This window comes from Lithobates pipiens, unplaced genomic scaffold (assembly GCF_037356315.1).
Source record: "Lithobates pipiens isolate NorthernLeopardFrog02 unplaced genomic scaffold, aLitPip1_a1.2 Scaffold_28, whole genome shotgun sequence".
In the NCBI taxonomy this organism is placed as follows: domain Eukaryota; kingdom Metazoa; phylum Chordata; class Amphibia; order Anura; family Ranidae; genus Lithobates; species Lithobates pipiens.
Genome location: NW_027507789.1, coordinates 170,962,484 through 171,034,572, shown reverse-complemented (window position 1 = coordinate 171,034,572; position 72,089 = coordinate 170,962,484). Strand labels below are relative to the sequence as shown.

General features: G+C 43.3%; 2 protein-coding genes across 2 annotated transcripts in view; both read left to right on the top strand.

The window, feature by feature from the left end:
- Positions 1–1,493, top strand: part of LOC143935802 (keratin, type I cytoskeletal 19-like) — a 23,352-nt gene extending 21,859 nt beyond the window's left edge. Inside the window, exon 8 of the mRNA XM_077459911.1 lies at positions 912–1,493. Coding sequence (XP_077316037.1) covers positions 912–1,084 — 173 coding nt within the window. The 3' untranslated portion in view covers positions 1,085–1,493. The remainder of the gene's footprint in view (positions 1–911) is intronic.
- Positions 1,494–45,494: 44,001 nt separating this feature from the next.
- Positions 45,495–69,880, top strand: LOC143935801 (keratin, type I cytoskeletal 19-like). The gene is made up of 8 exons (XM_077459910.1): positions 45,495–46,116; positions 46,289–46,371; positions 47,367–47,523; positions 56,835–56,996; positions 57,128–57,253; positions 62,943–63,163; positions 64,707–64,762; positions 66,617–69,880. The coding sequence occupies exons 1-8, from the start codon at positions 45,544–45,546 to the stop codon at positions 66,673–66,675; spliced, it is 1,437 nt and encodes a 478-aa protein (XP_077316036.1). The 5' UTR covers positions 45,495–45,543; the 3' UTR covers positions 66,676–69,880.
- The last annotated feature ends 2,209 nt before the right edge of the window (positions 69,881–72,089 follow it).

Genomic DNA, 72,089 nt, shown 5'->3' with positions numbered 1-72,089 from the left:
ACATAAAAAAATCAATGAAAAAAACAGAGTGGGTCCCCGCCCTCCCCCCCCCAGTCGGTTATCAGGCCCTTCGGGTCTGATATAGATATTAGGGGAACTCCATGTCAAAAGTAAAAAAAAAATGGTGTGAGGGGCCCTCCCAAATCCATACCAGACCTTTATCTGAGCATGCAACTCAATCATCATACAGCAATGCACTGCGATCTCACAGTGCATTATGGGGCATGCTGCAGCACTCAAACTTCCCGCAAACACCCCACATGTTAGGTTCATTTTAGAACAAACGAACACCCGATGTTCAAGTCAAACTTATATTCGACTCGAAATGCAGGCTCATCCCCAGTGTCAATCTAAAATTTGGGGTTTTCTTTTACTTTTACTTTCAATGATAATTGTAAATAGGACAAATAGAAACAGTTCCTAATGAGGGCACAGACAGCAGTAAAAACTGATAGATGTTCTAATCCCTCTCCAGTCAATCCAAAACTAGAAAAAAAAAAGTTTTGCTCTTAGTTACACTGAATAACCCCAAGCTTCATTTACTTAAAAAAAAACCTTGGAAGTAAAAGCTATGTTTTTTTGAATCAGAGAAACAGTCACAATTAGTAAATTTATGCTTAGTGATGCTGCTCCAAGCTGAGGTATGAATCTCTGCTGGTGCTCAGGATTACAGGGAAGCTGAGGTGAAAAGTTACTCATCTAGGGAGAGGAGAGGAACAATCAGATACAAATTCAGATATAAATTCTCTAACACTCGTGTTCTAATGCAAGTTTGCATCTAATTATCAACACAGAAAGCTCATATTTCACAATCTTTGATCAATGAGACATATGACCACTAAGCCTTGCACACAACTCATCTTTGTGTCATATAATAACTTCAGCATTTCTGTGTATCTTTGACTTTTCAGGATATCATCACAGCAGGATGTATCATCACTCAGGACACCATGATGTGGGCCATCACATGTCAGGCCACCAACATGGAGGACACCACTCGTTTGGGCACCATCATGGTGACCACCAATTTTCTGGTCACTTTAAGGGAGGGCATCACTCCTCCCACCAGAGTGGAGGACATTAGTCCTCACTCCACAGTGGAAAGCATCACTCTTCTACTCATCAGAGTGGAGGTCATCACTCCTCTGGTCACCAAATTGGAGGACATCACTCCTCTGGTCACCAAAGTGGAGGGCATCACTCTTCTGGTCACCACAGTGGAGGGCATCACTCCTCTGGTCACCAAAGTGGAGGGCATCACTGTTCTGGTCACGAAAGTGCAGGAAATCACTCCTCTGATCACCAGAGTGAGTAACACCACTCCTCCGGTCACCAGAGTGGATGAAATCAATTGTCAGGACACAGTGGTGACGGCCATCACTCTTCTGACCACCATAATTTCATAATTTGGGTGACCAGTTTTAAAGCGTTAAGCAATAGTTTCTATCATTGCATTGATATTATTTCTTTAGATGCTTTTCAAACATTATATAAATCTATATCTATATATATATATATATATATATATATATATATATATATATATATATATATATATATATCTATCTATCTCTATATATATATATATATATATATATATATATATATATATATATATATATATACTTCATATCTCCTTGTCCCCTTTCCTATCCATATATGTAGAAGATGGAAATTGTATGTGATAGTCAACTGGTCTAAGGGCAACACATATGTTTAGTGTCAAAGTAAACACGCAGTTAGAGAAATGTAGATGAATCTTGAGTACCTTGAGATAAAAACTTTGAGTGTCTTGATAGGTATCAGATTTTAAACGTTTGGTGGGTTATATACTGTATGTATGTGCAGGGCCTAATAGCTACTCTATTGAAAGCAGAGGCAATTTGCCTGTTATGGCAAATTTACATTTGTTCTCTTTGCTTCATGGACGTGTTGCTGAAGAAAAAGAGTTCTATAGCTAGAGGCCCCATACTCTGGCTGCCCGATGATAGTGAGCTGGGAATTTAGGAACATTATCAGTGCACCTGTAGCATTAGATGGTCTGAGACTCCTGCATGGGAATGTCATGGCTGCTACTTTATCCAGTGGGGGTAATGGTGCGACTGAGTCCTCTTTTTCAGGTGTTACTGCAGTGTTCTCTTAAACTGCTATGACTGTTGTTATGTCGCTATCTAAAGCCCCCACTAATATATATTTTAAATTGTTCAAGCAAAGCTGATCATGACTATGACAGCAATGCCGAACATTATGTGGGTTTTATGTAACCCACCTACAGTATATGGTGAATATACAGTCTACATATTGTTTCACAGACGCTAACTTGCTTTTGATGAAAATGCTTAGTGATAGTCTAAGAGTTTATGTACATGTCCAAATGGTGCTGAAAGGTTGTGTGGGCCTCTCGGTCCAATAGACCTTGTATGCAGTGCTAATGACATTAAATGAAACTCAAGGCAGTGGGGCATGGCACATTCAATGTGCCTTTGTACAATACCCTACATAAGGCTTTGCATGGTATTCAAAAGGTTTGTAGGATAGCATTCAATAGGAGCTTGTATGTGCACCTTCGAAAAGACAGGTAGTGATCATTTTTTTAAAGCCTCCCACGCAGTTAGCACTTAGAAGTGGCTACAGGGTACAGGTAGGACATCTGAGTCCCAAAGAAGGTTTAACACTCCATTTTGGGGTACTTAGATTATTCTAAGTGTGTTGAGAGGCAAACATTCTGGAATACCAGAAAAATAGTACTGACACTTCAGACACCAATAATGACTTTAGCTAATCTGCCGTAAAGAGGTCCTTTAGGGAAAATTTTCAAGGAAGTCTCATTGTCTATATGCTGAATCCTCACCTTGTCTTCACAATGCTGTGATAAGAGTCCTTATGACTTGGCACAGCTGAAAACTAACGCTCAGCACAAAATGCTGAACATACAAAATTTGTGTTTACCCCTTTTAGTATAACCATTGTGATTTCTATGTGGCCAGTGGGATACTGCCAGACATGGAGCTCTATGGCACTTATGTGACATAATATTGGATACTGGAAGGTTATGTTAATGTTCTTTTATTTTTCATTGTTTTATTATTTCTTTAATAAATTCTACTTTTTCTGTCTCATGCAATCTTGTGGCTTACGTTTTGTTGGTACCCTTCTATTGTGGATAAATAGAACATTTCAATTAAACAAAAAAAAAAGGTTAAAGTAGAACTAAGGTCAAAAATTAAAAATCAATATGTGATAAAACTAGGTAGAATATAAAATATGTCTTTGTTTGTAGAGTAAATGCAAAAATATAGAGAAATATACCTGCTCCCCCTCCAGCTTGTTAGGTTTCCTATTGTGGAGACAACGCAGCTTCCTCATTTTCCAGGTTCCATTGTCCCCTTTTACCATTATACAAGGGACTACCGTGCCACGCCGTGAAGTCACTGGGGGGCATTGCTTTCTTTCATTAGAAGCCCTAGGATGTAAAGTATTGTTTAAGACACACCAAGAATATGGACACTTCTCACATTCGTTCCGCCTTTGCCCTACTCATGTCCCACCTATGCCACTGCCAAATGCCCACTGGATCATGGGAACTGTAGTTATTTGTGGGAGATGCAGATGCTAGCATAGTGGAAAGCAATGATGTGCTAGCTCTGCAAACTCCTCCCACCATCACTATCAGGAACCAGGAGCGGAGGCACAGATGGGGGGTTAGAGCAAGCATAATTTTCTTGAGGATATTTATTAAAATATGGCACTTTCATGAACTACACTAAAAATATATATAGGCTGCCTTTAGCTGTACTTTAATAAGGTTTGCATGTTATCCAAGATTTAAAAACATAAACTGGAATTAACACTAAATGAAAAAAATAAACAAAACCATGTCATGTAATACGGTGACAACATTGCTCGTTCAGCAGTGAAATCGCACAGTATTGTTGACAACTTGTCGAGAGGGTAGTCTTAAATGAACATGTTTTTTAGTGAAAAACTGAGTAATGAAAAAATACCTTCATCTACTATTTTCAAATCAGTTACAAATAACAGTAAAACAAAAGATTTAACCCATATAAATAAAAGCTGATCTTTGTAAGAACCCGCTGTTCGGTAATATGGGTAATCACAACCCCATAACTGAAACATATGCTGGACAGATTGGATTTTAAAATAAATTGGAATCAGTCATTATTTGATAAAGATTGGCTCACTGGCTGCACAGAGAAAATTGATTGTAATTGCAGGCAGGAGACCAGATCACATGTACAAAAACAGCTTCTACTGTTGAATCCAAGGATTCCAAGATTCTCTGCCATCCATAAAAGTTATGCATTGCAAGGCAGCAATATTCTTAGTCAAATAATAGCTTTAAAGAGGAAGTAAAACCTGGTGCGTTTTACTTCCTCCTTATTTCCCTGCAAAGGTAAAGCATAATGCGAACTCTGGCTCTGTGACTGGCCGGAGTCGCGTAACAATCACGGAATGACCCCTATTAGAAACTACGCGATCTGCCCTTTCTAAAGTGTGCATGCGCCATAGACAACGGTGCTCTGCTTTTTTGTAAATATCTCCTAAACTGTGGAGGTTTAGGAGATATTTCAAGCACCTACAGGTAAACCTTGATATAGGCTTACCTGTAGGTAAACGTGGTTGTACAGCTTGTACAACCACTTTAATGCTCATAAATGACCTCTCTAGTGCCACAAGAGCTATTTATACTTTCAGGCAAAAGGTTCTTCTTTATATTGAGAATTTCAAAAAATTTCACTGGGCTTTCAGATTGGCCCTACATTTGGACAACCTACAAAAACAGTAATATATTCTTCTGGAAGAAGCCAAAACTTTAAGGCCAGGGTCACAGAACAGATGTCTAATTGCATATACAAGGAGCTCTCATATGGGTCTAGCTTTAAAAGTTAAATATCATAGTTTCCTGCTTATAGGTTGTAGAACTGTGAAGATGTTTACAGTGTTTATACCATACCCATAGATTAAAAGAGTTATTACCAGGGGTGGACTGACCATTGGGCCACTCGGGCACTGCCTGAGGGCCCCAAGCCACTAGGGGGCCCCATCAGGATTGCCAGCCTCAGTAAAACCAGGGACAGTATGTAAAAATTTGTGGTTTTTTTACATCTGTCTCTGAAATGTCCCTTACCGACATCCTTTTGGTCTAAAAATCCTGAGATTATAGCTGCCCCACCTCTCCAGTACCTTCTCAGCCAATAGAAACATGTGTGTGCATACTGTGTGATTGTATACTGTGTGTGTGTGTTTGTGTATACTGTGTGGCCCCATAATCTGTGATTGCCTGGGGGCCCCATAATCTCCTATTACCCGGGGGCCCCATGAGTTGTCAGTCCGCCCCTGGTTGTTACCATTGTATAGCATTTCCTTGTTTAATCAGATAATCCCTCTGTTGTCTCTGCCAGTTTTTATGCAAATACATTTTTATTGGATTTTGTCAGAGGAGACACAAAGAAAATAGTTGTATTTGGCCACACAGTTATGCACTATAATATATAAAATAAGATCAGTTTGCATGGGAGAGAACCAAAGGAACCAAATGAACCAAATTAAATCTGCAATTGTCTACTGAACGTCAATTGCTAGAGCTATTAGACAATGAATATGTGTAAAATTGTGTTGTTTTAATCAGTGGGGCTTCAAATAATATCAGCATAATTCAACATAATAAAGTAAATACATGAATTAAAAAGTAAAGTCCCCAAACAAATTTGTGTAAAAAGTTCACATAATATGTAAAAGCCCACAAATAGTGCAAATTGACTAATAATCCACCAAAAAAAGCTTTTGTAGTCGGGGCCACAAAAAAACAGTAACCACCACCTAGCAGACAGAAATGCAGGCTTACCAACACAATATGACCCTCTAACTAAAGAGAAGTCACAGCCAACATGTGATATAAGGGGTCACAATGACCACATTTCCCTTGTTGTCACTCAAGGATAGGCTCAACTGCTCACAGATGCCCTGGAAGAGGTCACATATGACGAAACGCGCAGGGAAGAGCTACATGCTAAAGTGATTGCTTAACCAGAAGTGACCCGAAAATTCTTCTCTATGCCAACTGGATTTGTTTTCTTAATGTGCAATCACCTTTGTTTACATACTTTTAAGGGATTTTACACTATGTGGAGCGTTTGCTCTTGTATTTTTTTCTGAGTGCTTATTGGATGCTGACCAGAAGGGAAAATATATGTGTGAGCAGTTGAACCAGTCTTTGAGTGACAGCAGGGAAGATGTGGTAACTGCAGACCCCTATACCACATGCCAGTTATGAATTCTCTTTAAGAAACACACCGCACGCCGCTCCAGGAAAATAACCTCCCTGCTGCTCTGTAGCCTCTGCACATAGGGTGGCTGCCGGCCCTGCTTGCAGCAGAACCATGAAGGAAAAAAGAAGAAGACTGGATGGCCACACTAAAATGTAATCACCTTTATTCCATATAATAAAAGCAGTAAGCATACAGCAAATGATGGTAAACCACAGAGTGTTTCACACCTCCACTGCTGCTTAATCATAGCCGAAGTGACAGACACATATAGAGGTGTATATATATATATATATATATATATATATATATATATATATATATATATATATATATATATATATATATATATATATATACTTAAACTCTTTAAACAGTGACATATATTACAAAAAAAACAACTGCAACATAACTAGTATGGATAAAAAATCCACATACATCAATATATACAAACAGATACATATTTAAGAAGTTATATTATTGCAAGGTCCTTCTAATATCTTGTTCAAAATATATTAGTATACGTATATGTGTACATGTGCACGTACAATGGTAAATAGTACAAAAAAAAACGTAATAAAGATAAAAAGTAATAATTAAGTCCAAAACAAAAATGAAAAATGTTGTTAAAGAAAAATACTAAAAAATAAAACTATTTGCCAAAAAATTGGCATTCAATACTCAAAGGACCATATGTGTGCACGCAAACAGATCTGGACCAAAGCCCTAATTAGATGTCACTAGGAAGAAATTTATACAGCAGGGGTAGTGAATTAAAATTCAAGGCGGTCTGGTTACTAAATTTTTTTTCCGTCCGAGGTCTGAATTACAAGTCTGTGCCATATAAGATTGTACGTGTCTTCTTTCCTTTTTTGGTGCAAACCACACTCTCTGGTGCTTTTCTTACTGTTTTCTCCACACACTCTGGTAATACTCTGTAAATGTAAATGTCCCCAATAGTGTCCCCCCTAACATCAGGTGCCCCTACTAGAGTAATTTATTACATTGGATGCCCCCATCAGACTGCCCCCATAAATCAGTTGCCACCATCAGTGCACCTTCTTATGTTAGGTGTCCCTATAAGAGTGCCCCCTTACATCAGGTTTCTTCTTCAGAAGTCCCCCTTACATCTGGTGTCTCCAAACAGTATGCCCCCTTGCATAAATTTTCCCCATCAGGGTGCCCCCTTACATTAGGTGTCGTCATTAGAGTGCTCCTTTAAATCAGGTGTCCTCATCACACCAGGAGTGCCCCTTTACATGAAGTGTCCACATCACAGTGCCACCTTACATCGGGTGTCCCCATCACAGTGCCACCTTACATCAGGTATTCCTGTCAGAGTGCCCTCTTACATCAGGTGCCCCCATCACCTCAGGTGTGCATATCAGAGTTCCCCTTTACATCAGGTGTCCCCATCACAATGTCACCATACATCAGGTATTTCCGTCAGAGTGCCCCCTTACATCAAGTGTCCCCATCACAGTGTCCCCATCACATCAGCTGTGTTCATCAGAGTGCCCACTTACATCAGATGTCCCCATCAGTGTGACCCCTTTACATCAGGTATTCCCATCAGAGTGCCTCCATACATCAGGTGTTCTATCACAGTGCCCCATTACATCAGGTATCCCCATCAGAGTGCTCCTTTACATCAGGTGTCCCCATCAGAGTGCTCCTTTACATCAGGTGTCCCCATCAGAGTTCTCCTTTACGTCAGGTGTCCCCATCACAGTATCCCTTTACATCAGGTATCTCCATCACAGTGCCACCTTATATCAGGTATCCCTATCAGATTGCTCCTTTACATCAGGTATCCCTATCAGAGTGCTCCTTTACATCAGGTGTCCCCATCAGAGTGCTCCTTTACATCAGGTGTCCCCATCAGAGTGCCCCTTTACATCAGCTGTCCCCATCACTATGCCCCCTTACATCAGGTATTCCCATGACAGTGCTCCTATACATCAGGTATCCCCATCACATAAAATATGCCCATCAGTGTATCCCTTAACATACAATAAGGGGCATGCTGATGGGCACATTTTATGTTAAGGGATGCCCTGATGGGCACAACAAAATTAGTGTGCCTCTTAAGAGAAAATGTGCCCTTCATTGTGGCCCTGTAAATATTACATCCAACATACCTTGTTTGCAGGCAGGGAGTGGAAGCCAGCATAGGTAGCAAGTTGCAGGGGGCGAAAGTGTTGCTGAAGGGGGTGGGGCATGCATCATACTCTGCGGCCGGCAAGAAGTGAGAGCTGGGAGCCGAGATAAGGAGCAGTGGGAGAGGGGGCCGCGGACGTGACGTTGCGCCTTACCTTGCAGTCTGGCTGGGAGCCTGAGATAGACAGCTGCAGGGAGTGGGGTGCACATGTAATGTCACTGGCTGCAGGGATGCCTATAAAGTAATATGGGTATAATACCATCATTAGAAAGTCTAGTGTGGTATCCAGTCATAATGTATTACATATTGTGCCACAGTCAAAAAGATATGAAACAAAAGAGAATGGGAAAAAGAGGAAAAGCTAGGAGGAAAGTGGAGAAGAGATGGACAAGGAAAGGAGGAAAAAAAGGAGAGAGAGACAGAAAGAAGGTGGGGGGGGGGGTGGAGAAGAGGGGAAAAGGGGGGGAAGGAAAGAAAGAAGGGGGAGTGGGTAGGGGGAAAAGAAGAGAAAGGGGCAGGAAAGAAAAAGGGGAAGGTGGTAGGGGAAGGGAAAGGAAGGGGAGAGGGAAAAAGGACAAACATGGGAGGGGGAATAGAAAAGAAGGAGAGTTGAAGTGAAATGGTCATACAGAGACACTGTATATGGAGAACCCATCCGTCAAAGACCAAAAGACAAAAACCAACCACACTGACCTCTAAACATAAAATCAGTAGTTATCAAGAAGAAAAATTAACAAACAAAAAGGAAAAAAAAAAAAAAACATTCATATATAAGACAGTAATGAAAGAAATCGTATATACAGTATCTCCCAAAAGTGAGTACACCCCTCACATTTTTGTAAATATTTTATTATATCTTTTCATGTGACAACACTGAAGAAATAACAAAAACCTTTCTGGGGGGCACACCCTAAAATGCTTTACATTCAAGATGGTGCTGCTATAAGACCAAAAACAGTACAAAACAGATTTCAGTGCACCCATACAAAAATGACATTTATCCTGCAAGGCAAACTCCTCCAATTAGTGGGTCCTACCCTAGCATGGATGTGTGCGCTGTAATCTTTTTTAATACTGAAGAAATTACACTTTGCTACGATGTAAAGTAGTGAGTTTACAGCTTGTATACCAGTGTAAATTTTCTGTCCGCTCAATATAACTCAATACACAGAAATTATTGTCTATACCGCTGGCAACAAAAGTGAGCACACCCCTAAGTAAAAATGTCCAAATTGACCCCAGAGTGTCAATATTTTGACAACATCACAGAGCTGGTGGATGTTAGAGACCTTTCGCTGCTCCACCTTCAGTTTGAGGATGCCCCACAGATGCTCAATACGGGTTAGGTCTGGAAACATACTTGGCCAGTCCATTGTTTTGGATCCCAGACAAATCTCTGGCCGAGTTATCTGCACCTGGTCTAATTCAAGTGTCCATGCATGCATGTTTAGAAGGAGTACGCTGACACACACTGTTCAGTGAAAAACGTCCTTTATTGTTCTGGGCATATAGCCCCTTTATAGTAGAAGATGACTCATTGTTTGCAAAGCATCATCTTAGGTGTATTCTGTGCTCTCAAGCAGAGATTGGAGGACCCTTATCTAAGGGGTCCTGGCCAGTTTCATCCAGGTTTTCTGCTGATGGCTTGTGGACTCCTGGACTCTCTCCGATGGGAGGGGGGGTCTCTAGGTGAGGCATTTTGAGTAAGGAGATTCAGCATATATCTTGACATAATAGAAAATAGTCATTTAATCAAAGTATTAAACAATCCATAACAGTCCCCCCTTGAAATGTCTATTTCCTATTCTGTCCCTAGTAGGTGGGCTAACTCATCTGTCCTCATGTGCCTTGGAACTTTTTTCTTGCTGTACGTTAGACGGTTGATGGCTAGCCCATCACCCCCCTTGCCACAGTCTTTGCACATGTGGAAGTCAGATGCTATCCCTATGGCTGAATGATCTTATAATTTGTAGATATGGGGAGGGACTGTAATGGAGCATAGGGCTTCTCATAGTCCTCATCTTCTGCATCCTGCTGCATCATCACTGGGGTCGCTTGGTCAACTGTTTTGCCTAGGAATTTCTTTACACATGGAATAACATAACATACTATAGTAGCTAGAAATACCAGAATAACTAGTATTACAGTACCTATCCGAGCCAAGGTCTTCTGCCAACCACCCAAACCACTGGTCTCTTGGCTGATCTATACCCAAATTCTTCTTCAGCTCTACTGATAGGCTTTCCAACATTTTATGGCCAGGGTGACCTTACCATTCGGACCGGTGTTGTCAGGTATGTATGTATAGCATCTCCCTGTACCTTCTATTATTTTACAAACAACCCCCCTTCTCCACTAAAATCATGTCCAAGGCCATCCTATTCTGAAATGTCATGTAAGATGTGGATGCTAATTGGTCAGCAATCCCCTGCAGGGCATCTCTAGTGTAATTTACAAACCACTGCTGGTTGTAATATATGTCATTTATCCAGTCTACATTTTTGTTGACAGTGATTATGGGAATCGAAGACTCAAAACCTGCCTTAACTTGGTCTCGGGCTTTATATTCATTTGGGACCCCTATGGCATCTATATACACATGTGGGTGAAAACTTCCCTCAGGAGCACTCCTCTTAGTGATAGCCACCTGTTGGGCCCTCACCAGATTTAACAGAAAAAGGATATACAATGTAGACATCATGGTGCAGTCAATGTCTTGTCCTCCGGACTTGGGACTTTCTTACAGTGGAAGGGGTGGATTCAAGTGTTTTTCCCAGCCAACTTTACAGATTTGCTTGTGGTCAGCAGCACCCGGAAGGGACCATCATATCTGGGTTCAAGAGACCTTTTTCCCACAAATGTCTTTACCAGCACCCAATCTCCAGGCAGTAGTTGGTGTGTTCCTGTATCTAATTCAGGATCTGGAATGGAAGAAAACACCTGGGCACATATTCGGGTTAATTCTCGTGATAATGCGGTTACATAATTAGTCAACACATCAGACTGCAGTTATAACTGTGGAAAATAACAACCAAGTCTAGGGGCTAAATCAAACAAAATCTCATAAGGGGGTAGGGGAGTGTTCTCCCATTGGTGTGTATCTGATGCTGAACAGGGCAATGGGCAGGCTGTCCAGCCAATGCATACCAGTCTCTTGGGCCATTTTTAACATTCAAGTCTTTAATGTGTCATTAATTCTTTCTACCTTCCCGATACTCTGGGGGTGGTAGGCTGTGTGAAACTACTAAGGTGTACTCAAATCATTCAATCTTTGGCATTTGGATGTGGTCAAATTGTATCCGCTGGAAAGGGTACGAGGGCTTTGCCAGGCGTTTCTGCGGCATCTTCTCTATGCATCCCGGGTTACACTTTGCACAAATGGTGCATGACTTACAGACGTTGCTAGTCAGTGGAGTGATTCCTGAAGCTACATTCATAAGAGTCTTTGACAGATGGGCAGCTCCATGTGCCCATTGTACCACACCCGAGTACATATTCCTGGGTAAGCAAGGCTTCTTGTTGCACTCGAATAGTCCATCCTTGAGGGTTGTTCCCCTCTGCTTCCAGCTTTCCTTCTCATCAGGATTTGCTGCTTCTTGTAGTTCTTTCAGATAAACTCTGTCCACTGGGACAGTCTGTAGGGCAAGCACGGGGTGGTCTTCTACCACTCTATTTCAACTTCTCGTGGACCGCTGGTTGCCTGTTTGGCAGTTGAATCGGCTAGATGATTGCCTCCGGCTTCCTTCGAGTTCAGTTTGCCGTGTGCTTTTACTTTCAAATTAGCCACTTGGGTTGGGAGAAGTAAGGCGTCCATCAGGTCATTGATAGCTGGACTGTGTTTCACAAGTGCTCCTGCAGCTGTCAGGAATCCTCTGGCCTTCCAGATAACACCAAAGTCATGGCCAACACTAAAAGCATATCTTGAGTCTGTATGAATGTTGGCTCTTTTTCCCTCTGCCAGTTTATATGCTGTAGTGAGTGCTTGCAGCTCTGTCTCCTGTGCAGACATCCCCGGTGGTAAGGCTTCAGCTTGTAGAACCGTGTTAGACCTGAATTTATGCAGGGGTATTTCACTCACATTGGGAATATGTGTGGTTTCCAGCCGCATTAATTGAAAACAGTCATGGGGTGGCTCCTCCTCTATTCCCCCCTCGGGAAGTGGAAAAAGGGTTGAAGGGTTCAGTGTTTGACAATGTAATAGAGTAATGTTGTCCGGTAGAAGGAGGGAACATTGGAGTCTCAAATGTCTGGCAGTGGACAGATTTTTTTTTTTTTTGCTGGATCTGGTTGAGTATGGCAGCAATGTTCCAGACGTTCGGATACAAAGAGCTTGAACATTTTTTCGTAGTCTGGAAGCCCTAAAACCGGAGATAATGAAATGGCTTGTTTGAGGGCCTTGAAGTTGGATATTTCCTCTGAAGACATTTGGAAGGGGTCAGACCTCAGGGCATCATAAATGGGTTGCATCAGTAAGGAGGCTTCCGGACCGTAGCTTCATTATCTGCTCGGAGGTCCTGGACCATTCTATACATGTCTGGTTCTGCCTTGGGGATTCTCTTCTTCACAGGGAACAGAAGTGTATTGTATGGAGATGTACAGGGTATCAGGGCGCCATTTGACATGAGGGCTTTGACATGCTGTGAAATAGATTTGTAGATTGGGATAACTTTAGAGGGTTTCCAGGGCAGGGGAGCTCCAAGTTTCAACTGCACCATGACTGGTGGCATCTTTAAATGTCCTACATCCTCAGCTCCTGTGGACCATAGCAGAAGTGTCCTTAATGTCCAGTGGAGAAGAGACAGTAATAGATCCATCTTCAGAGAAGACAATGGAAGCCTGAAGTTTGGACAGTACATCTGCTCCCAAGAGATTGAGTGGACAGGTGGAAGAGACAAAGAATCGAGCCAGAAGGTCTGGGTACTTTCCAACTTGTAGGGGGCAAGTCAATGGGTTAGTTCTGGGAGTTCCATCTATGTCCACACAAGATATGTCAATATCAAAAAAGGTATGAGTGGTCAAGTAAATTCTCTTCTCTAATCACGCTTCTGGCTGCACCTGTGTTGCTTAGGAAAGTGGTTGGATGTTCCTCAATGGGTAGGGTAACCCTCACTAATGGGCCTTCTGAGGTTGCCCTCACATGGGTTAGTGACACAGGCTTGCCCAATTCCTAGCACAGGAGATCCAGGTGTTCTGAGGTGGGATGTCCAGGGTTTTGATATTGTTGCTGCTGCTGCACACAGTACTCTGGTTGGGCCATGGTGAGGCCTTTTCAGATTGACTCCTTGAGGCCTGCCACAAAGGCTGAAGACAGCATCTCACTGTGTGCCATATTATGGGTGATGAATACCAAATCTGAAAAAAACTTGTGACAGTCCGGTGTAAAACGTTCCTACTGACTCCGTTTTGTCTTGAGTAACATTTCGGATACTTGTAGCTTGATCAGACAGTCTGCCCTCCACCCAATCGCACAGCTACTCACAGAATTCCACACCAGAATTAAAGGTATTGTCATCGACAATCCTTGCATCACGGAGACTTTTCTCCAGGATGGGCCAGTGAGCGCCTCCAGCTTTAATTTCACATAAACTGACTAGATTTCTTATTACTGCTAAGTAGGGTTTTTTCCACTGCCTATTACTTGGCAACTTTCATCAGAAAACTCTCCATCTCTTCTATTAATTGTTTCCTGTGAGTGATCTTTGCTACATTTAAAGTAATCAAAATATTCTCAGCCTTTTCTTTCATTTACATTTGCATATTTCTTCATAACATCCATTCTAAACATATATTCTCTTTTGTACTGTTTCATTGTCTAACTACGGTTTTCTCAACTTGCAAAATTCCTTTAATATTCTAGCCTGCTAGAATAATAACTAAATCAAACCGGTCCTGTATATCCCACACATGTAAACATCACATTATACCAGTAATCTCACAGCCTTTCAACCGTTAACATCCCTACACACAGTCTCTCACACAGGGATCTGAAGGGAGGGGTCACCTCACTCCTTGCAGTGAAGAGTAAGGATGGGGGTGAGGAGCACAGCTGCAGAATGCTCTGCCATGCTCAAAAAATGAGTCTTCAGGCTTATTTTTCTTTTAACTCAGAGATACTTCTCAAACATATGCATAGCCTGATATAATTCTATTTTGCTAGACCCATCAGTGATATGCATTATAAAAATGTTGACAGGCTCATAACTAAAGTTTCATCATATTGCATACTTTCAAATAAATTTCAATATTGCACACATTATACTAGGCTTCTGCAGTTTTCAGTAAACCATTGTCAGATAACACCCCTCGTTTTTCTTTCAGTATTTTACACCATTCCTCCGGCTGCAATCTACCCCCTGGAGGAATGGTGATGCTACAAATCTTCGCTAATTTTTTTGCTTTCTTAACATAATTCCTCCCTCTCTCTCGAGTTTCCCTTTCTCTGGCTTAACCAATTTCTGCCCCATTATTTTCTGTCTTGATGACTGAGATATTTATGTGTCTGCTCAGGATTTTAGACGGGTCACGAGGTTGCCTTGGATTCTGAAAGGGTCTGGCAATTCCTCTATTCGTCACCTGGTACCGGTTCAGGCTATATCCCAATCTCAAGTTAACGAGGACAAAACAGTACGACAGAGAGAGGTTTTGTCTACAATGCTCGACTGCCACCTGGGTCGCCCCTGATGCGTCTTCCCAAAACGTAGACTCAGTCACGGTTCTGCCCGTCCGAAACGGCCACAGAATAGGGGTCGGGTAGTGCGTGACCACTCACTTCCCTCAACAAGACATTTAACAGACAGATAAGTACAGCAGTTAATATTCAACAATGAGATCCTCAAATTTTCACTTCCCTCTGTTTCTTCTAAATCTCCCACTTGTTCAGGACACCTTATCGGTTCCTGTCCACTCTTTCTACATTCACTTTCTATAGACCCAATTGACCTTCCAACCTCCTTCAAAAATGTTGAACATCAATCCACAAACACAATTATAACATGACATTTGTATGATTTGTAATGCTTGAATTATAACAACCACACAGCCACGCTACCTGCGTCCCTGACGCCCCCTTCTGGGTGACGTGCTTTACCACAGCATCACCTTTACCAAAGGAGTTTATCCACGTCCCTGACACCCCCCTTCTGGGTGAAATGCTACACCGCACTAACACCGGTACCAAAGGAGTTTGTCCCTGTCCCTGACGCCCCCCTTCTGGGTGAAATGCTATACCGCACTAACACCGGTACCGAAGGAGTTTGTCCATGTCCCTGACGCCCCCCTTCTGGGTGAAATGCTACACCGCACTAACACCGGTACCAAAGGAGTTTGTCCAGGTCAGTTGGGACCCAGCTGTGTGCCAATCTCTTTCAACATCATACATCATTTATCACAGACCCATACAACACAACAACACAGACTCATACAATACAACAACACAGACTCGTACAATACAACAACACAATGTTCTTACAGGCTGCAGATAATCGGAATACAGGTTCATATAATGGACCTCGGGCAAGTATTACCTGTCTTTTGGCGACCTTCGGCAGCCGACGCGGACACAGAGACGGACCCACACGGGAATGGGATATACTAGCAAGATATGAATGTGATATCTTACTGTATTTTCAGAGTTGATCAGTCTCTGTCCCTCCTGTGGTGATTCCTCCTCAGTGGCCTCTTGGTCGGCTGTTCCTCCGGTTCGCAACCCGAGAGCCTCACGTTGAGCTGCCAAGCTGTTTTGGATCCCAGACAAATCTCTGGCCGAGTTATCTGCACCTGGTCTAATTCAAGTGTCCATGCATGCATGTTTAGAAGGAGTACGCTGACACACACTGTTCAGTGAAAAACTTCCTTTATTGGTCTGGGCATATAGCCCCTTTATAGTAGAAGATGACTCATTGTTTGCAAAGCATCATCTTAGGTGTATTCTGTGCTGTCAAGCAGAGATTGGAGGACCCTCATCTAAGGGGTCCTGGCCAGTTTCATCCAGGTTTTCTGCTGATGGCTTGTGGACTCCTGGACTCTCTCCGATGGGAGGGGGGGTCTCTAGGTGAGGCATTTTGAGTAAGGAGATTCAGCATATATCTTGACATAATAGAAAATAGTCATTTAATCAAAGTATTAAACAATCCATAACACCATCACCTTTACCTTCAGCTTCTTTAGAAAGACAGTGGTCATCTTGGAGGTGTGTTTGGGGTCGTTATCATGTTGGAATACTGCCCTGTGGCCTAGTCTTCAAAGGGAGGGGATCATGTTCTGCTTCAGTATGTCACAGTACATGTTGGCATTCATGGTTACCTCAATGAACTGTAGCTCCCCAGTGCCGGCAGCACTAATGCAGTCCCATACCATGATACTCCCACCACCATACTTGACTGTAGACAAGACACTTGTTTTTTGTTTTTGTACTCCTCACCTAGTTGCTGCCACACATGCTTGACACCATTTGAACCAAATAAGTTTATCTTGGTCTCATCAGCAAACTGTTGCAGGCTTTCTTGAGCATCATCTTTAGAGGAGGCTTCCTTCTGGGATGACAGCCATGCAGACCAATTTGATGCAGTGTGCGGTGTATGGTCTGAGCACTGACAGACAGACTCCCCACCCCTTCAACCTCTGCAGTAATGCTGGCAGTGCTCATACGTCTATTTCCCAAAGACAACCTCTGAATATGACACTGAACACATGCACTCATCTTCTTTGGTCGACCATGGCGAGGCCTTTTCTGAGTGTAACCTGTCCTGTTAAACCTCTGTATGGTCTTGGCCACCATGCTGCTGCTCAGATTCAGGGTCTTGGCAATCTTCTTATAGCCTAGGCCAGTGATGGCGAACCTTGGCACCCCAGATGTTTTGGAACTACATTTTCCATGATGCTGTTGCATTCTGCAGTGTAGTTGAGCATCATGGGAAATGTAGTTCCAAAACATCTGGGGTGCCAAGGTTCGCCATCACTGGCCTAGGCCATCTTTATGTAGAGCAACAATTACTTTTTTCAGATCCTCAGAGAGTTCTTTGCCATGAGGTGCCATGTTGAACCTCCAGTTACCATTATGAGAGAGTGAGAGCGATAACATCAAATTTAACACACCTGCTCCTCATTCACACCTGAGACCTTTTAACACTAACCTTGAGTCACATGACACCGAGGAGGGAGAATGGCTGATTGGGACCAATTTGGACATTTTCACTTAGAGGGGGAAGCTCTGGCGCAACCAATTACCTTCAAAAGTCCCATAATTAGTGAAATGATGTCCATCTGTCACATGATGTGTCATTACATATACACACCTTTGTGAAAGGCCCCAGAGGCTGCAACACCTAGGCAAGAGGCACCACTAACCAAGCACTTCCACGAAGACCAAGGAACTCTCCAAACAAGTAAGGGACAATCTTGTTGAGAAGTACAAGTCAGGGTTAGGTTATAAAAAATATTCAACTCTTTGATGATCCCTAGGAGCACCATCAAACCTATCATAACTAAATGGAAAGAACATGGCACACCAGCAAACCTGCCAAGAGACGGCTGCACACCAACACTCACAGACCGCGCAAGAAGAGCATTATTCAGAGAGGCAGCACAGAGACCTAAGGAAACCCTGGAGGAGCTGCAGAGTTCCACAGCAGAGACTGGAGTATCTGTACATAGGACGACAATAAGCCGTATGCTCCATAGATTTGGGCTTTATGGCAGAGTGGCCAGAGGAAAGCCATTACTTTCAGCAAAAAACAAAATGGCACATTTTGAGTTTGCGAAAAAGGCATGTGGGAGACTCTCAAAATATACAGAGGAAGGTGTTCTGGTCTGATGAGACTAAAATTTTACATTTTGGCATCATAGAAAACACTATGTCTGGCACAAACCCAACACATCACATCACCCAAAGAACACCATCCCCACAATGAAACATGGTGGTGGCAGCATCATGCTGTGGGGATGTTTTTCAGCAGTCGGGACTGGGAAACTGGTCAGAGTTGAGGGAAAGATTGATGGTGCTAAATACAGGGATATTCTTGAGCAAAACCTGTACCACTCTGTGAGTGATGAGGCTAGGACGGAGGTTCACTTTCCAGCAGGACAATGATCCCAAACACACTGCTAAAGCACCACTTGAGTGGTTTAAGGGAAAACATGTAAATGTGTCAAAGCCCAGACTTCAATCCAATAGAAAATCTGTGGTCAGACTTAAAGATTGCTGTTCACAAGCGCAAACCATTCAACTTTAAGGAGCTGGAGCAGTTTTGCAAGGAGAAATGGGCAAAAATCCCAGTGGTAAGATGTGGCAAACTCATAGAGACTTATCCAAAGTGACTTGGAGCTGTAATAGCTGCAAAAGGTGGCTCTACAAAGTATTGACTTTAGGGGGATAAATAGTTATGCAAATTGACTTTTTCTGTTAATTTGTCCTATTTGTTGTTTGCTTCACAATAAAAATAAAAAAAAACATCTTCAAAGTTGTGGGCATGTTCTGTAAATGAAATTATGCAAATCCTCAAACAATCCATGTTAATTCCAGATTGCGAGGCAACAAAACACGAAAAATGCCAAGGGGGTGAATACTTTTGCAAGGCACTGTATGTCAAAATAAATTCATATATAGAAAGGACCTGATTGGTACTTCACTCATAAAAGTGGGTGACATCCCATTCAAAATGAAGGCCTGCTGGTTTCCTAGTATTTAAAATGAATATCAAATAGACCTCTTTTTTTCAGAGAATCCTGAATTTGTCACCATCTCTTTTTGGTATTGATTGTTTCTCGATCCCCTGTATACATAAACTGGTTACATCTTTATTGTGGCAATCATTCCAATGTTTCGCTACATTTGTGGAATGATTTATTTGTATATCGTAGAGACCCGCATTTTGTATTTAACACAGTTCACAGGTGATAATATATATTACAGATATTGGGTGTTGCAATTTATAAAGGAAGAGATCTTATGTTCCTTATTGGTGGTCGTGAAGGGAATCACCTCACCCCTCTTGATGTGGGAACATTATGAACAGCCACTAGCACCACATCGGAAAGACCCCTTAAATTGTAACCAGTGAGTAGGGATGAGCCGAACACCCCCCGGTTTGGTTCGCACCAGAACTTTCGAACGAACCCCATTGAAGTCTATGGAACTCGAACGTTCGAAATTAAAAGTGCTAATTTTAATGGCTAATATGCAAGATACTATCCTAAAAAGGGTTTGGGGACCTGGCTACTGCCCCAGGGGACATGGGTCAATGCAAATTTTTTTTTTAAAAATGGCCGTTTTGGCGGGAGCACTGATTTTTTTTTTGTTTTCAAAAAAGGTTTTATTAAAGCTATTAACAGAAATACAAAGTCAGCAAAAAGATTCATATTCCAACATTGGCATAAGAAGTTGGATGACAAGGTTACAAAAAGGTGATAAACAAATAGCAGAACCCTGCAGGACAAACCACTGATAACTGATTAATTGTATGGGTCTTACATCCAACAACAGGTCATAAAAATAAAGAGAATGACATGTTAAATGAGCTGACCATCATAACCAAAATACAAAAGAAAGATCATGACAGAGAGAGAGGGAAAAGAAAACAGAGAGAAACAAAGGAAAAAGAGGAAAGAATGCAAACAGAAAAGAGAAGCAAAATGAAAAACCTAAGGTGCGATCACTTCAGTAAACAAAATAGGAACCATGGGTTCCACTTAAGGTCATAAATGTGTTCAGTGTCATGCAGAGTGTGAAAGATCTTTTCAGACAGCATTACCTGGTCAATACGTGAGAGAACCTGTGCTAATGGTATAGACGGGGACTTCCAATGAAGTGCAATAGTCCACAGTACAGCGACACAAATAGAGTGCACTAACCTTACAAAGTGTTTAGGAGTATCAGGGGGGGTCTGGAAGAGAAGACAGTGGTGATAAGAGAGGGACAGTGTTCGGCCAGCGAACCCATCCATCAGTCTCAAGACCTCCTGCCAGACAGGGCGAATTAAATCACAGTCCCAAAAAATGTGAACAAAGGTGCCAGGGTGATTGCATCCTCTAAAACAGTTGGGGGATGTAAGGGGATAAATCTGGTGCAAACGTACCGGGGTGTAGTACCACCTGGTGAGAACTTTGATGGCCGTCTCTCTAACAGTTAGGGATCTGGAGCATTTGCGCATATTGTTCCAACCCTCCTCCCAATCCACCACTCCCGTCTCCAGGGCCAACTCCTCCTCCCAACGCGCTCTGTATCGCAGGGACTGACACTCCGAATGTCCCTCCAGGGCCCTATATATCAGAGAGATCAGTCCTTTTTGGCGTGGGAAATTAAAACAAACCTCTTGAAACATAGTGAGCTGTGCCTGGGGGCGGAGTCCATACCGGGAGAGAAAGAAGTGGCGGATCTGCAGGTATCTATAACGTTCAGAGTCCGGGAGTTGGTGCTGGGTCTGCAGAGTCGAAAAAGGAACAAAGCCAGAGCCCGTCACAAAGTCCTTCAACTGGGTAAGCCCACAACGGACCCACATACCAAAAGATTCAGGATGGAGATAAGCTAGGGGGAACCTAGGGTCACCCAGGAAGGAAGCACCCATAGAGCGACCCAGGGTGAGGTCGTATTTCTGCTTAAAGCGGTGCCACAGTAGGAGGCTATCCGCCACTATAGTATTACGGGTGGTTAAAGTCAAGAGGGGACGATTAGTTGACCACATGAGGCCGGGGAGATAGAATGGAGTGATCGAGTCACTCTCAAACCTCACCCAGGGGACTCTAGAATTAGGGATCGACCACTGTGCTTGCTGAGTGAATCTGCAGGAAAGGTAGTACAACCAAACTTGAGGTACCCCCAAACCACCACTTTTCATAGATCTGTAGAGTACCCCCCTCGCAAACCTGGGAGATCTATTGTTCCAAATGAACCTATTGAAATGGGACTGAAGGTCAAGGAGAAAACACTTGGAGAGCCTAACCGGTAGAGAGCGAAATAAATATAGCAACCTGGGAAGGATGACCATTTTGAGGGCAGTGATTCGTCCTATAAAGGGGATACGTAAAGAGAGACAGCTTTTTAGGGTGTTTTTAAGTTTGCTAATCAATGGGGGATAATTGACCCCAAAGAGGTCCCCGAAATTCCCGGGCAGTCCAACACCCAAGTAAGGAATGTGGGAGGCAGCCCAAGTAAATGAGTAGTTTTGTTTAATAAGGGCCAAATCATTGGGGGTAAAGCCTATAGGGAGGGCTACAGATTTAGAAACATTAATGGAAAGGCCAGAGACTTTCGCAAAGTGAGACAGTGTCAAAAAAAGATTGGGAAGGGAGACATGAGGGTTAGTAATAAACATCAAAACATCATCGGCGTACATGCAAAATTTGTACATTTCGGTTCCCTTAGTGTAACCAGTAATATCAGGATGTCTCAGGAGGGCAATAGCAAGGGGTTCTAGGGCTAAAGCAAAGATTAAAGGGGAAAGGGGGCACCCCTGTCTAGTGCCTTTACCTATGGGGAAGAATTCTGAGCTACAGCCAGGCAACTTAATGCGAGTCATAGGATTGTTGTAGAGGGCCTGGAATCCTGCCAGAAAGCTACCCCGAAAGCCCATAAGAGGCAAAAGTGTGTCTAAGTAGTTCCATGTAACACTGTCAAACGCCTTCTGTATGTCTAAACTCAACAGGAGGAGCCTACGGGAGAACAGGTTGGCATCTTGAATAACGTTTGAGGCTAGGCGGATATTGTCTGTGATAAAGCGATGTGGAATAAACCCAGATTGGAAGGGGGAAATCAGGGAAGGGATAAATTTTGCCAGTCTGTCAGCTAAGATTCTGCTAAAAACTTTGATATCGTTATTTATAACCGAGATTGGCCTAAAATTTTGAGGTAGATTATGATTTTTATTGGGTTTAGGGATCAGTGACATGTTAGCTAACAGCATTTCCTCCGGGAAGCTATCTCCTAATAGAATCGAGTTGAAGAGTTGCATCATTCTGGGGGCTAAAATCGTGGAGAATTTTTTGTAATAGAGAGCCGAAAAGCCGTCCGGACCCGGGGCCGAACCCAATTTTAGTGACTTGAGAACCCCTAAGATTTCTGGGACCGTAATGGGGGCATTCAGCGCCTCCATTTGTGAGGGGGAGAGCGTCGGAAGAGGGATGTCCTGTAACCAGGACAGGTCATCGAGAGAAGGAAAGGTGCGGGGGGCTTCTAGGAGTTTAGAATAGAATTGCTCAAAGATCTTGAGAACCTCCCTGGGATGTGACGATACAAAACCCTCACTATTAGATAGCCGGTAGACATGAGGCGGGCGAAGTGTGTTAGACAACCTCCTAGCAAACGAGGTCGATGCGGAGTTGTTGAATAACAAACTGCGAGCCTTGGCCCAGCGTAGCGTCTTCTCAACCTTGGAGGACAACAAGGAGTCAAGTTCCAGGCGCTTCTGGTCTATGGAACGCCTGGTAGAGTCCAAGTCCAATGAGGATGAGTCTTTGTATAAGTGATCTAATTCCCTGGTTAATTCCACTATCCTAAGTCTATTGGATCTATTTCGGGCTGCGGAAAGACTGATAAGTCGTCCTCTGATGACGGCTTTATGCGCCATCCAGAGAGTAGAGGGCTGCATATCCGGGCGAGCATTCAAGGAAAAATACTCTTCCAGAGACTGAGCTACCTGGGCTTCCACCCCTGAGTCCGAGAGAAGGGATTCATTCAATCTCCAGGAGTGAGGCGTGGGAGCGAGCCTAATGAACCCCGTAGTAAAGGAAATAGCCTGATGATCGGACCAAACACAGGGGTGGATGGAGGCTTCTACAGAGTTAGCAAGAATAATTGGGGTGGAGTATATGTAGTCCAACCTCGCATAACTGTTATGCGGGTGGGAGAAGAAAGTGTATTCCCTGCAACCTATGTTGTGGGCTCTCCAGGTGTCAGTGAGTTGCAGGTCACGTAGGCCTCTAGAGAGCGACTTCGGGAAAGCTCTAGAAGTGGTTGGTGTCGACGAACGGTCTAGAGTGGCGTTGGCAACTGAATTAAAATCGCCCCCTATGATCAAGTGGGGAGAGTGGTATTGAGCAATTTTCTCAAAAAATGACCCAAAGAAAGTAGCCGAGCCCTCATTGGGTGCGTAAATACTGGCAATAGTAAGTTCTCTGTTGTGGACAATACCCTGAACAATAACATAGCGACTCTCGGGGTCTCTAAATATATGCTTAACCTCCATCGGGAGGGAGGAGTGGAGGAGTATGGCGGCCCCCCTGGTCTTGGACGAGTGGAGCGAGTAGAAGGCTTGAGGAAAGTCCTTATGGAAAAATTTAGGGTGAGAGGAGCGGGAGAAATGTGTTTCTTGGAGTAGAAGGATTTTAGCTCCAAGGCTTTTATAAAAGGAGAAGGCTTTACGCCTTTTGGAAGGTGAATTAAATCCCTTGAAATTGTGGGAGACACATGTTATTGCCATGGAAAATAAAAAATAACAACTATAGTGAAGAGATCAAATATGGTGGCAAGGGGGGAAAGGGAAACTCTCAGGGAATACTCGTCCAACAGGTGCCAGAAAAACAGGGGGACCCTCATATCATCAGCAGGGTAACAGAAAAATAAGATAAGGTGCAATAACAACAAGTGTAGCATGAGAACACTAATCCTGAGCATAAAAGGAGCCTGAGTGATTGAAAGAGCATAGAACAAGGACAATGATCGACCTAGAAGGGAGAAAACCAAAAAACATAAAAAAAGAAAGTAAACATCAGAGAGAAAAGGCCCAGAGCCTGATAAAGGCCTGGGGCACCACATTAATGCTAAGCGTGGTAGCGTGTGGGAAAACATAGCCACACCAAAATAACCGTCAAATACCGAGACAACAAGGTCTCGTGACCAGTAGGGTTGCGCAATGGTAGGGGGCACCCACCAGAGAAGCAACCAACCACTGGAAAGGGGAGCCATACAACAGCTCCAAGGGACTTGTAAATGGCTTGTGGTTTGGGTAGGAAAACCTGGAAAACACATAGCCCCTCTCTCCAGCAAGCTCCACCGCCCCCCGAAAGGACGGAGGCGCGGAGCAAGCGGGAGACACGAGGGGGAAAACAGTATGAAACCAGAGACCTGAACACACTCTACCCTCAACAATGTAAACAAGAGCAGCTTATAAACAGCCATTAGGAACTATAGCAAACCGCAGTCTGAGCCTTCAGATGAAGGAGAGAAAAACAGCATCATCGAGGACTATCTTCCACCCGATCATCAGCACCATATCTGATTCTACGCCTGTCCCTTCTGGTCGGGGGAGTTTGCCAAATAGGTGTAGCTCTGGGAGTGGAGGGCAGTCTGCGAATCGTCGAGGCATCCAGAAGTCCTAGCTTCACCAGGATCTCCTGACCCTCCAGGACCGAAGTGGCAGAGTAGGTCGAGCCGTTATGTGGAATCACAAGACGAAACGGGAACCCCCATCGGTACCTGATGCGGGCTGATTGCAAGACTGTGGTTATCTCCTTTAGGTTCCTTCTCCGCTCCAAAGTCACCGGTGCGATATCTGGGAAAATTTGGATAACTTTGTCATCGAGAGTGATCCTCTGTTTGTTACGAGCTGCTCTCAAAATTTCCTCTTTGACCAGAAAGTCCTTCATGCAGAGAATGACATCCCTGGGAGGTTTATCCTCCGGGGGTTTGGGGCGCAAAGCCCTATGTATCCGATCACATTTAAACATATTGGCTTCATGGTCAGGGAGCAAGGATTTAAACAACCTGATCACTACCGGAATGAGCTCAGATTCGGACTCCGGGATGCCACGGATGCGCAGATTATTGCGTCTATTTCTGTTATCGAGGTCTTCTATTTGAGACTGCAGAAGCTGGACCGTGGAGGATAGGGTTTCATGTTCTCGGCTGAGGTCATTGTGAGCTATCGCCAACTCGTCATGTTTAGTCTCTAGCCTCTCAGTCCTTGCGCCCAGGGCCGAGATTTCCTGTGAAAGTGCATGAGAAGTCTTCTGAAGTTCTGATTGAAACTTGGAGGCCAATCTATTGTACATGAATTCCAGACTGTCCTCTAGGTCTGCCTTTGAGAGGGCACTGGGAATTCTTCTATCCAACAAAGGAGCAGGTGAAATCGGACCCAATAAGCGAGGCGGGGAGGCTGGGTCGGGGGAGAGGCGCCCCCCAACTGACCCCTCACGCTCCATGCTAGATTGTTCTTGAGAGCGTAGAAGGTATTGTGTGAGAGTCTTTTGGGCGGTGCTCCGTGCCTTCTTTTTTTTAGCCGGCATACACCAAGGCTCTGCGGGTTAGGAGATGAGGTAAGAAAAAAAGAATGAGGGGGTGAAACTTGGTGCAAGTATACCTCAGAGATAGGCTGAAGTCCCGAACGGAGCTAATCTGGGGTCTCAAAAATACATTTCGAGATTAGTTGCGTGCGCTGCTACTGTGAAAGGAGGCGGTGCATTGAAGCAGAAGCAGCTAGCGCAGTGTCAAAAGCCAGTCCGTAGGCTTGCTGGGGGCTGCTGTGCCTCAGACTGATGTAGAAGCCCGGTAGTAAACAGTTCCAATGTGATAAGTAAAAGGGGGCACCCCCCAGAACAAACAGTCAATGGAGGGGTCAGGGCACCTGGTAGCAGCCAGCAACAGGGGGGGGGGGGGAAGGCCGTGTCGTACTCACTGCGAGTCCAGGGAGAAATGGAGCAATTGTCGAGGGAAGGATCCCTGCGAACCGCAATCACTGGAGATGAAAACTTGAGGTAATGTCCAGGAAGTGGTGAAAAGCGGTGGCAGGAAAAACTCAGTAGGCCCAAACAGCTCCTGTCTCCAAACCGATCTATCCGAGGGCTAATTATTGCCGGAGGGGCTGGGGATGCCCCCACTAGCTCCAAAGCAGTCCCACGTCGCTCGAGAGAGCGGAATCCAGAAGGGGTGTCTCACCTGCGGCAGATGCAGGCACCAGACGTGTGGACGGAGGGCTGCGGCCTGCACCGGGTGTACCAAGATGGCCGCCGTCTAGTGCTGTGGATCACCAGGCCCCAAACCTCCAGGCGTTCACACTCCGCCACGCTCGGACCTCCGAACCAGGGCAGGGATGCACCGTTGCGCGGATGATGAGGAAGAGGACCCCCTTTAGAGCCAATGGATGTCCAGACGCTCCGGGATCGAGGTAGGCCGCAAGATGGCGGCGGAGCACCTCTCGCGTGGGCGGCAGCCCCGGGACGGACCGGAGCTCGTGGACCGCCCGGAGACGCACCAAAAGGCCCCCGAATGACAGCGGGCAGCTCCAGCAGGTCTTGCGGACGGAGGAGAGCCCGACCAGCGGCGCCAGGAGTCCGGATTGTGGTGGATGCTATTAGGCCGCAGCGGAGCTCTCGCTGAACGCGTCCGTCCTCTTCAACTTCCGGCCACGCCCCCTCGGGAGCACTGATTTTAATGACGATTAAAGTGAAAAAAAAAGTGAAATATTCCTTTAAATATCGTGCCTGGGGGTGTCTGTAGTATGCCTGTGAAGTGCCACGTGTTTCCCGTGTTTAGAACAGTCCCTGCACAAAATTACATTTAACGGAAATAACGTCATTTAAAACTGCTTGCGGTTTTAATGTTATATCTGGTCCCTGCAATATGGTTGAAAATCATTGAGAAAAATGGCATGGGTAGCCCTCCCTGCCCATTACCAGCCCCTTTGGGTCTTGTACGCATATTAAGGGGAACCCCGTACCCATATTAAAAAAATGAAATACGTGTGGCCCCCAGGCCCTATATACTCAGAACAGCAGTATACAGGCGGTGCAAACAAGACAGGGACTATGCAGGTTTGTTGTGTTAAGTAGAATCTGTTTGTAATTTTCAACTGGTACATTTTTAAAGTGTAGCTCCAGTCAAAAAAACTATTTTTAAGCTTTTTGGAAAACATAGGGAAGGGTTATCACCCCTGTATAATTTGTTTTGCTGTGAGTCTTTTTCAGAGCACGCAGACAGCACGCACAATCTGCTACCGCTGACTGCAAGCTCTATTTAAAACGAGCAAGATAGTTAGCTATATAGGTGGATATAGCGGTGTATACTGCGTTCAGAGCACGCAGACAGCATGCACATTCTCCTAACACTGACTGCAAGCTCTATTATAAAAGATAGATATATCGCTAGATATATAGGTGACTATAGGGGTGTGTACTGCGGTCAGGGCACGCAGACAACAACCACTACAGAAGAGCAAGAACGAAAAATCGGCCGATAACGATCGGTGTGTACTGTGTTGAAGGTACACAGAACACCCACTAACTGCTACAGATGCCAACACACTACACAAGGCCGCCGCGCTGGCGGCCTTATATAGTGTGGGGCGTATACTACACAGCCTGAGCTATGATTGGCCACAGGCATCCTGCCTGTGGCCAATCATGGCTCTCCTCGCTGCCGGCGCTGTGATTGGCCAAGCATGCGGGGTCACAGTGCATGCTTGGCCAATCATGAGCCAGCAATGCACTGCGCCATCGCAGTGCATTGTGGGCCGTGAGCCCCACACGAATTTGGCGCGAATGGCCCATAACGTTCGGAATTCGCCGAACAGGCGAACAGCCGATGTTCGAGTCGAACGTATGTTCGACTCGAACACGAAGCTCATCCCTACCAGTGAGGATGATATTGTTTAATAGTATATAAACTGGGTAAAAATTCTACCCAAAGTAGTGGCCCTGTGAGAGACCATTTTAATTCCTTTAGACACAACCTAAGCATAAATGGGGTCATTATATAGAATAGGTAGATATTTTCTAATAGTACTATCAGTTTTGCCAAATTCCTCACTAAAAAGTAGTAGAAAAAACGGTGACATTCCTATGTTCAAAAAATCTATTCTATTTCCATTTGCACTATCTTTCATATAGTTACATACATAGTTAGATAGTAGGTGAGGTCGAAAAAAGACACAAGTCCATCAAGTCCAACCTTTGTGTGTGATTATATGACAGTATTACCTTGTATATAACTATCGATGTTAAACGCCTGTGAAAGGGAATTCCACATCCTTGCCACTCTTACAGTAAAGAACCTTATCGTAGTTTAAGGTTAAACCTCTTTTCTTCTAATTTTAATGAGTGGCCACAAGTTTTAATAGTTCACCTCTCACAGCATTATTGGCAACATTCAGGGAAGCCTATCCCATGCCCACCTAACAACTGTCCCTGAGCCACCCCATCAAATCATTCTCTGTAGCTATTACCTTTTGTACCACCACCCCCTCCCTTTAGAATGTAAGCTCTACGAGCAGGGCCCTCCTGTACCTTTTGTATTGAACTGCACTGTACTGTACTGTAATTGTGTAGTCCCCCCCCCCCATACATTGTAAAGCACTGCGTAAACTGTTGGCGCTATATAAATCATGTATAATAATAATAATAATAATAATAATAGCTTGTTTGATGGTGGAGTCTGAATACCCATTTTTAAAACACATTTTTATATTCAAAGCCTCTGTTTGGAAGTCCCTATCCTCACTACATATTCGCCTAAGTCTCAAAAATTGTCCCGTTGGTATGCCCCTAATGGTATGTCTCGGGTGACCTAAATCTGCTTACAGCAGAGCATTGCCAGCCAATAGTTTCATATATAACTTTGACCTCACTCCACTTTCTTCACCCGCCAGGGTAACGTCTAAGAAATCTATGGACTTGGGTTTCATTGGGCACGTAAACCTCAGCTTGAGATTATTATCATTAAAGCGGTTGTATACCCCACTTGGTCATTTTTACCTACAGGTAAGCCTATAATAAGGCTTACCGTAGGTAAAATTAATATCTTCTAAACCTACATGGTTTAGGAGATATTCACCCTGCATGCAGCCGGTGATGTCAGTGGCACAAGCACTGTGAAGGTCCAGCAGATCGTGCCAGAACTGGCCCAAACAGAAGACTCCTGTGCGCCTGTGCAGGAGCCTATGAACCCGGAAGAAACCTGTCAGCCCCAGAAGGAACATGTCAGCCCCCTCAGCGTTGACTGGGCATGCTGTGGGAGCTTCGTTCTAAGGTATTTCATAATGTGCTAGTATGCGTCACATACTAGCACATTATGCTATTTTCTTGCAGGTTTTTTTTTAGTTTTTATTTGCAGCAGTTTACTACCACTTTAATGTATGAAAGCCACTCATCCATACTGCCTAGCTCTGTATTGCAAACAAAAATTAGATCATCTATATTAAGTTAGCTTCCATAGAGGCCCGAGCTTCTGAAGCTAGAAGTCCCCATTGAACATAAAAAAATTGTGAGTCAGCAAATACTCTATAAACTGCTAGTGGACAAGGGGGTAACTACTATGATGTTTCAAAAAATAGGAAATCGCCAGGAAACCAATAGAGTGGGGAATAGACGAGTACAAACTCGCAATATCAAAGGTGATCCACAAATACTCCGGGCTCCATTTAAACCCCTGTAGATCATCCAGCAGCTTTTTGGTATCTCAAAGGAAACCAGGTAAATTGGAAACAAGGGGCTGGAGCTGGTGATCCACCCATTGACCAAGGCATTCATTAAGGGACCTAATTCCAGCTGCCTAGGAGTGGGGTAACCCTCTTATGAGCCTATGGAAAATGATAGAAAATAGACATGCTTCTGGAATAAACATGTCCCTTTCCTTGAAGTAAAAATGACTGTTACCACAGCTCTGTTCAGCAATGTGTATAAATCCTTTTTAAATGTAGAGGTAGGGTCACCCCTAAGTTTCAAATAGGTTTTATCGAATGAAAGCTGACGTAAAGCTTCATACCTACATACATCAGAATTAAGAGTTACAACAGAACCCCCCTTATCTGCATTCTTGATAACTATGCTACTATCTCTGCTCAAATCCTTGAGAGACCCCTTTTCCTGGAGTGTAAGATGATTGGATGTAACATTACCTGTGCACCTGCAAGCTAGGTGGGTCAAATGTCTCTCCACCAACCTCTGAAAAATATATCTTTACCCCTGGAGTTAATCGGGTAAAAATCCGACCTAAGTTTAAAAGGTATAACAGTATGACCACTTGACAACTCCACTGGTTTGGGATCCGATTCAGAGGCTAGATCAGAGGTCTCCAAACTTTCTAAACAAAGGGCTAGTTTACTGTCCTTCAGACTTTAGGGGGGCTGGACTGTGGCCATTGAGAGTACAAAATGTCCCATCATTGGGAGTAATTGTGCCCCATCATCGGTGTCATTGGGCCCCATTGTTGGTGTCATAGGGAGAACTGTGCCCCATCGCTGATGTCATTGGTAGCAATTGTGCCCCCTTCATTGGTGTCACTGGGAGGAATTGTGCCCTTCATTTACGTCAGTGAATAAAATATTGTCCCAAGGGCCAGATAAAGGCAAGCAAAGGGCCACATCTGGCATTCAGGCCTCAGTTTGAAGACCACCGGGCTAGATCATCAAGATCACATAAAGCACACAATTCTGTAAATTTAAGTGGAGAAGGAGACAACTCCTTCTTCATTTTTTTCTTTTTATTTGTTCATTTTTCAAAACTTCTCGATAACTACCAGTTTTATGTTTAGAGGTCAATATGATTGGTTTTGGTCTTCCCGTCTTTGACGGATGGGTTCTCCATATATATTTCTTTCCAGTGACATATAATTAGGGCTGTAGTCCAGATCTGTTCATGTGCACACATATGGCCCCGATTTTTTTTCTGGCATATTATTGTTTCTTTATATATATATATATATATATATATATATATATATATATATATATATATATATATATATATATATATATATATATATATACTATTTACCATTGTATGTGCACATGTACACATATATGTATACTAATATAATTTGAACAAGATATTAGAAGGACCTTGCAAAAATATTTTTTCTTAAGTATGTATCTGTTTGCATATATCGATATATGTGGACTTTTTATCCATACTAGTAATGTTGCAGATATGTATTTTTTTGTAGTATATGTCACTGCATAAGTATTGTTGTTGCTAAACTTGTCAACATTTATATTTGTTACATCTTTGATCTTAAATGCATTATGGCTATTTTTAGCATTCTAAGCTCAACAGGTGGTTGGTTTTCCATGTAGTTGATCCAATCACCTGTTGATGCCTGGACAGATGCACTCGGGTGTTTCCAATTGTTAGGTTAATTGGCATCAATATCTTTTATTTGTGTCTCTATATATACATCTGTATATGTGTCTGTCACTTAAGCTATGATTAAGCACCAGTGGAGGTGTGAAACACGCTGGTATCTAGCTGGTATCTCTATGTTTACTGCTTTTATTATACAGAATAAAGGTGATTGTATTTGAGTGTGGCCATCCAGCCTTCTTTTTTCCTTCATGACTTCTCTTTAGTTAGATGGTCATATTGTGTCATGATCAGGGATCAGGCTTGAAGACCAGCTGCTATAGCAGTTGTGGGACTACCACCGACCAGCAGAATAGGTACACCCTGGCGGATGAGGCATGCTCATCTGAGGTGCGGAGTCTAAGTACTAACCAGTGTTTACCAGAGCCCCTGATGATGGAGATGGATTTTGCTGCATGTTAGTACCTCAGGATCGCCCCACCAGGAGGTGAACAAGTCAGGGTCCAGTAGTGGACAAGCAGTTAAGGATCAAACAGAAGCATAGTTGAGGGACAAGCTAAAGATCGATAATGGGTATCTGCAGGTTGGGATCAAGCAGAAGCGTAGTCGAGGAACAAGCCAAGGATCAATAACTAGTGGTAGCAAAATATGGGTGGCAGCAGGGTAGATGAGAGTGAGATACTGGCTGAAGAGAGCACAATAATCTGGAAAAAAGGAAGTGTAGAGACATGGCCTAACCACTTCAGCTTTGGAAGGTTTACCCTCCTTCGTGATCAGGTCATTTTTTGCGATATGGCAGTGCACTACTTTAGCTGACAATTGCACGGTTGTGCGGCGCTGTACCCAAAAATGTATGTCCCTTTTTCCCACAAATAGAGCTTTCTTTTGGTGGTATTTAATCAACTCTGCCATTTTTTTGCACTATAAACAACCAAAAAAAAAAACAATATTGTTTACTTTCTGCTATAAAACACACCCAATACATTTAAAAAAAAAAAATCGAATTGCATCATAAATGTAGGCCAATATGTATTCTGCTATGTATTTTTGGTAAATAAAATATCCCAATAGGTGTTTATTGATTAGTTTGTGCAAAAGTTATAGTGTCTACAAACCATGGGATATAGTTATGGAATTTTTATTTATTATTTTTTTACTAGTAATGGCGGCAGTCAATGACTTATAGCAGGACTGCGACATTATCTGACACTTTTTTTTTTTCCAATAGATTTTTATTGGAATTGTCATAGATAAACAAAACAAAATACAAGGAAATAAAGAAAGGTGAGTTGGATTAGGTTATTGGACACAGTAAATAAAAGAACCAAGAGTGGAAGATCATGCAGTACCTACAACATAGACAATGCATTGAGTCAAGAATGTTACATCAGGAAGATAATACCATTTAACAAGATTTAAACCTAGTGGTCCATAATTTCCAGTCACTATCAAAGGTTTTGCATGAAAAGGAGTTAAGTTCCAGCAATCTTTCAAAGGAATGGTTTCTATTCACGATAGCAATCACCTCAGAGAAGTTAAGGGCTAGAGCACTCTTCCAATTACGGAGAATCAGGTTACGTGTTGCCAGGAGAATGTGTGTTACCATGGCCCTATCGCCACGTGGAAACGTATCAATACCAATATGTAAGATGGTTAAATTGGGGTTCGGGGGAGTTAGGATACCTGTAAGGTCGGAGATTGTTTGGAATGTTTTGTTCCATAGGCTTCTTAGGCACTTACAGTCCCACAGAACGTGTATCAAGTTCCCAATGTGGCCGCAGTTCCGCCAGCATAGAGGTGAGGAGGACGGGAACATGATAGACAACCTGTAAGGAGTATAATGCCACCTATGCAAGATTTTCAGGGTCATTTCCCAGTGACTCACGCAGTGGGAGGATTTTTGGATGGTTTTGAAGGCATAGAGCCATTGTTCTTCAGTGAAGGTGGTTGCTAAATCCCTTTCCCATTTACTAAGGGCAGATTGTTTATGAAACCGTTGTTTGTCCTGGAAGATGTTATAAAACAGTGATATGCCTTTGACATTGGGTTGTGGTTTTGAGTAGAAATCCCAGGCCTTGGTGGGCAGTGAAGTGGTGGGTATCGGGCGTGATTGTAAAAAGTGATGGGCGCGAGTGCATGAGAACCACATGGAATGCGATAGGTCAAATTCTGACATAATGTGTTTTGCCGATTTAGGCACTTTACCCTGGAATAGGTCCTGGACATAGCATATATTTTTCGCCTTGAGTGAAGGGAGTTTGGCGTGTAAGATTGCTATAGGTAAGTCATATGACTTATCTGACACTTTTTTTGAGACCAGTGATACCAATATAGTGATCAGTGCTAAAAATATGCACTGCCACACTACTAATGACACTGGCTGGGATTGACCTCAGGGGCAATCAAAGGGTTAAATGGGAACCTAAAATGTGCTTGGTTACTGTGAGGGATGTGCTTGTACTCAGCAGACATCAAATCCTTGCTCCCAAAGACCCGGAAGTGTCAGATCACGTACCACGCGAGCCGGCACAGAGAGGCTGCCCTGCCGCAGTAAATGTACGTGGGGCAGCCGCTAAGTGGTTAAATCAGGAGGCTCATGGGAAAAGCAAAGAGTTCAAGGTTCAGCAGAAGTCAAGGTACAAGGCAGGGTTGTCCAATGGATCAGACAGTTGGCTGTCCAGCATCTCTGGTAGTCATTGCCAGAAACAGCAGAAGTTCAAGTCTGTCTGTCTGCTAGGTGGTGTACTGAATGCAAATCCTTTTTTCGTCAATTTGCATTATTTGTGGACTTTCACATGTCATGTGGACTATTCACACCAATTTGTTTAGGGATTTAGGGACTATCCTTTTTCATTTATTTATTCACTTTGTTATGTTTTATTATGTCGGTATTATTTGATATCAGGCCGCGTACACACGCGGGGACTGTTCGCTCAACTTTGTCCGCTGAACAGTGTTTCGGCGGACAGTCCGCTCGTGTGTGGGCTTTCAGCGGACAGTTTCAGCGAACAGTCTGCTGAACAAAGTTTTTCGGAATTTCCGAAAAACTGTCCGCTGAAACTTTGTTTCAGCGAACAGTCCCCTCGTGTGTAGGCTTGTTCGTCAAACTAAGTTCCGCTCATGCTCAGAAAGGATTTACATGCCGAAAGTTGTATTGCAGTGTATAGGACGTCGTATTTTTTGTCCCGTCGTACGTGCCGTTCACGTCATCGCGCACGGTTTCAGCGGACTGTTCGTTAGTCGTGTGTGGGCAAGTCCGTCCATGCTAATTTTGAGCGGACTGTCCGCTGAAACTGTTTGACGGACAAAGTTGAGCGAACAGTCCCCGCGTGTGTACGCGGCCTCACACTGATTAGCGCAACACAGTTTTACACATATTTGGTCATTATGACAAATATCATACAGTGTTTGCAGTTTCGTTCACTTTTAAATAACTTTGTTTACATAAGTGCACTTTCACTTTCCCTTTATTTCATTAAGCAATCTAACGGATTTTTACACGTTTTCAGATGGGGGGGGGGGGGGGGTGTAAATGTATTTTCTTAAAGCAACATTTTTTTGTACAAGCAGTATGTTTTAATTATGCCAATAGTTTTGGATGGATTTGGTGCTTTTTGCTGTTTCCAGTGTTTGGTTATAGTAATTCTAGCTGCTAATGAAATATGAGTAATTACTGTATAGTAGCAATCAGAAAGTTGTCAATTTCTGTTTTCTATCTGATTTCTAATTTCAATTGAAGATGGCTAAAGCACCATAAACACTATGAGATTTTTGTTGATCTTTGTCTTCAGATTTACCAAAACCAAAACCAAATGCAATGCAAGGGCCTGCCTGATTGCATACAAAATTAAACTCCTAAGGTTTGACCTCATATTATAGAAATTGGGAAGGACTCCCCTAAAATGGGGTTTTTGATTTTCTGCCGTAGGTGTTGCCTGCCTATACCCGCACCATCGGGTGGTTGTGCCCCCCTCTCCCCGCTTAGGGCCTTATAAGTGTGACCTCTCATAAGGCATATTGTGGCTTCGACCTGTCCTTGACTGCGGCATTTGTGGAGCAATCCGGAACCCCGGCTGGGGAATCAAAGGGTCTCCTTTTTAAGTAAAAGGTTCTCCATGTGGGAATAAATTCCTTGCCCTTTTGGATACATTTATGGGGTAACTATATCAACTGTTCGCACTTTATGTGATTATGATACGCCGAATAGTGTGTGCAATAAATAATTGTTACATATCTTTTTAGCGGAAAGTCCATGTGAAGAAGACCTCAGTGTAGGTTGAAACGCGTCACTGCTGCTATTGTTTCGTAATTTTGACATGTGCTATATAATGTCAATATGAAATTACTGTCTGACAATATGTATCTGTTTCTTTTTTATTAATTTCCCACTGGAGCTCATGTTTTTATTGTTAAGGGTTTTTTCTTTATATTATTAAATACAGACTTTTTCATACATTGTTTATTCAGTTTTATTCTCCTTTTTTTCTTTTTTTTTTTGCTGCCTAAAAACACTGTTTTAGGGGAATTCTTCCCAATTTCTATTTCTCGGGGGTGAACAGCGCTCTCTAACCTTTTGGCCTGTGTCTTTCCTTTGTTGACCTCATATTATATGGTTTTGGTAAATCTGAAGGAAAAAAATCATCAGAAAATCTCATAGTACTTATGGGGCTTAAGAATGGTTTGGAGAAAACCAGTACACCAGTGATTTCATATACAATTTGTATATGACAGTCTAGGAGTGTTTACCCTTGAACCGTTCAGTATCTTCTCCGACAGCTATACAAACCATAGCCAAAAGTTTTGAGAAGGACACAAATATAAATTTTCACAAAGTCTACTGCCTCAGTTTTTATGATGGCAATATGCATTTACTCCAGAATGTTATGAACAGTGATCAGATGAATTGCAATTAGTTGCAAAGTGCCTCTTTGCCACGAAAATGAACCTAATGCCATAAAAAAAAATGTCCACTGTGTGAAGAAGGCTTCAGGGTGCCCAAGTAGGTCCAGCAAGTGCCAGAACCATCTCCTACAGTTGATTCAGCTGCAGGATCAGTGCAGAGATTGCTCAGGAATGGCAGCAGGTAGGCGTGAGTGCATCTGCACACACAGTGAAATGAAGACTATTGGAGGATGGCTTGGTGTTAAGAAGGGCAACAAAGAAACCTTCTCTCCAGGAAAAACATCATGGGCAGACTGATATTCTGCAAATGGTATAGGGAGTGGACTGCTGGGGACTGGGGTAAAGTAATTTTCTCTGATGAATCCCCTTTCTGATTGTTTGGGGCATCTGGAAAGAAAAACCTTGTCCGGAGAAGAAAAGGTGAGCACTACCATCAGTCCTGTGTCATGCCAACAGTAAAGCATTCCGAGACCATTCTTGTGTGGGGGTTGCTTCTCAGCCAAGGGAGTGGGCTCACTCACAATCATGCTTAAGAACACAGCCATGAATAAAGAATGGTACAAAAACATTTTCTGAGAGCAACCTCTCCCAATCATTCAGCAATGCAAAACAATGTATTTTCCAGCATGATGGTGCACCATACCATAAGGCAAAAGTGATAACTAAGTGGCTTGAGGAACAAAACATTGAAGGTTTGGGTCCATGGCCAGGAAACTTCCTAGAACTTAATCCCACTGAGAACTTGTTGTGAATCCTCAAGAGAGAGGCAAGTGAACACCCCCCCCCCCCCTCCCTACAAATTCTGACAAACTTCACGCATTGATTATGCAAGAATGGGCTGCCATCAATCAGGAGGTGGCCCTGTAGTTGATTGACAGCATGCCAGGGCAAATTGCAGTGGTCTTGAAAAAGAAGGGTCAACACTGCAAATATTGACTCCATATTGACTGCATAAACTTTATGTAATTGTCAATAAAAAACTTGATGCTTATGAAATGCTTGTAATTATAATTCAGGATACCATACTAACATCTGGCAAAAAGATCTAAAAACACTGAAGCAGTACACTTTGTGAAAATTGATATTTGTGCCATTCGCAAAACATTTGGCCAGGGCTGTATAATCATTATTAACATAGCTTCATCATATATGGCTTCATGAACTGTATGTAGGTTTTGAAACTGAATTTAAGATTCATTCTAAGAGAATAGCTTGCAGGTCAGGTAAGCCAACCATCAGTGTAGATCAGTCCTAAGTGGCTTTTACAATATTAATTAACCATGTAAAAACATTTTATTGCATGTCAGGTATCCCTAATGAATTCAATTATCTAGAGTGTGACAAAACTGGAATGCTCTGAACACATTTATGATGGGCTGATCCCAATTCTCAGGTGTTTCCAGGCGATTATCTAAATGCTGATAACACTTTGATGAGTTTTACTGCTAATAGACATAGTAACATGATAATCAGCTACTGAAAGACTGCGATGTTAAGCTTTAGATATCCTGTTAAAAAATGAATTCGTTATTTAAAGATTTAGCTATTAATGGGTCTGGGATAGGATTATGATCCTGTCGGAAAAGTTGTGTACTATAGGCCATGGAGATGCATTCCTGAGTTTATAGCCATGTTCTCGGAGGGGGTTACTGACTGGCTAGATGGATGTAAGTTGGCTCTGTATTTCCTGTTCAGCAAAATGTCACTGCTGGCTCATGAATGTTAAACAGCGGGGCTGCCACGTGTCTTCTCATTAAGATCAGTCATCATTAGCACCACAGTTATGTAGCCCTTTTTATATGAACATTAAATTAGGTAAATATGAAAGCACATATATATATATATATATATATATATATATATATATATATATATATATATAGCAAATTCCAGTTTTAAGTGATAAAAGTGGAGGAATCATCAAGGGGGATGGGGGAGGGGGGACTCTGGTGAATAGAGACCACTTTCCACAGAAAGAATACACTAAGCTAAGGGGGGTGCTACTGATATAAGGGGGGAACTTTTATATCAGTAGCACCCTTACATTATTGTATTTACTCCCCCCTTACATCACTGACCCCCCTCAGAATGGCCTGGCGGCACTGTCACTGACCTCCTCTCACGTGCAAAAGATCAATGCATCAATGTAGCCTCACCAGTGCCCTTCAAATGAGCCTCAACAGTGCTCATCAAATGCAGCCTCACCATTGCCCATCAAGTGCAGGCTTACCAGTGCCCATCAAATGCAGCTTCACCAGTGCCCATAAAATGCAACCTACCAGTGCACTGCCCACCAAATGCAGCCCACCAGTGCAGTGCCCATAAAATGCAGTCCACCAGTACAGTGCCCACCAAATGCAGCTTACCAGTACAGTGTACACCAAATGCAGCCTACCAGTGCAGCACTCACCAAATGCAGCCCACCAGTACAGTGCCCACCAAATGCAGTGCCCATCTGTACAGTGCCTACCAAGTGCAGCCCACCCATACAGTGCCCACCAAATGCAGTGTCCACTACTACAGTGCCCACCAAATGCAGCCAACCAGTATCTGGATCACGATCTCCCATTGAGCTTGGCTTTGAATTGTAAGAAAGTCTTGCTGTAAGAAAGTCCTGCCTCCTAGACCGACTCCTATGACACACATTACACTGATTCAGTCACCCATTGGATCAGTGTACCGTCTATCACAGAAGCCTGTCTAGGAGGTGCATCTGCCCAGGATAGCCCCAGCCACTGGAGCCACAGATCAAAGCTGCCCCAGGGCAGGCGGCCTACCCAGAAATTTCACAGTATCCCAGTAGGCCAGTCCGGCCCTGCTTTTAGGGTGGTCTCCACCCGGTCTCCAGCCAATTTCGGATAGACTTCCTTTCCCTGTGCAGGGTATATAAAGTGCAGGTGGAGCTGCTAGAGTGATAGGGTATGAGAAGAGTGCAACCATGGAGAACATCAGTAGGTGGTGGCCACGTGTTTTCCCTTCAGCGGGCCCCAGCTTGCGGCCAGATTAAGTCATGGGAGAAAAGAGTACTGTGAAAGTAACTCTCAGTAAGGCCCAAACCCGGACCACTGGTGGCTAAATACCTCTTTGCACAAAAATGTGATGTGACTGTTATGCCATTATTTGGGCCATGCATTTTTTAATGCCTTTTAGTAAAGCTTTCAGAAATGCAAGTTCTCAGACTTGAAATTCCATTACTGGTAGAGCTGGGATGAGGGTGACTCCATACAAGGCATGCAGTGTTCTTACACCCACATGGGCCTTATACACAGCAAGAGCAGGGGACAGGTATATTCTGCTGTGGCTCTCTTGGCTCAAGACAGACCAAGAAGGAAACTGCTGCAGTTTATAGAAATAAAGCAGTATTAAACCCAAAAGCAAACATTTATTCGATTTCAGCTTACCAATTCCAAGATGTGATGCTTGCATTCATTTTCATTTTTTTGGCTTTTTTTGGCCCCAAAGGAAAAAAAAACTGCTGTAACTAATTATAAATTGTGAGCTGGAGTTTTGCATCAATTTGTTTGTGTATTTAAACCTGCTAATACATCTAACACTCTCTTCCCTTTAGATTGACATATATGTTGTATTCCAGAATGTTCTACTCTATACAATTTACTGCATGTTGTATACTCCACACTGCTCTTCTCTATACCCCATTTAGTGCGTTATACACTCTATACCTCTATGCTCTATAAGCTGTGCTGTAAAATATATACTCCAAATTGTTCTATTCTCTATGCTGTGCTGTATGTTACATACTTCACAGTGCTCCACTCTGTACTTTGTGTTATCAAGGAGTAATAGCCTGTATGATAATCTATTGTGAAGCCATAGATGCCGTGATTTTCTTTCCTGCAACAAAAAAAAATCACTGCATTTCCCCATCAACACAGTCAGTGTGTGTATAATCAAAAAGTTCAGTGTAGCGCTTGAAGGTTTATATTAATCAATGCAGACAAAAGTTCATATATAGAGTTTTGCAGAAAAATCTTAATAGTTAAAGAAATTCATCTGTGCTCTTCAAAGAGATGAGAGAAGGCGACCATCACCAGCACCCAATCACACTGACTTTTACCATCAGTACATTAACCATGCACATTAATCAAAACCACATATCTTCAGGTTCCGGGTTTTCTCCCACTCTTTAGACCAATTCATCAATCCAGCAGAAAATCTCTTATCCAAATATATCATCAAATAATGTACATGTAGACATCAGCCCAACCATATCTCAACAGATGCGCTCCAAATCAATAGCGTGGTGATCATATGTAGGAATGAAAGAAATATTCTCATTGCGCAGACATCGCAAATTTATCCCATAAACCCAATGCATATAAACTCAAATTTAAAAATTATGATACAGGCATATAGATAAGAAAGCGACCAGCGCTTCCTACCGACAAGATGGAGGCCACTGCTGAACTCCTCTGCTCACTCCTAGCACATCACTAGTCCAGAGGGAAAATAAAAAACAACATTTTAGCTTGCACATGATTGGATTATAAAATCAGCAGAGCTTCGCCTCATTTCAGATCTACCCCTTATGCCGCGTACACACGGGCGGACTGTATGGCGTACTTAGTCCGTTGTACAATCCGACGGACAGTCCGTCATACTTTCGACTGAACGGACTTGACCACACACGGATACCCAAACAGTCCGTCGAAAGCTTGCGCGATGACGTGTACAGCACGTACGACGGGACTAGAAATAGGAAGTCCAATACACAGCAAAGCACCCTTCCGCCGTGTAAATCCTTTCTGGGCATGCGCCATTCTTAGTCCGTCAAACTAGCCTACTGACGAGCGGATTGTCCGCTGAAACCAAAGTACGACGGACAGAATTTCGAAAAATCCGAAATACTTAGTACGCCAGACTGCACGCTGAAAAAGTCAGCTGAAGCCCACACACGAGCGGACTGTCCGCTGAAATGTGTTTCGACGGACTAAGTACGCCATACAGTCCGCCCGTGTGTACGTGGCATTAGATTTAGAGCGACTGCACTTCCAAGTGCTCTTTCAGTGCAAAGTGGATTTACCTTTTGTAAATAACCCCCATTGTGTTATGTTGGAATATATATCACCTTTGGTTGTACTACTTCATTATGTGCATTTTCTTCTGTATTTGTGTAAAAATCCAATAAAAAACATTACATTTTTTTTTTTTTTTTTAATGTTGCGTTCCATTTTCCTGCCTTTATTCAATTCTAAGGGCATGCTAAATCAAGACAAGGTCAACATATGCCAAACATAAAAGTAACTCATCACCCAATGGCATTTAAAGCTAAACTCTTTAAGCTAAATACACAGATGAAATACCTATCAGGGAGATCTTTTGTTTACAAAAGAATCAGATTATTTGTCTATCCAGTTTTACACAGCTCCACCAACTGTATTCTGTTTGATGAACTACCGTTTTACATGTGCTTGTGATATCAGGGTTCCACTTTAGTGAAAAAAAGTAAAGCTCTTGCAACTTAAAATCCACTGAAGGTTTTTTAACTTCATGCATTCTGTGCAGTAAGGTGAAAAACCTTCAGCTTGCAGCTCTCCTCTCAGCCCCCCTAATACTTACCTAAGCCCAATCTCGATCCACAAATGTGCACAAGAGCTGCTGCTCTCCTGGGTCTATCCCTCCTCATTGGCTGAGATGCAGCTGCAGGATCCATAAGTTATGACTAAGGCCTTATAGGCTGAAACACGTCAACTGATTTAATCTGTTAATGAAGACCTTTTAAGAGCAACAACCGGAGTGCGGATAATTTTTTCTACAGGATCCATAGGCTCCCGCTGCTGTCAATAACAGTCAGTAAGTGGATTGAATGGGGGGGCGGGGCTGAGCCATGCTCTCTGTGTCTTACGGACACAAGAAAGCCGGCTCGGGAGCCAGCTTGTACGGGTGCCCCCATAGCAAGCCGCTTGGTATGCAGTCACTCAGCAAGGAGGAGGCACCCAGAGAACCAGCAGGGAAACCGAGAAGAGGAGGATCCGGGCTGCCGATTACACAGAACAGGTAAGTATGCCATGTTTGTTATTTAACAAAAATGTTAACTTTATTAATGTATTATTATACATATACATATTATTATTATGTGTACCTATATACAAAGGTATGGCCGGCATACTCTTTTACCATCTTTCAACGAAAACACAGCATGTAGAGTTCTTAAGAATTGTAGATTCTGTCTCCTTGTTTATTGTCCAGCTAGCTTCCATGTGTAATGTTGTTGACTGGGAAGACAGTTGGTGGAGAGGCGAGTGCCAAGTAAGACATCCCCTTCCTCTACCCCCTAGAGTTAATGAGCATTTACATTTTGCAGTCCCAAGGGCCCCAGTACAAGGGTTTTTTTTTTTTAAACATCCCAAGGTTGAACTTTAAAATAAACTCTTACTGACCTCTCTAGCTGCAAGCACCATGGAGCAATTCATTCTTGAATTTCTGAAAAAAAATGCTTTCATTTTCATTAGCTTCTACTATCATTTAGCCCTAATACCTTAGCCAATAACTTGCCAGCTTTCTAACCTATAATATTCTGTAAACACAATGAATGTGCACCGAAAAAGGGGAGAGCAGAATGCAGAGACATGGCTTGAGTGAATTAACTGGATCCCTTATAAATATTAAGGATTCATTTCTCCAGAGTTTTTGCAGCTACAAATATCAACGAGAGCTTGTTTTAATGCTTCTTTAGTGCTTGTTATGTAGTAAATAGTTTAACCACTTGCTGACCGCTGCACGCCAATATACATTCAGCACAATGGCAGCGGTGGGTAAATGGGCATACCTGTACGTCCCCTTTAATTGGCGGGGCTAACGGGTGCATGCCAGCCTGCCGTGTACAGTGTGACCATTTCCGTGGGTCACATGGACTCGATGTCCGCCGGTGTCTCGGCGATCATGTAACGGAGCCACAGAATGGGGAGATGCCTATGTAAACGAGGCATTTCCCCGTTCTGCTAAGTGACATGACAGGGATCTACTGCTCCATGTCATCGGGAGCAGTGATCGCTGTCATGTCAGTGGTAGCCCACCCCCCACAGTTAGAATCAATCCCTAGGACACACTTAACCCCTTGATCGCCCCCTAGTTTTAACCCTTTCCCTGCCAGTGTCAGTTACACAGTAATCAGTGCATTTTTATAGCACTGATTACCGTATAAATGACAATGGTCCCAAAATAGTGTCAAAAGTGTCCAATGTGTCCGCCATAATGTCACAGTCACAATAAAAATCGCAGATTACCGCCATTACTAATAAAAATAATAATAAAAATTCCAATAAAACTATCCCCTATTTTGTAAACGCTATAACTTTTGCGCAAAACCAATCAATATACGCTTATTGTGATTTTTTTACCAAAAATATGTAGAAGAATACATATTGGCCTAAACTGAGGGAAAAATATTTTTCTATATATTTGTGGGGGATATTTACCGTATTTATCGGCGTATAACACGTGTCGGCGTATAACACGCACCCCAAGTTTAGGAGGCAAGTTTAAGGAAAAAACCTTACACAGCCTTCCACTGTCCCCCTGCAGCCCTACACTGTTCTCCTGCAGCCCTACACTGTCCCCCTGCAGCCTTCCACTGTCCCCCTGCAGCCCTACACTGTTCTCCTGCAGCCCTACACTGTTCTCCTGCAGCCCTACACTGTCCCCCTGCAGCCTTCCACAAAATTGCAGTTTGGTTCATTTTAAATTTACCGCCGCCATCTTCGGCTCCTCCCGCCGCGATGTTCGGCTCCTCCCACCGCTGCCGTCAATAACTTCTGCTCCTCCCGCCACCGCCGCCGAGATCTTCGGCTCCTCCCGCCGTCGCCGTCGATATCTTCGGCTCCTCCCACCGCCGACATAGACCGAGCCGAGCCGAGGGTACTCGGCTACTCGGCTCTGCTCGCAGTAATGTCCCCGTCCCGCCCCTTGTCCTGGCTCCTGTGATGGACACAACACCGGGCCAATGGCGGGACGTAAAGGCTAGGAGGCGGGACTGGGTGTGACTGAGAGCGGAGCCGAGTACACAGTACACTCGGCTTGGCTCGGTAAATGTCGGCTGCGCTCCACAGAGCGCAGATTGGCAGATCGGCAGGGGGGTCGCGCATAACACGCACCCATGATTTTCCCCCCGATTTTAAAGGGAAAAAAGTGCGTGTTATACGCCGATAAATACGGTATTATAGAAAAAGTTAAAAATATTGTTTTTTTTCTTAAAATTTTCACCATTTTTTGTTTATAGCACAAAAAATAAAAACCGAAAAAAGGTGATCAAATACCACCAAAAGAAAGCTCTATTTGTGAGAAAAAAAAGGGTGTCAATTTTGTTTTGGTGTAACATCGAACGGCCATGCAATTGACAGTTAAAACGATGCAGTGCTGAATCACAAAAAGTGTTCTGGTCAGGAAGGGGGTAAAATCTTCCAGGGCTGAAGCGGTTAATGTCCATAGCCTGGCCACAGTTCTCCTGTAGCAAACTCATACTTGATACAGCCTAAGGCCCCTTTCACACTGCCATGACTTGAAAGTCATGTGATTTTACCTCAATTTTGCAGCCGCGATTTTGATGTGATTGTGCTGCAATTTTGCCATGATTTCAAGGAATGCCCGTGTAAACTTGAGGTTTATGGACCTCAACTCGCATCAAACTTGGACTAACGTAGTACAGGGACTACTTTGAAGTTGCTGCAACTTGAAGTTGCACAGATTTGAATGGATATCATTGGGAATCATGGGGTGCAACTTGTCATGTGACTCGGATGTCCAAAGTCACAGGAAAATTCACACAAGTATGAAAGGGGTCTAAATGCCAGAATGAGATGACCAGTTCAAATGACTAGGCAACTCTAGAAATTATTGCACAGCATTTATAATTCATCATTGCTGTCACATGCCTTAAATCTGTGAACAAGGAGTTCAATAAATATATAATAACCTTCTACGCCTTCCAATAAGTTTATGTTTCAGACTATATGACAAATCACATGAAGTTCAAACAACATTCTATATGAATTGTACAACAAGGGACAAAGGATTCAGATGCTTGTAAAAAAAAATCCTATAAACATTTCTAACAATTCACAACACCCTTTTACTTAATATAAAAAGGATTCTATAAACTGGCTACATTTGTATCACATACACACAGCTGTAACACTTCTCTTTGATCCCATCCTTGCTAAAGCCGTTAGACACAATATGATGAACTATTCTCCAGCACCTTCTCCTAAGTTCCAATATGGAAGCTGCAAGCATGGTGGTGGATTCAATAATACCCACTTTGGATCATTCACCCACAAAGCCAGCAATGAGGACAATTCTCTGTCTTCAGGAGGAGTCTATAAAAACCTCTATGGACAGTCCAAGATATCTCATCACACTAGAGTAAACAGTCCAACACGTGGAGGATCTTACAATTCCTATCATGGTGAAACCTTTGACGACCACTACAGGGCTTCTAGTTCTCAAGGAAATCTACGGTTTAAAGAAATCACCCATTCGCGTGGACATTCCTATAATATGCAAAGTGGTGGAGCCCACTCCGGAGATTATGGAAGTTCAAAAAGCAATAACCTGTTCAGAATCAATGAAAGGGAAACCATGCAGCATCTGAATGAGCGACTTGCATCTTATCTAGAAAAGGTTTGCACCTTGGAGCAGGAAAATAAGGAATTGGAGAAGAAAATATCTGCGTGGTATGAGAGCAATGCCCCAAGTGCTTTGCCTGACTCTAGCCAGTTTCTCAAAACAATTGAAGAGCTCCAGAAAAAGGTAACAAAATCAAAATTTATGTAAACTTTTAGTCTACCAGATCCTGACATGACATTCATTTTTCCCACAATACTTTTACATACTCGTTGACATGCAAAATATGTGACAGTTAGGCGTTCTTGATTGGCAATTGTTAACCAACCCAACGTGATCATTTCTGTTTTTTATACAGATCTTTTCAGCCACTATTGAGAAGTCCAGCATTGATCTTCAAATTGACAATACTAAATGGGCAATTGATGACTTTAGCAACAAGTAAGCATATGATATCAGTAATAACAAAGTGATTTGAAAAACAAGAAAGGTGGAACCAGATGATCATGTATTGAGTGTGACGATATTTTGTGAGCTACAAGAAATTTTGTGTGGCTAGTGTATCTTTCTACCAATGTGGAAACCCTGTTAAAACTATTACCTAGTATTACTAAGGTACTTATAGTATATTAAATGGTACATTGTAGATATAGTAACTACTGTATGTTCCAGTTTCAGCTGTGCCATGACCACTGTCCTAGGTTTCCTGTTTCAGGGCGGCTGCTTTCTCTTACAGAATCCTTTGGAGCCACCTTTGTACAGTATGTAGGGCATAGAGCTGCGTCTCTCTATATCATTGTGTGCATCAATAGAAACACGCAGTCTCATAGTCTAGGACAGTGATGGTGAACCTTGGCACCCCAGATGTTTTGGAACTACGTTTCCCATGATGCTCATGCACTCTGCAGTGTAGCTGAGCATCATGGGAAATGTAGTTCCAAAACATCTGGGGTGCCACGGTTTGCCATCACTGGCCTAGGATGACTCCTCCTTCCCCCTCCTTTCTACAAGCTAACAGCCTGATGGCATTGGTAACTCTTTCTTGCAAAAACTAGAAGTTTAGGGAAGAAGCACAGACAGATTAGGAGCCAGCAACATTGAAAGTTGTCATTTGCAAATGCTGGGTTAAGAATTTTAACAAATAGTTTACCAGTAAATGTTTATTCTATTGTGCTCAATGCGTTAAACTAAAAAATGCAGAGGGTTTAGTACAACTTTAAGGTTATTAGAATATATATGAGCCTCCAGCTACAGCTAGTAACTTTACTAAATTAAAAACTAAACTAGATTTAAGATAAATTACCTGTGGTTGAGGGTTACTAAGATTGTTCAACCCAATCTGACCTACTTAGGTGCAATTTCTCAGAATCCCTGAGAATTGACAGTGCCTCTTCTGCAGTTGTTATATATAACAGCTGTTCATTTTTACTCTAAAGATATGAAATTGAACTCAGACTAAGAAACAATGTGGAAGCTGATGTACAAGGACTTCAACAAATCTTGGAGGGACTAAATAAAGAAAACCCGGAACTAGGAATGAATGTTCAAGAACTCCAAGAAGAAGTCCGAGAAATGAAGAAGAACCACGAGGAGGTAAGTTACACAAATACTGTAAATATAAAACACCGTTTCTAAGATCTGGTTGTGTGCTGGATTTTTTCTCAACTGATGAAAACCAAGAAACACTCTGTTCTCCAAATGTTCAAACCAGTGGACTAGTAGGTGTCACCTGCTGACATGAATCCTAGACACGTGTGACTAATTTTGTTACAAATTGAAATTCGGTTGAAATTTTTGTTATTTGGAGATCCAGATGTATATGAATCTCCAAATCACCCTAGTAACAAATGTCAATGAATCCAAAATAAATTACAATGAAACAAATTCATTCATATTCATTCACAATGACATGATGCAATAGTTTAGGCCTTTTATTAATGTTTGAAGGATCTGAAATAACGTAATGACATAAAGAATGGTCCAAATTGATTCAAATCCATTTGGTTTTTATAGTGCAATAACATTTTTCATTTTTATAGAAAATTCACTACATGTGAAATGGAAACATTTTGCAATAAATACAGTAAGTTATAAAAGGTAATGATTCCTACTTATTGTGTTTGAGTCGGATGTGGAGGTGGATCCATCAGAATCACTGAATCGTAACATAATGACTAGTGATGGACGAACTTCCGACGGGACGTTTCGCGAACGCGAAATGCGAACGGACCCAAACGTTCGCGAAACCGAACGTTCGCCGCGGGCCCCATTGACTTCAATGGGAGGCGAACTTTGCAAACCTTCATGTCGAATTTGCGGCCACGTGGTAATTATTAGGGGGTAAAACGTAGTCCCACCATCTGGACAATGACATAATACATGTATGAGGTGAATTTGGGATCGATAACTACAAGCATTTTTATTTTATTTGGGAAATTGTTCTAACAATTCAGGACTATGGAGCTAATGAAGGCAATGGAGGAGAGGGAAGGTCAGGGACCAGGGTAGGCAAAGAAGAGGGTGCAGGAGATGATCACCAGCAGCGTGACATACCGGAATGACACATGCACCGTGATAGAGGCATCTGACAGCAGCACCGTAATACAGAGCACTGACAGCAGCACCGTGACATACAGCGCTGACAGCAGCACCGTGACATACAGCGCTGACAGCAGCACCGTGACATACAGCGCTGACAGCAGCACCGTGACATACAGCGCTGACAGCAGCACCGTGACATACAGCGCTGACAGCAGCACCGTGACATACAGCGCTGACAGCAGCACCGTGACATACAGCGCTGACAGCAGCACCGTGACATACAGCGCTGACAGCAGCACCGTGACATACAGCGCTGACAGCAGCACCGTGACATACAGCGCTGACAGCAGCACCGTGACATACAGCGCTGACAGCAGCACCGTGACATACAGCACTGACAGCAGCACCGTAAGCAGCCCCAGGAGGAAGTCAGCACAGCACAGGGATGGTGTGATCCCCTCATAATAAGAACCCCCAGGAGGAAGTCAGCACAGCACAGGGATAGTGTGATCCCTTCATAATAAGAACCCCCAGGAGGAAGTCAGCACAGCACAGGGATATCATAAGCAGCCCCAGTAGAAATATGACACCGCTCAACCTCTTCAAAGAGGAGGGTAGGGGCATATAGTACGGTGTGCTTTTTTGGGTCAAGGAAGTGAGCCAAATGAATTAAGAAGGTCTGTGTGCTTGATTAAAAAAATAGTTTATAGACATATACATGGTCTACTGGTCACATGTGTTGAATTCCTCCGAGATCCATGCCTCATTCATTTTTAGAAATGTGAGGTAGTTAACACTGTGGTGAGCTAGGCGAGTACGCTTATCGGTCACAATCCCCCCTGCTGCGCTGAACGTCCTTTCGGACAGGACACTGGATGAGGGGCAAGCCAACAGTTCGATTGCAAATTGGGCAAGCTCTGGCCAGAGGTCAAGCCTGCCCACCCAGTAGTCTAGGGGTTCATCACTCCTCAGAGCGTCCACATCGGCCGTTAACCCAATGTAGTCGGACACCTGACGGTCTAGGCGTTCCCTGATGCTGGATCCGGATGACACCTGTCGATGGGTCGGCTGAAAGAATGACCTCATATCCGAAGTCACCAACACATCTTCAAACCGGCCTCTTCTTGCAGGCGCTGTTGGATTGGTACCCGCAAATCCTTCTCTGGGAGTGGGAATTGCTCCTCTGCCAGCGCACGCAAAAGCAGAATGCAGCATTTCTCGAAGCAAGGCCTGGAAGTGCTGCATTCTGACAGCCCTCTGCGACGGCGGTAACATTTCCGCCATTTTGTGTTTGTACCGGGGGTCTAAGTACGTTGCCACCCAGTACTGGTCCTTGACCCTCATGCTTTTTATACGGGGGTCCCTATTAAAACACTGGAGCATGAAGGCCCCCATTTGCACTAAAGTGGAAGCGGTGTGGTGGCCTGGCTCCTGCTCATCATCCAGGATAATGTCGTCCTCTTCATTCTCCTCTCCCCATCCTCGCACAACAGGGATCCCAGAAAGGTTTAAAGCATGCTCTTCTTGCTCCTGCTCATCCGCCCCGGCACCATCCTCCTCTGACTCCTCATCAGACTCCTGTTGTTGACTTGTCTCAGATAGAGTAGCCCCCCCTGGGAATTCATCCAGCATTGCGACTTCCTCATCTTCCCGCTCCTGCTCCTCCACAGCCTGATCAATGACACGACGCAATGCACGCTCCAGAAAGAAGGCATAAGGTACCATGTCACTGATGGCGCCATGGCTGCGACTGACCAGTTTGGTGATCTCCTCAAATGGCCGCAGAAGTCTGCATGTGTCGCGCATGAGCAGCCACTGGCGCGGTGAAAAAAAACCCAGCTCCCCAGAACCGTTTCTTTCGCAGAGTTCATACAGGTAGACGTTAACTGCACGTTTCTGCTGGAGCAGCCTATCAAGCATATAGAAGGTTGAGTTCCATCGCGTCGGGCAATCGCAAATAAGACGTCTGACCGGCAGATGGTGTCGCCGCTGAATGTCAGCAAGGCGAGCCATGGCCGTGTAAGATCTTCTGAAATGGGCCGAGATTTTCCTTGCCTGCCGCAAGATGTCCTGGACCCCAGGGTATTTGACAAGGAATCGCTGCACGACCAAGTTTAAGACGTGTGCCATGCACGGCACGTGCGTGATTTTGCCCTGTTTCAATGCGCTAAGCAGATTGGCACCGTTGTCACACACCACTTTACCAACTGTCAAATTGAGCGGTGTTAGCCACTCATCTGCCTGTGAACGCAAAGCTGAAAGGAGTGCCGGGCCAGTGTGGCTCTTTGCTTCCAGGCACAACAGACGCAGCACGGCATGGCAACGTCTCACCTGGCATGTGGAATAGGTTCTGGGGAGCTTGGGCGGTGCAGTGGAAGAGACGCTAGCAGCGGAAAAGGAGGAGGCAGCTGAGGAGGAGAGGGAGGAGGATGGAGTAGGAGGAGGAGAAGAAGAGTCAGGCCTGCATGCAATCCGTGGCGGTAAAACCAAATCTACACGGGTGCCACGGGTTACATGCTTGACGGCCGTCAGAAGGTTCACCCAGTGGGCAGTAAAACTGATATACCTTCCCTGCCCGTGTTTGCTAGACCACGTGTCTGTGGTCAGATGTATCTTGGCACCGACACTGTGTGCCAGAGATACATTCACTTGCCGCTGAACATGGCCATATAGCTCTGGGATGCCCTTCTCTGAGAAATACTTCCTTCCTGGGACCTTCCATTGTGGTGTTCCAATGGCCACAAATTTGCGAAAGGCCTCCGAGTCCACCAGTTTATATGGCAGTAGTTGGCGGGCTATGAGTTCTGACAAGCCAGCCGCCAACCGTTGGGCAAGAGGGTTATCCGGCATCATCATTTTTTTACGCTCAAACATTAGGCCCACGGAAGCCTGCCTTTTTGCAGAAAAATGTGAGCTTGGCGTGATGGAAGGTGGAGTGGAGGACAATTGTGAGGAGAGAGGAGAAGGAGAAGTAGAAGACGAGGCTGGACGGTGAGAGCCTGCAGTGTGGCTTTGTGTGTTCCGTTGCTCCCACTGGGCTCGGTGATGGCTGCTCATGTGCCTTCTTAAGGCGGTCGTCCCTAGGTGAGTATTGGGCTTACCGCGACTAACGCGTTGACTGCAAAGATTGCAGATGGCAACGCTATTGTCAGCAGCGGACACGTTAAAAAAAGCCCACACTGCGGAGCCATGTGCCGGTGTCCTGGGAGCGCCAGATGTGACCGTACATGGTCGATGACTCGCTCCTGATACATTTGCAGTCTGCTTTGTCCCTGCTGTGCAATGTAAGTCATTGCTGCTTCTCCTCCCTATCTGCTGGTCCATATCTCCCTCTGAACTCCCCTCCTCTTCCTCTCTTGTGGGCACCCACGTGACATCACTAGACACGTCATCATCAACGTCACCTTCCCCACCGCTATAAGTAGAGATCTCGGAGTAGGCAGCAACACCGGGGACCAACCTCCTCCTTGGGCTGATCTGGGTACTGGCGTCAGACTGCTGAGTAGCGCTTGTTGCTACCTCCTCTTCCTGATCCAATACCAAGAGTGGCTGCGCATCAGAAATGTCCTCTTGATATGGATCGGAAAATAATTCCAGTGACTCAAGCGGAAGGTATGTGGTGGTGGTGGTGGTGGTCGTGTTGTTGGTGGTAGTGTCTTTGGGGGTGCACATAGCAGAGAGTGAAGAAGAGGGTGCAGATCGAGAGGATGAGGAGGGTGCAGAAGAGTAAGGCTGAGCGAGCCACTCAACCAAGTCTGGTGCATCCTTTAAAGTAATTGAACGCACCTTCTGCAACTTCCCACTTTGGCTCAAGCCTGTTGCTCCTGCCCTACCCCTACCACCCCTGCGGAAGGGCCTGCCTCTTCCTCTGCATGTCATTTTTTAAATGACCCTGTGACAAAACTCTTAGTCCCTATACCGCTGAAGGACTGCTGCAGTATAGGTGAGCGGTCAGCAGTGGTGCACGTCAACCCTATCTATTGTGGACCTATAGCGGTCCTTACAGAACAGCAGACTGTACCGCACTCAAGCCTATGTACCGTAGCACCCTATACCAAGTTACCAGTCCTTATAAGAACTTTTGTGGACCAAGCAGGTTGTGTATTAGTGTTTAGCAGACTGTACGTCAGTCCCTATACCGCTGAAGGACTGCTGCAGTATAGGGCAGCGGTCAGCAGTGGTGCACGTCAACCCTATCTATTGTGGACCGATAGCGGTCCTTACAGAACAGCAGACTGTACCGCACTCAAGCCTATGTACCGTAGCACCCTATACCAAGTTACCAGTCCTTATAAGAACTTTTGTGGAACAAGCAGGTTGTGTGTTAGTGATTAGCAGACTGTACGTCAGTCCCTATACCGCTGAAGGACTGCTGCAGTATAGGTGAGCGGTCAGCAGTGGTGCACGTCAACCCTATCTATTGTGGACCGATAGCGGTCCTTACAGAACAGCAGACTGTACCGCACTCAAGCCTATGTACCGTAGCACCCTATACCAAGTTACCAGTCCTTATAAGAACTTTTGTGGAACAAGCAGGTTGTGTGTTAGTGATTAGCAGACTGTACGTCAGTCCCTATACCGCTGAAGGACTGCTGCAGTATAGGTGAGCGGTCAGCAGTGGTGCACGTCAACCCTATCTATTGTGGACCGATAGCGGTCCTTACAGAACAGCAGACTGTACCGCACTCAAGCCTATGTACCGTAGCACCCTATACCAAGTTACCAGTCCTTATAAGAACTTTTGTGGACCAAGCAGGTTGTGTATTAGTGTTTAGCAGACTGTACGTCAGTCCCTATACCGCTGAAGGACTGCTGCAGTATAGGGCAGCGGTCAGCAGTGGTGCACGTCAACCCTATCTATTGTGGACCGATAGCGGTCCTTACAGAACAGCAGACTGTACCGCACTCAAGCCTATGTACCGTAGCACCCTATACCAAGTTACCAGTCCTTATAAGAACTTTTGTGGAACAAGCAGGTTGTGTGTTAGTGATTAGCAGACTGTACGTCAGTCCCTATACCGCTGAAGGACTGCTGCAGTATAGGTGAGCGGTCAGCAGTGGTGCACGTCAACCCTATCTATTGTGGACCGATAGCGGTCCTTACAGAACAGCAGACTGTACCGCACTCAAGCCTATGTACCGTAGCACCCTATACCAAGTTACCAGTCCTTATAAGAACTTTTGTGGAACAAGCAGGTTGTGTGTTAGTGATTAGCAGACTGTACGTCAGTCCCTATACCGCTGAAGGACTGCTGCAGTATAGGTGAGCGGTCAGCAGTGGTGCACGTCAACCCTATCTATTGTGGACCGATAGCGGTCCTTACAGAACAGCAGACTGTACCGCACTCAAGCCTATGTACCGTAGCACCCTATACCAAGTTACCAGTCCTTATAAGAACTTTTGTGGACCAAGCAGGTTGTGTATTAGTGTTTAGCAGACTGTACGTCAGTCCCTATACCGCTGAAGGACTGCTGCAGTATAGGGCAGCGGTCAGCAGTGGTGCACGTCAACCCTATCTATTGTGGACCGATAGCGGTCCTTACAGAACAGCAGACTGTACCGCACTCAAGCCTATGTACCGTAGCACCCTATACCAAGTTACCAGTCCTTATAAGAACTTTTGTGGAACAAGCAGGTTGTGTGTTAGTGATTAGCAGACTGTACGTCAGTCCCTATACCGCTGAAGGACTGCTGCAGTATAGGTGAGCGGTCAGCAGTGGTGCACGTCAACCCTATCTATTGTGGACCGATAGCGGTCCTTACAGAACAGCAGACTGTACCGCACTCAAGCCTATGTACCGTAGCACCCTATACCAAGTTACCAGTCCTTATAAGAACTTTTGTGGACCAAGCAGGTTGTGTATTAGTGTTTAGCAGACTGTACGTCAGTCCCTATACCGCTGAAGGACTGCTGCAGTATAGGGCAGCGGTCAGCAGTGGTGCACGTCAACCCTATCTATTGTGGACCGATAGCGGTCCTTACAGAACAGCAGACTGTACCGCACTCAAGCCTATGTACCGTAGCACCCTATACCAAGTTACCAGTCCTTATAAGAACTTTTGTGGACCAAGCAGGTTGTGTATTAGTGTTTAGCAGACTGTACGTCAGTCCCTATACCGCTGAAGGACTGCTGCAGTATAGGGCAGCGGTCAGCAGTGGTGCACGTCAACCCTATCTATTGTGGACCGATAGCGGTCCTTACAGAACAGCAGACTGTACCGCACTCAAGCCTATGTACCGTAGCACCCTATACCAAGTTACCAGTCCTTATAAGAACTTTTGTGGAACAAGTGAGTTGTGAATGTTTAGCAGACTGCAGCAGAAGGGCAGCAGTCAAGTATAATATCCTTTCTATATTTGGAAGAAAGAATATTATACATGTACAAGCCTATTACTGTACCACTGATACCAGTCCTGAAAAGAACCTTTGTGGAACTAATAATAACAGCAAGTCTTTAAAATTACCCTCACTGCCTGACAACACTGCTTCCTTCCTGTCCCTATACAAATTGGCAAAAAAAGAGAACGATTAGTGGTTACTGGAACAGCTCTTTTGTGGACCTTGATAGTAACAGCTAATGATGATGATGATGATGATGATGATGAAAGACTAATCTGGCTGTCCCTGTAGCATACACCGTCCTTTCCCTTTCTCTAAACTAACAAAAGACACTCAGGCTGCTGCAAGAATCAGCAGCACAGCAAACCTATCAACACCTAACACCTATACCAGTCCTGAAAAGAACTTTTGTGTACCAAATAGCTAGTGGTTTATCTCTCCCTACTCCACACAGGAACCTGTCCCTATCTTAACAGAAGAAAGAATGTAAAATGGCCACCGGATCGGGTGTATTTATAGGTTAGGGGGAATGTACAAGTGTCCATGTGCTGTCATGTCTCAATTGGCTGTCCTGTATCACATGATAAACGTGTCACCAAAGGTTAAAGTTCTTGTATACATTAAACACGTAAGTCCGCCGCGGCGAACGACGGAAAAAGGCGTTCGAACGTGCGGACCGCGAATGTCGGAAATTCGCCGCGAAACGACCGCCGGGCGAACCGTTCGGCCATCACTAATAATGACTGAATTCAATATTAATTTAGTTCCATTTGTTATGTTATGATTCACAGATTCTGACGGATCCACCTCCATCCAAAAGTAAGAGAATTCATAAGTAATCTCCCGAAATAACAAATTAACATGTTAAAAGGAATATAGTCAATTCTAAAATACTATTGGATCTGCAACAACAAAGATATGAAATGAATCCAAGTATATAAAATGGATTACGAAAATGAATCATTCTAATATAATGAACACGACAAAACAAATTGATTAACTTAACAAATGAATACAAAAGAAAACAAAACAAATGTTTCTGTTGTGCACATCTCTCTAATTACTCCTTACTGAAATAGTTTTTCAAAATATTGTACATTCTTTTTTTAGGTAGCTACTATATGTAAAGTCATTTTCCTCTATAGTTTAAATCTGAAGTCCATTCAATATACACTATATTACCAAAAGTATTGGGACACATGCCTTTACACACACATGAATGTTAATGGCCTCCCAGTCTTAGTCTGTAGGGTGCAAGATTGAGTTGGCCCACTTTTTGCAGCTATAACAGCTTTAACTCTTCCCGGAAGGCTGTTCACAAGGTTTGGGAATGTGTCTATGGGAATGTTTGACCATTCTTCCAGACGCGCATTTGTGAGGTCAGGCACTGATATTGGACAAAAAGACCTGGCTCTCAGTCTCTATTTTAATTCATCCCAAAGGTGCTCTATCGGGTTGAGGTCAGGACTCCGTGCAGTCCAGTCAAGTTTCTCCATTCCAAATTCGCTTATGATGAAGGAGTCCTGCGAGGCTTCAAAAAATTGCTGTTTGCTGTAACAATGTGATCATTGAATAAAGATTTGGATCCATGTTTTGGAGACCCATGGTGTGCTGGTGACATTCCTCATTCTGATTGCTCATGGTTCCAGCTGGTGGCCACTTCAGCACCCACTTAATCATACAGCCACTTTTACAGGAATGTGTGCATTGGAAAGAGTGCATTGCATTCAATATATATGTCTCTTGCCTTAAAGTTGAGGTATAAAATGCCAGCATAAACAAATTAAACTTACAAATATCTATAACTTAATTCAAAATATTTTAAAATTAAATTAAAAAGAATTATAACCAAATACATTACCAGATGACTAATTTTATATCTTGGAATTATTATGCCCAGTTTGACAACCCCCTCAAAAAAATACTTGTGGAACTGAGGATGCGCATTCTTTCTAATGATGTATTTATGGCACTATACTTTCAGGTCTTAATAACATTTTTCATGTGATCATCTTATCCAGGAGGTGAATTCTCTCCGTGGTCAACTGGGCGCCAGAGTCAGTGTGGAATTAGATGCTGCTCCATCTATAGATCTGAATAGCGTTTTGTCTGATATTCGAGAAGAGTACGAAAACCTAATGGACAGGAACCTTAGAGATGTTGAAGCCATGTTTCTTGCAAGGGTAACCAAACATTTACATTTTTCAGTATTATATTCTCATTCCGTAATTATGAAGCTTTGTAACAAAAATGTAAATAAAAGCATTTCAAAAACTGAATGCTATAATGGTCTTTGTATTTTATAATTTTATAGACTGAAGAATTAAGTAACCAAGTCCAGTCAGGATCAGAAAGCATTCAATCAGTGCAGATTGAGATAATTGACTTGAAGCGCAATATACAGAACCTAGAAATTGATCTGCAGAGTCAGTTGAACATGGTAAGTGTTGCCACTTGGTACTTTAATGTGTATTAGGGTGATGTAGTGTTGGCTGAAGTCATATTTTAATCTTTCAGTTCCCTTGATTTTGGACTGACTCTCCTTTTCTTTTTTTTTCCCAATAAAGATTTTACTGAGGTTACAGTAAAGACAGGAACAGGTGTTTGCAGTTAAACAGGTACAGCGTACAAAACAGTCAAAGACACAGCTTAGGAGGAACCAAGAGGAGCCTCCTGGGTGTACCAGGCAGGTGTAGGGGGAGAGATGCCCGTTCCGACGGCTATGCTAGTCTTAATTCTAATGTCACTGCGTATGAGTACTGGTTTTGGAGGAGGTGACACGGGCGGCTACCGGCGCTCGGCCGCGTCGCCCAAGGGTAGGTGTACGGGCCAGAGGGTAGGGTAAAGAGAGGCAGCGAAGACGGGGAAAAAGACGAGGAGGTAGGGGGGAAGGGACAACGGGGATTGAGGGGGGAGGATCAAGGAGGGGGAAGAAAGAAAGAAAGCTACGGAAGGTGGAAGATATTAACAAAATGGAGGATTTGATCATGACTGCCCAAGATAGGCAGGAAGTCTACCGAAAGACCTGGTCTCTTTGGAATGCGTTTGTGTCCTCGACAGAAGGCAGAAACCTTTTTGAGCGTTAGGTGGAGATGTGCCAGTCAACAGGCGTCCAAGGGGGAACTCTGAATCGCCTCCACTCCTCTTTTCTAAGCTATTCCCTGTCCCTCCTTCCCTTATTCCCCTCTTTCCTAAAACCCCCCCTCCTCTCTCCTCACTGCTTCCCTATCCTATCCCACTCCCCTTCCCACGTCTCTTATCCCCCCCTCTTTCTCCTGTTTGTGCGCTCACTTCATGCCTCTTCTTATGGTTGCAACCTATTACCTGCTCACAATGGCCTTGACCTCTGTCTGCGGGCCCGTCCCTGGAGATGTTAATCGGCCTTGGTATGTCTTTGGCCCTTCCACCGAAATCGGCCGAGGGAGTGATACAGGTGGGGTCGACTCACTATTTACAATGTAATACAAGGCTGGTAATTGTTTTTTCTGTTACTGTGGTGCACATTCGGGAGGCTGCGTCCTTCACTGTCTATGTTGTACTTTCTTGTTTGGGGACTCTACCTTATATGTGTGAAAATTCTGAATAAAACTTATATTTCCAAAAAAAAAAAAAAGAAAGAAAGAAAGGGGTGTAGCTCCTCGCCCTTTGTCCGTGAGGGGCAATAGGAAGGAGTTGCAAGTTCCCGGGTGAGAGTCAATACTCAATCGGGGGGAACATGTCATTTGAATTCTGAGGTAGTTATAAAGTGAGACCAGCAGGCCCAAGTAATCGAGAATTTGTCCATTCTCTCTTGTGAGATGTGGATCAGCTCTTCCATGTCACCAATCCTGGAAATGGTCGCAAACCATTCGCCCAAAGTTGGGGCGTGGGTAGTCCGCCAGTGTCTGGGGATACACAGTCTTGCGGCGTTCACCATGTGCATGGCCAGGGATTTGAAGTAAGTTCTTTTGGATAGGGACGTGTGGTGGAGGAGAAATTGCGCCGGTGAAAAGTCCAAGGCGAAGGTGGTAACTGCTAAGATGAGTCTATGGACTTCCCTCCAGAAAAGTTGGATGCCGGGACAGGTCCACCAGATGTGTATCATCGTCCCTACATCGGCGTTACATCTCCAGCAGATATTCTGGATGGCAAGGGAAAATTTGTGGAGGCGGGAGGGGGTCCTGTACCATCTAGTGAGAATTTTATAGCCATTCTCCTGGATAGCAACATTCAGTGAGCCACCATGTGCGTATTCATGGACCTTAGTCCATTCCTCTGGTGTTAGGGGGGTCATCAGGTCTCTATGCCAGGAGGATTGCGATGGAGAGAGGGTTTAAGTCACCCAGGTCCGAGATAAGGGCATATAGGAGGGAGATTAGGTGTTTTTGAGGCATCTTGCGGTTACACAAGTCCTCGAATCGGGTGAGTTGTCTCATCCAGCTGTCCGAGGCAGCCTGAGTGGATAGGAAGTGGCAAATTTGTCGGTACGTCCAGAACGAGAAGGACGAGGATTTCGAGAGGTTCCTAAGAGTGTCAAAGGAGGCGATCCTACTCCCCGGGTAGAAGTGAGAGGCAAGGACGTCCTCCAAAGGCCATTCTTGCCTGAGAAAATTAGGTGAATTTCCAGGGGGGAGGTCAGGATTGCCTCGTAGTGTGGTTAAGGGACCCAGGGATTTTCTTGCATAACATCAGGGAGGTGTAAATAAACGGATGTGTGGCTAGCGTTTGTGGCCATTGTTTTGGGAGCATCCAGGAAAGAAGATGGATAGGAACAGGAGAAAAAGCATTTTCCAGAGATACCCATAACTTTTCAAGGGGATGGATATTCCAGTCCGCAATTCTGGTGAGATGGCATGCTGCATAGTATTTATGTAGGTCTGGGAGGGCTATATACCTAGATTTGGGTAGTGTAAGTCGAGAATACTTGATCCTCGGGGGGAATCTCTCCATAGAAAGGCCGAGCAGGTCCTCCAGTAGGAGGAGAAAAAGCTAGTGGGTAAGGCCATAGGGACGGTTTGGATCAGGTATAGGAAGCGAGGTAAAACAATCATTTTGATCAAGGCTGCCCGGCCGAACCACGACACATTGAGGTGCTGCCAATCCTTAAGATAGTTTTGGGTTTGGACCAAGGCAGTATGAAAGTTAAGTGAGTAGAGGTCCAAGAGGCGATGCAGGATTTTAATTCCTAGGTATGAGATCGCGGTGCGTTCCCATTGAAAGGGAAAGGCTTCTTGGCAATGGGCCACATCCTGGGTGGGTAAGGTGACGTTTAAGGCATGAGATTTGGTATTAGTTGATTCTGAGGTTGGAGATCTTCCCAAAGGTCTCCAAGTCTCGAAGAAGTGATGGGAGGGAGGTACGCGACAACGTCAGGGAAAGCAAAATGTCGTCAGCAAAAGCTGAGACCTTAAACTCCCTGTCCTTCACCAGTACTCCCCTGATATCAGGGTTCACTCTGAGTTTGTTTAAAAGGGTCTCTAAAGTAAGAATATAGATCAGTGGGGAGAGGGGGCAGCCTTGGCGAGTGCCGTTGTTAATGGGGAAGGCGTTCGATAGGTGGCCATTGACTCTCACCGCCGCTGTGGGGCCAGAGTACAATGCCATTATGGAAGCAAGCATGCGGTCACCTGACTCTCCTTTTCACCTAACAATTGATATTATATGTGAAACCCCACCATTTGACTTTTATCCCTTCTTTTATTCTTTTATTTATTTATTTCATTTTTATATGTTTTTGTACTTCCATTCGCTCTATCAGCAGCTTTGTTCAGTTTATGTTTTTCTATGGTCCGCTTTGGTTGCTTAAATTTCTTGGTTAACTTTTGTATTTTTTCCTTTTTCCTGTGTTTTCTTTTCACTTTGTTTGCAAATGTCCTTTTACGCTAAAGGATATGACTTAATTATACCTGGCTTTATAATAAGAGCAACTGACAACATATTTACAGTATAAAGCCTCTTAAAAAGCCCAAGAAGGCAAAAAGCCAAGAATAATATGCTCAACTTCACCAAGTATGTGCTGTAAGTACAATACGTACTCAAACACAAAGGAAGCTTGTAGTATTCAATAAATCATTATATTTATCTACTTCCAAGTAGTTCCAAGACCACCTGGTCTGGTGACAATTATCTAAGAGGGAATTTTCCACGACATGATTTCCTCTTCTTGTGTCTCCTGCATAGGATTTGAAGAGAAATCATTTTAATGTGGCACAGACCTCAATAAAATCACAGGGAACTTAATATATCAATATCTGATAAAAGTGTTGCCTTTATGTTTTCTTTAAACTATATAAGCATAACTTTCTTCTTTGTTTTACGAAATGTAAATGGTTGCAAAAAATTGGTATTTTGTCTTCTTTCACAGCTCATTGTTAAGAAATCAAATAATTTCTGTAACGATAAAGAGGGACACCCTTCAGCCACAGCATGTAGGCAAAGGACACATCCTTGCATGGTCACAGTTACACTACTAGCCACAAAGATCTAATATGCAGAAAATGATTGGCTAAACCACACAAGTGCTTTATATTGGCTTTTCAAGATAATAAATTCAGTAATTCAGAGGCTGGATAAAATTTAGTAAAGCGTGACACATTTGGTAGTAAAATATTAAATTTTGTAAAGAGGTGAACACATCAGACCAAAAATAGGGACAACCAAGCCCGCATAGGGGGCAGAGGGAGTTGGTCTTAAAAGAGAGCTGGACCCTCCAAATAAAGGGCAGTTGGGAGTTATGGGCTAGGACAACTACTGAGGTGAGACAATTGTCACTCACTTAGTCTAGAGGTGCCATCATGCTGTACTATACAACCTGAACAATTTATTTTTAGGGAAAACAATATGCTATATCATTTATTTTCTGTTGATCATTATTAAGTTATTACGTTTTTAACCTAGGATAAAATAGAGCCAGGGCTGTCTTGTTATACTTCCCTCTACCATGTAAATTAAAATAAGCATGGGGTGATATATTGGTGATCAGATCAGTGCCGTATATCAGATTGTTCTTTAATGTCTGTGGTCAGTATAAGAGGAAACTGTTGTAACTTATAAAACTGCCCCTAAACTTAAAAAAAAAAAAAAAAAAAAACATTTTTTTACTATGTTATATGGAACATCTTGGAATGCTAATCACATAATGGGGAAGGGGAAAGGGGAAAATTTGGGACTTTAAATGAGGTCATAGCCTCCATCCCTATCAAATGTAAGGCAAAAATTAAAAACAAGAGCTGGGCGGGACTTTATATGAAGTACGGGGTTAAAAAGAGACAAAATGGCTATTGAAAAGATTTTTTATTCGTTTTTTTATCTAGCAAGGCATGATTACATGTATATATATATATATACATGTAATCATGCCTTGCTAGATAAAAAAAACGAATAAAAAATCTTTTCAATAGCCATTTTGTCTCTTTTTAACCCCGTACTTCATATAAAGTCCCGCCCAGCTCTTGTTTTTAATTTTTGCCTTATCTTGGAATGCTGTTATTAAGTAATATGCTGAAAATGAACATTTTGTCTTCAATTCCTCCGGAAAAATAGCAATGCACTTCTTGATATGTGAAGGTGCCTAGGAATTCCTGTGGTGACAACCTCACAGCTATATATCTGAAGTGTGGGATCTAAGTTACTGCTGCCTCTTACAGCTAGTTGCATAAGATTTGGAGTGAAATGTCATGAATGTGATGCTGACTGGAAACAAATCAGCACGGCATGCATTCATTCTGTAGACCTGTGCTTTGAGAACCACCCCTGCTGTCTCTCGAATATTCCTCAACCAGTTATCAGATCACCAATCATTGGGTAGGCAGCTCTAACATGAGTAAGCAAAGCTCTGCCTCTACAAAGATGGCTACCCCCACACAGAAACACAGTGCCTGCATAATAATTCAGTAATGGGGAAAAGATCAGCTCCAAAGAGCCTACAAACAATATGGGTTTGAATTCTGCTTGCAATGTTTTGGCACAGGTTCCAGAGTTTAGGTAAACTTTAATTTATGTATAAAAGTTACAGTATGGCAATACAAAACCGTTACTAGCAAGCATACCTTCACCTGAACTAGATATCATTTCTACAAACACAATTTTTGAAGCTACAGTGCTTTGAATGCCATACAAAAAATACCTTATTATTTCATCTCTCTTCACAGAATTCAGCTCTTCAAGACACACTGACAGAAACAGAAGCCAACTACGGTTCAGAACTTGACCAACTCCAGACAATGATTAACAATGTGGAATCGGAGATCGCCCGCAACAGATCTGAACTAGAGCGACAAATTATAGAGTATAAAATTCTTATGGATCAAAAAAATCTTCTCGAGCAGGAAATTGCCACATATAAACGCTTGCTTGAGCAACAGGACTGTCAGTAAGTACTACATAGAGGTGCACACTGAAAATGGAATAACATATTAATCCAACCCAAAATGATGGTTTAGTTAGGTAGACATTGGTGAGCTGAGTCAGCCCTGGCTTGATTTTAATTCTCTATTAACAAGGTCTCCCTGTCATAATTACTGACTGTTCCTGTTTACCTGGGGCATATGGGTGAAATAATCCACCTTTGTGTATGCCAGCACCTGTCACAGTTTCCCCTAATATAAAAAAGAAAAGTCTGAGCCCATCATGATGGCCACATATGGGTATAGACCAGTGATGACGAACCTTGGCACCCCAGATGTTTTGGAACTACATTTCCCATGTTGCTCAACTACACTGCCTAGTGCATGAGCATCATGGGAAAAGTAGTTCCAAAACATCTGGAATGCCAAGGTTTGCCATCACTGGTATAAACACTGGAACTCAAAAACAGGATCTCACCAGTAGAGTCTCTAGAAAAATAAGGGCCTATAAGATGGTTCACCTATATTAAAAACTGAAATATTAGTTTTGGTTGGGCTAACTCTTTATAGTACACAACCCTGAAAATACTGTCAATGTATTCATGCAGAAATAATGCCTCTTCTTATGTTCCTTTACACATTATTTCTGACTTTGGGAAGAAGTTTATTGACCTTCACTTACATCAGGGGTCTCCCCACGTAGAGTTAATGCAACTCTGGGAACTCTGGAAATTTGCAAGTGCTAATTATTACTAACACAAGACTCCATTAACTCAGCCCTAACCTCCATATACATAATAAGAAATGTTGGTTTAAGATGGCTAAAGGTCTTTTCTAAGAAAATAAGAATTCCTCATCTGAACTAGGCCCTAATGTATGGCATAAAAGAGTTCCCACCCTCTGCAGCCAACAGACAACTGTGGCACCCTCTTTCAAGCGCTTGACAAATTAGGCTCTGTGCTCTGCATGAGCAGTTGCTCCAGGGCTTAGTAAATGAGCAGAAGCTCTGCTGACTTCCCTTATCCAATGATGCACAAGCAAAAACGCATTTTTAATTTTTATCCTTGCATGTGATTGGGTATTCATTGCAAAGCAAAGCTTTACCCCATTTACTAAGCTCTGGAGCAACTGCACTTTGCAAAGTGCAAAATCTATTTGTCTTTAGTAAATCAGTCCCTATGCATCCAATAGAGAATCAATGGAGGGAATTTATCAAAACTGGAGCAGAAAACATTTGGAGTGGATATACATGGATGGCTACCACTCAGCTACTATCTTCAGTTTGTTAATTTAAGCTCTGAAAATAAAAGATAGAAGCTGAATGCTTTCCAATGCCTAGCTTTTATGGATTCCGTCTACTTCAGTCCCCTCATGTTTTACAACCTACAGCACAATTCCAGATTTCAATGGATTTACTAAACATTTTCAGCAATCCTCACAATTATACTAGTTGTGTTTTTTATTAGCAATGGTGTTCTATTCTTTGTTACAGTTGATGTGTTTTTAGGATATTAGTAACAGGTCTTCATGGAGAAGATAATTTTTTTAAACATTATAATTTTTTTGCAGTGTTAAAGAAGCAGAGCCAACTACATCAAGTATAAATACGTTCACGGCAACCGAAGGTAAGCTTGGAATGCCAAAAACATCTGTATAAAGGGAGGGAACATCCTTTATTAGCAATTATAACACTTTATTTGCTATAATGAATGCACTGCTGTATTTTGGGGATTGGGGGTTGTCATTAAAGTTCACCTTACTTTTTTGCATTCATTTTTTTTATGATAAAGATTAGAAGTAATTTAAAAAAACTATTAAATAAACACCTGAACGACATACAGGGATACGCAATGTAATACTGACATAAAATCACACACATAGGTTGGACTTGATGGACTTGATGTCTTTTTTCAACCTCACCTACTATGTAAATATGTAACTGTCAGTTTCCAGCAGATTAAAATCCAGTTAAAGAATGAAAGTGATTGTAAATGATCACCTTGTAAAACAACTCATTCAGTTTAAAATAGAAATGAAAGGTAAAACATTTTTGTATAGATATAAAAAAATATATATAAATACCCCTTTTCCTATTGTTATAACTGATCACATTCCCTCTGCTCTCAGCTGCATAAGAGCTGGGGGAGGGGAAGCAGCAGTACACTGAGATTCCCAGTGAATAGCTGTGCAAGTCTGATCATTGGGGGAGAGTTCCCAGCATAGCTAGCCACTTTCGCCTGCCCACCGTCACGGCAGCGCCATGTTTTCAGGATACGGCGCAACCTCAACTCTGTAAAGAGTCGCTGATGTGGCTCTTAAGCCATGTGATCGGCTGTGTCCAATCACAGCTGGTCACATGTAAATACAGGAAGTGCCTGTAATCCGCTCTCATTGAATGTAGTGATGATCAGTGGCATCTCCTTGAAGGAGAGAACAGGGCATGTAATCAGGGCACTGATCATCAGTGCCCTGATTACAGTAAAACCCCAGAAGTGCCACCGATTAATGCCCATCAGTTCCACCAATCAATGTGCATGACTGCCACCAATCATTGCCAATGAGTTCCCATCAGTGACACAAATCAGTGCCCATTAGTGACACAAATCAGTGCCCATTACTGGTGCCAGTTGGTGCTGCCATTTAGTGCCCACCAGTGCCCATCAATGCCACCCATTAGTGCCCATCAGTGCTGCCCATCAGTGCCCATCAGTGCCACTTATCCATGCTGCCTATCAGTGCCCACAAGTGCCGCCTATCAGTGCCCATCAGTGCCACCTATCAGTGCCCATCAGTGCCATCTATCAGTGCTCATCAGTGGAGCATATCAGTGGCACATATCAGTACCCATCACTGAGGCATAATAGTGCCTCCTTATCAGTGCCACCTAATCAATGCCCATAAGTGCCACCTCATCAGCGCCCCTCAGCACACATCTGTGAAGGAGAAAAAACGACTTATTTACAAAATTTACCTACAGAAACAAAGAAAAGGTTTTGTTTTTGTTTTTCAAAATTAGCGGCCTTTTTTATTATTTTTTTGTAAAAAAATACTACCAAAAGAAAGCTTTGTGTGAATAAAATGATTAAAAAATTATTTGGGTACAGTGTTGTCATTCAAAGTGTGACAGCTCTGAAAGCTAAAAAATGGCCTGGGCAGGAAGGGGGTGAAAGTTCCCTGAATCAAGGTGGTTAGAGAACTGATCACGGTATGCTCTGCTGCTTATTGTGCTCAGGAAAGCAAGGGGACTAGCTGGAGTACTAGAGATTTCACATAAAGGAAGTATTAGAAAGAGAACAGAATAGCTTCTCCTACAAGTACATAGTACATCAGGCACATATCAGGAATATGAAGTCTTGGGGTAACAAAAGCTTTAATTACCATATGGCTATTAAAATGCAAAGTGTTAATGGGCCACAATGCATTTAAGATTTTTAAATCAACTTCATAGTGCATTAATTACATGTGTGTTCATATTTTAGGCTCCAACGCAACAGAGAGTTCCCCAACAGAAAGTCATGCTTGTGAGACAAGCAGCTAAAGAAGAATGCTTGGGATTGGTTATATGGTCACAAAGAAGAAAAGAAAAAAGAAACATACAAAACAAATACCAATCAGATGTGTTCTTTATTGTGCCTAACATGCCTAATTCAGTTCTAAAATTAATTTTATTTATAAGACATACATATAAGTATTAGTATATAACTTAATTGCACTTTAAATAAAAAAAAAATATATATATATTCTTAGTAGAAAGTAAATGCATCTAATCTTATAGTAATATATATTACTTTATAAAATGTTTAAATTGGTACTAAAGTAAATTTTTTGGGGTTAAAAATAACAAGCATGTCAAACGTACCTGCTCTGTGCAGTGGTTTTGCACAGAGCAGCGCAGATCTTCCTTTTCTTGTATCCCCCGGCAGCCCCCCTCTTCTGCCGAGTGCCCCCATAGCAAGTGGCTTGCTATGGGGGCACCCGAGCCTATCCGCTGCTCTGTGTGTCCATTCAGACATGGAGCCGTGGCTCGGCCCGGTCTGCCCACTCTCTCCTTATTGGATCACTGACTTATATTAACAGCAGCCGGAGCCAATGGCACCCACTGCTGTGTCTCAGCCAATCAGGAGAGAAAGTTTTAGACAGCTGAGTCTCTTGTGTAACATCTCTGGATTGAGATGGAGCTCAGGTAAGTATTAGGGAGCTAGGGGGGAGGGGAAGGGGCACACACAGATTTTTTTTTCTTAAAATATATAATGCTTAAGATAAAAAAAAACTTCTGACTTTGCAACCACTTTAAGTGAATTCTGTTAATAACAACCTTCTAAACATTGGCAAGCATATAATTCACTCCTTATGTGTGTACAAACACTTACCAAGCTACCTGTACACCACTGTTGGCTCCTATTTCAGAGTGCCACTTCCCTGAACTTCTGGGTAGGGTGGTACAGGCCCTAAATTCAGATGGCACAATGCAGGGAGGATTGAGGGGCAGGTGGGCCACTTGCCACCCAGCAATCTCTTTATGTGCCGGAAGGGTGCATGTAGGGATGGCTCTATAAGACACTACAAGGGAGCGGAGCCACACTAAACCGACCAGCAATTGGTATGGCTGGTATGGCCAGCAATTCCAACCACAAAACTGCTACCAATTTAGCCAGATCTGGTCATACTGCAGTGTGTGTTGTATGGTTGGTAACCACACTAGAACACGTGTTTGTACAGTTAGAGTCAAAAAAATTGCGCTTTTTAGTCTCCCTTTTTTTTTTGCTGTTAATAAAATAAGCAGTACATGATAGTTCCTGTTTCCCTATTACAGGCATACCCCACTTTTAAGTACACAATGGGGTTTATTTACTAAAGCTAGAAAGGGCAAAATCAGGCTCACTTCTGCATAGAAACCAATGAGCTTTCAGGTTTTATTACCAAAGCTTAATTGAACAAGCTGGGGTTAGAAGCTCATTGGCTTTTACGCAGAAGTAGTCTGATTTTGCACTTTCTAGCTTTTGTAAACAAACCCCATTGTGTACACATGCACAGCCTTTTACTATATTTTGCTTCCACCAGTATAAGGTCTTAACAGAAACCTGCCATTGAGGTGCCATTCCTAAGCTGCCTTCTGAAGAATTTTATATTTTTCATGCTAATCCCCAAGCTTCATGAAACTGCAGATTTAGCTTTTTTGAGTCACTAACTAGTGCAGTGTTTCTCAACCTTTTTTTATGTTGCACCACCCTTAAAATGTAATGGTTACTTATCAGTATTACTTATCAATGGAAAACCTGAGCCTGAGATGATGCACACTAGTGTCTTGATGAAATTAACTTCACAGCAGAAGCCCCCATTCACATCAGAGGTCCCACATCACATCAGAGTCCACTCTTTACAAAAGTGACTTCCTGTCACGTCAGAAGTCCCCCATCACATCAGAGGCCTCACCTTTCACATCAAGGTCCCCTCTTCACCTCAGAGGCCCCACATAATATCAGCATCACCCCTATACATGGGAGCCCCCATCACATTAAGGCCTCCCCCTCATTACATCATAGCCTCCCCATCACCTTAGGATCCCACTATCACATCAGGGTTCCCCCAGTCAAAGAGACTCCCTATCACATAGTCTTCCCATAAAGGAGCCCTCCCTCACAGAGCCCCTGGTCACAGTTTCCCCTATTCACAGTGCCCCACAATCAGGTAGGAGATGGAAAAGGTCTGGAGGAGGTAGACATCCATCTTCTCTTGAATTCTGGGGGCAGCGCTGCATGACACTTGGCCTGGACAGGATCATGTATTGCCATGGTCCGGGCGAGCCGGCTGCCCTCACCATGGCAATGAATGATGCCAGATGCCCTGACCCTAGGCCATCTTAGGATCTATGGTGCTGGTGGCTGGTCCATCCACACCATGGCAACCCATGATGCTGATTTAGAGGAAACAGGGCATCCTGGAGGAACCCAGATAGCACTGGTTGAGAAACACTAGTGTCATTAAAGCAGCAACATGACTGTACTGTAATTTCAGATAGAGATCGGGATGGTATTTTTCTCATGGCAGGTTCTCTTTAGGCTTGTGGAGCAAACACCTTAACAATTTTGATAGAAAAAGAGCCTCTACAAATACTAAACTAGTTAACATAGGTATACATTTTTGGTTAAGAATTTAAATGATTTTAAGATGTTAATTTCATTAGAAAGGAAACCGTATGTGATAGTTTCAATGGCTTTCGGGAACTACCCACACTTTAAGCTGAGAAAACGTAAATTTAGCTTGATCATTTTATACATACATTAAAATGAGGATTGGAATTCTAAGATGTAATACATTCAAATGGTTGGTTAGGAATTATAAACATCAACGATATGCTTTTTTTCACAGCCATTCAAACCAATTCCTAAATAGCTTAACAATATGCTGGTAGTTAAAAGGTTATTTTGTGTCTTCCATGCACATGATGGTTTGATTAGAAAATCATTTTTATGTGGCATTGATATGTTTATCACAGTGGCCTTAACAGGATATAAGTCTATTATTATGAAAATGCTAATTTGCTTTTCCAAAAATGTGTAATAGCACAAAGAACTGTGATGGTTTACCCACTAAGCACAGCCATTATGAAAAGCATATGTTCACGATAATGTGGCATATGAAGTATTTGGATTCAGACTGATTCTTAACTGTGGTTTTTAAAAGTGTTTGTTGACTAATGTAGAGCTGACTTTGTATAATAAACTAAGTGACCAGTTGTAGTATGTTGTTGTCTGAGCTCTTTTCTTTTCCATTGAAAGACAAAAAAATACCAAATCCTAATTTAATGGTTGCCACCGAAACCTTTAAATACACTAGATAGCCAAAAGCTTGAGGACAACTGGCCATCATACCTACACTATATGGGAAAACATACAGTGCCTTGAAAAAGTATTCATACCCCTTGACATTTCCCTCATTTTGTCATGTTACAACCAAAAACATAAATGTATTTTATTGGGATTTTATGTGATAGACCAACACAAAGTAGCGCATAATTGTGACGTGTAAGGAAAGTGATTAATGGTTTCCAACATTTTTTACAAATAAGTATATGAAAAGTGTGGGGTGCATTTGTATTCAGCCCCCCTGAGTCAATACTTTGTAGAACCATCTTTCGTTGCAATTGCAGCTGCAAGTATTTTTGGGGATGTCTCTACCAGCTTTGCATATCTAGACAGTAACATTTTTACTCATTCTTGTTTGAAAAAAAGCTCAAGCTCTGTCAGATTGGATGGAGAGCGTCTGTGAACAGCCATTTTCAAGTCTTGTCACAGATTCTCAATTGAGTTTAGATCTGGACTTTGACTGGGCCATTTTAACACTTGAATATGCTTTGATTTAAATCATTCCATTGTAGCTCCGGCTGTATGTTTAGGGTTGTTCTGCTGGAAGATGAACCAGTCTCAAGTCTTTTGCAGACTCTAAGCCCCTGTACACATGGTTGGAGATTTCGACAACCAAATCCGTCGGATTTTGTCCGTCGGATCTTGTCCGAAACTGTTGCATACACACGGTCGGCAAAGTTGTCGAAAAATCCGATCTTTCAGAACGTGATGACGTAATTTCGTTACGATGGGACTACATTCAGGCTAGTAGCCAATAGCTTTGATGTAGGAATTTGATCTGAGCATGCGTGGCACTTGGTCCGATCAAAATTCTCTACACATGATCGGAGTATGTCCGATCGGACCAGTTTGTCGGAAAATATTTCCAACAAGTTGGAAAATTGGGTCCGACGGATATTCCGACGGAATCAGTCCGATGCATACCACACACAGTCGGATTATCTGACAACACGGTCCGATAGGACACATTCCGACGGATTGTCCGACCGTGTGTACAAGGGCTAACAGGTTTTCTTCTAAGATTGTCTGGTACTTGGCTCCATCCATCTTCCCATCAACTTTGACTAGCTTCCATGTCAGTGCTGATGAAAAGCATCCCCACAACATGATGCTGCCACTATCATGTTTCACGGAGGGGATGGTGTGTTCAGGATGATGAGCAGTGTTAGTTTTCCACCACACATAGCATTTTCCTTTTTGGCCAAAAAGTTTGATTTTGGTCTCATCTGACCAGAGCACCTTCTTCCACATGTTTGCTGTGTCCCCCACATGGTTTCTCACAAACTGCAGCACAGACAGCACAAACATTCTAGAAAGAAGGCTGTTTCTTGTCTTATGTTTTTTGTATTATAGCCTGGGTTGGGATACACATGAACACATGTTAAAGCTGTGTATACACTGCTTCTCCACCGCTCCTCCACCGATCCTCCACCTCCCCCGCCCATTGAAATGAATGGGCAGCGCTGCCGAAGTGCCTGAAAAGCGCTTAGGCAGTGTCGCTTTTCGGGAACATTTAACCCTCCAAAGACATGCTGGTAGGTTAATTAGACCTTGTCTAAAAAAAAATTGCCTTAATATGTGTGTATGTGTATGTCAATGTTGTATGTGTTTGTAAGCATGTCAGGGCCCTACAGGGTAAATGACCATGCAAAGCCGTAGATGGACTCTGGTGGCAAGAAAGCTCCCTGGGGCGATTCAGTTTGCATAGGTAGCGCTATACAAGTCACTCATTAACCCTTTCTTCGGCCAGTAGCGGGGGTTAAACGCACTAGCTAAAACTAGCGACGCTTTACCGATAACGCCCGGCATGGCTCAGTGTGAAAGAGCACTTAAAGCATGTTATACAGCACAGTGCATGTGCTGTGTCATTTGGCCCCCTGTAACACCTGAAATACCTGGCTGATCCTACCTGGCTATACCCTCCCCCCCGTATGCTGACTCCAAGGTCTGACACCGGAGTCGTCAGTACATGAATCCGTCATCCGCAGCCTGCTCTGTATCTCCTGTGTGCTCTCCCCCCTCCTCTTCCCCTCCCCTCTCAGCCTGACAGCTCCATGTCCGCGCCACCCCTCCCATCCTGCTGCTC

Coding starts and splice junctions, on each gene's coding strand:
- LOC143935801 (XM_077459910.1), top strand. CDS start 45,544: ATGATGAACTATTCTCCAGCACCTTCTCCTAAGTTCCAATATGGAAGC. Junction 63,164..64,706: donor CTTGAGCAACAGGACTGTCA/GTAAGTACTACA, acceptor ATTTTTTTGCAG/TGTTAAAGAAGCAGAGCCAA. Junction 64,763..66,616: donor TACGTTCACGGCAACCGAAG/GTAAGCTTGGAA, acceptor TTCATATTTTAG/GCTCCAACGCAACAGAGAGT.